Consider the following 72,089-nt stretch of genomic DNA (forward strand, 5'->3'; position numbering starts at 1 on the left):
TTTCTTCTATTCCACATCTTACTCGTCTATACTTAACATGTTACTACTGAACCACACCTTTACTGACCTTCTCAACTTTGTTCTTTGATATTTAACCTTTTACTTTAATTACTGATCCTATTTGTTCTTACGCACACCATACTCGTCTATACTAAACCTGTGACTACTGAACTACACCTTTACCTACCTTCTTAACTTTGTTCTTCGCCTTTTACTTTGTTCTTAGCCTTTTACTTAATTACTGGACCTGTTTCTTCTATTCGACACAATACTCGTCTATACTAAACCTGTTACTACTTTCATACCTTCTAAACTTTGTTCTTCAATATTTAGCCTTTTACTTAATTACTAAACCTATTTATTCTATTCCACACTATACTCGTCTATACGAAACCTGTTACTACTAAACTACACCTTTACCTTCTTTCTCAACCTTGGTTCTTCAATATTTTAAGCCTTTTACTTAATTACTGAACCTATTTCTTTTATTCCACACCATACTCTTCCATACTAAACCTATGACAACTAAACTACACCTTTACGTACCTAATGCTCAACTTTGTTCTTCAATATTTAGTCTTTTGCTTAATTACTGAACCTATTTCTTCTATTCCACACCATACTCGCCTATACTAAACCTGTTACTACTGAACTACACCTTTTTCTACCCTCTAAACGTTTTCATCCAGCTGTATTAAGCCTTTGACTTTCAAACTAAAAACCTGTTCCTCCCACATGTATACTATTCCTCACCTTACTTGTCTATACTAAACCTGTTACTACGGAGCTTAGCACTACGGCTTCAACCATTTTTCTACAATATTTAGCCTTTGAATTAACTGCTGACGCCTATTTCTTCTATTCAACGTCTTACTTGTCTATACCAAACCCGTTACTACTAAACTACAGCTTTTCCTACCTTCTGTTAACCTTTTCCCTTAATATTTAGCCTTTTATTCACCTAAAGATCCTGTTTCTTCTATTCCAAACCCTACTCGTCTTTATTAAACCTGCTACTATCGAACTTAAAATTTTCCCACTTTCTAAACTTTTTTCCTCAATAGTTAGCCATTTACTTGACTACTGAACCTATTTCTTCTATTCTACACCTTACTCGTCTATACTAAACCTGTTACGTCTAGATTATACCTTTCCTAAACCTTTCCCTCAATATTTAGTCTTTTACCTAATTACAAGACCTGTTCTTTCTATTCAATACCTTATTCTTTTATACTAAACCTATGGTATACCTTTTACTTTTCAGCTACAAGACCTTTTCGTGCTCTTCCATACATTAATTCCTCTTTGTGCTAAACCCTTTACTACTGAACCAGACCTTTTCTTACTACTCCACAGCTTTACTTTCCGTGCCAAAACTTGTAATCATGAAATAGAACCGTTTATACTATTCCGTACCATTCTCTTCTGTACTTCTCTTCTGAAGCCTTCTACTTCTCAACTGGGCATTTCACTACATATTTCATATTTACGAACATTAAGAAAGGACTAAAGACGATTAAAGCAAAAGAACACTACTGAATTACTGAACCTGATCTTTTATAATCATATAATAATAGTTTCCCAAAACTGTCTTGCAGAAAAATCTGCATTAGCGAGTCAAATTACAAAAAGCTAGGAATAATTCTAAGTAATTTTTACTTTGTACTACAATAACGATTAATGATACTAGTTAAAGTATTCACTTGTAAAAAGATTCTGCCCTCTTTTTCCTGCAGGTAATAGGCTAATTACGCAAATAGAATTTGCCTGCGTTCTTCCTTAGATTGCATTCAAGCTGTTTAATGAGTAGCCTTGGCAATAATGAGCCACCCCAGCTCTACGTAATAACAAAGAGAGTATAGATAACTTCTTACAGGCTTTCTAGACAATGAAATCTACATGGTTGTTCTATTTCAGGTCATTTTTCACTATTACTCCTAAGATCTTGTAGCTTTCAACCTTACTATTCCACACCTTTCTCCTCTATCCTAAAACTTTTACTACTAAAGTATATCTTTTTCTACTCTTCAACATCTTTGCTTTCCCTCATCCTAAATCTTTCACCGCCGAACTCTATATATAGAAAACCTTTTACCTCTATACTAGACCTTTTTTGCTACTATTTGAACAATTTCTTCATTCCTGTGTTTAAACCCTATTACTGGTTTCAGCATCCACGCCGTTTTCTTTTACAATACCTCAGTAATCTTTTACTGCACTTGGTTCTTTTATACTCATTTTATAATTTTTATCTACGTATACTGAAAGCTTTTCAATTGCGCTAGGCATTTGAAAAGTTACTTCTTCTGTTATTCGATTAGCTGGTCTATTAAATGCTCTTTCCAATTATTTTTGCTGTACACATAAGTGTTAACTTTCTTCCCATACAGTAATGAGTATATTTCCTAATTTTTTACTACAGTCATGGCATGTGTCTTCGTTACGTCACTTTTGTTGAAGGTCTACTCGTATATTACATCCTTTTTATCTACACGGTATCACGATCTTTTTATTATTTAGTGAAATTGGGCAATCAACGTATACTGGTATATGTTCGGGGTAGAAACCCCAAAATTTGTACCCTACTTGTCGATATAACTGAAATAAAGACGAAGTAATCATCTAGTTTCGTACGGCACGAAACGGATGTTCTTTAAAGTGATAAGAATAAATAAATAAACATAAAAAAAATATGTAAATCTTTTAACAGACACTTAAAGGTATCTTTCAAAACAGTACCACTGAAGTATCAAGAATTAGCTTCATGTTATCAAGCTCTGAATGACGCATCAAATGTGGATCAACTCCTATACCTATGAAACTGTAGTTCTCGTTTTGTGCCTTGTTACATATATTTTTCTGCACACGTTTTGTGACTTTTATGCCGTATACTACTACAACCGCTGCTAATACTACTTGTGACATAACTACCTACCACCCACAGCTACTGCTACTACTACTACTATTGCACTCAGCTGCTACTGCTGATGCTGCTGCTACTACTACTACACTACTACTGCTGCTGCTGCTGCTGCTGTTGCTGCTGCTGTACTACTACTACTACTACTACTACTACTACTACTACTACTACTACTACTACTACTACTACTACTACTACTACTACTACTACTACTACTACTACTACTACTACTACTACTACTACTACTACTACTACTACTACTACTACTACTACTACTACTACTACTACTACTACTACTACTACTACTACTACTACTACTACTACTACTACTACTGCTGCTGCTAGTGCTGCTGCTGCTGCTGCTGCTACTACTACTATACTACTGTGCACCTATTTTAAACTCTACTACTGTTACCCTTCAACGTCAATCTAATTGGCTTCACCGGGCGTCAGTCGCACTTAGTGTGTACGTTTTAAGTCTACATTTTGCCTCATCTTTTGACAATATGCAATAGCTTACACAGGGCGTAATGACGACTTTATTAAGCATGATGATCGTAATAAGTTTCTTATTGCCAAATCCACTTGATGCTTTCATACTTCTTTAACTATTACACTATAGCCTTACTGTCTTCAGTTAATTTCCATTAGTCTTTCAGAATACTGCTACTCAACACATTGTTCCGTCTTGTTCCCTACATTACGTACTCGTCAATTTGCTGTTTATTCATATAAATACTGAGGTACCATCACAAACTCAAAGTTTAATCAGTAAACCTTAAACTCACTACATTGATTCACTGACATACTGACTTTACACTTTTTTCTCCTTTTATACCTGTCGCCTTGAACCATCACAAGCTAAATGAAAACATTATTTTATATAGGGTTGTCTGGAAATACTGAAATATAGGCAACTTATTACATCAAGCATGTATCCTGTTTGCATGATCGAAGAGCGACCAGAACGCAGTTTGACATTATCAAAAGTATTGTTCGCATAAGAACAGAATTTAAAATCATTGAAACATAACAGTTTTAGTTGTCACTGCAATTTTATTTCCAGACTACAACAACACTATCTCCTGACGGTTTTCTGTAAGTGCTTAATGGCATTCTGGCTATGGCCGATAACATACTCAGACAGCTGAGTGCTGCCTTGGGTAAAGCAACTTCCCCAGCAACATTTGAAATCAAACACACTGACTAAATTGTCGAAGCCCCAATTGCTGTATAATAAGTAACAGCTATCAATAAATAAGTTAAAAGAAACCCGGCTTAGTATCCTGTCAAAACCAAACCGTGGGAAGCGGATGTAACGGAGTGGATTAATTGGTTAGGATGCCATCGGCACCTTACGCTGGCGTAGTTGGCTTACTTTATTCATATTCTCCCCGTAGGAAAATTAACAATGTCCTTGGCTTGGTAGGATTTAAGCCGATTCTTTCTAACGAGACGTAGATAGTAGAGTTATTTGTATAATTATGTACTGCATGGAAGCTTTTTAATTTCAAAGGCAGGACTGAAATAATTACAAAGGCTCCCATTAAGGGACTCACGCCAGCTCGGATATTAGATTTCAGCTGAACGTTTTTTTAAGCTGATTCATCTGTGTGCTAAGAAGGAAAGTGGTTTTAAAGTATGCCGACATATAGAGATATAGGTGCACTAGAGAAACAAAAGATTCAACGTTTTATTGTTATTTTGTGTTGGTAAAAGATACTTCATTCATTTATTCATTCATTCATCCTAGTTCATTTATTCATTTATTCACTCATTTTAACAAGGTCTTTTCTCTCTTCGGAATTCTATCAGTTATAAAATGATCTGTGCCTTGTTCCCAGAGAATAGAACTTGAAAATTACTCATGATTGAGTGCACAACTTGACACAAAACAGCTAAATAGCCCATTAATTCACAGGAATCCATTTCTTTTGTGTTCTGCTTTGATTTCAGTTGTATTTTTACTTAAGGGTGAAAGTCTCCTGTGACCTCTGTTTGTGCAGCAAAATAGCAAAAGCATTTTTTTTTAGTAACTGTTAGACAAATTTAAAGAGACAAAAGTATAATCATTGAGTAATACACTTAAATAGTTTATCCTCACGGATACTTACCTAGTACTTGAGCGACTTTTGATACAGGCGCAAACCTTTTTGGCCATTGGTGGAGAATTGACAAAAAGACTGACAAAAAAATTAACTTAAAAATCAGTCTGAGCCAAAGAACGAAGAATTAACGACTGTTAAATTAGAGCCTTGAGTTATACGCGTGAAAAAACCACCCCCATCTACACAGATCACGCATTGGCGACTTGTATAAAACACCGGAGAAAGTGTTTCAGGAAGTGTAAATCACATTGCTCTTGACGGTGATAATGGTATCATTTCAAAGGTCAAAAGAATAGCCCACAATAGTCACGTTTGCTCTTACGACGCTCTTAGCAGTTGTATGAAAGCATTGACCTTAGTGGTTGTCCCGGAAATAACCCTCGAAGATCTTTGTCGCGATTTTATCCTTTTGGGGGGCTTTTGATATGTGCAAGTTACATACCATGGCTGGCAAAAGCCCCATCTGCTAACCAATTTCTATTCCTCTTCAGTTTCCTTTAAGAAGAAAAATGTTATGTTCTGGTATTCAATATTATTTGTTACACTTTCATGACTTTCATCCACGGAAATGTAGAAGCGCCTGTCACTCGTGGTGTATCATTTACTATGAAAGATATCGCTGAAAGTTATTACTCAGAGGGTTTCAGTTTGATTGGCCACACTGCAAAAATCCAAAGTCACGAAATTAATGTAATAAGCGTATTACTCATGTTGAGTCTTGAACAGTTTTAAGAGATAATCTTCTGTACTTTCCAAAATGTTGCCGTCAAGGATAGTCCTATTGAACATGAATACCATAAATACATAAAAATTAACAATGGCGTTTATGCTTTCACAAGGCGAATCCATTTTATTTAACGTTTTATATTGCCAAAAGGTAATTTATTTGTTTTCCGTTACCTTTTCTGTTCTTCATTATTTAGAGGCAGATTTTAATTAACTTTCACGTGGAGTAATGAAACATGTATATAGAAGGTTTGTGATCGCAAGTAAAGAGGCAATATTTACAAGCAAAGCAATTAGATCCTTTCTATGAGAGTTAATAGCTCTAGGACTATTTAAAGAAACCTATTTGTGAAACCCCACTTATGACAATAAATGGGGCCTTCGAATAAGACGTGATCGCCATAGCTATTAGAACGATGCTTGCGTGCTGGTATTACAGAGCATGTCTCTCAGCTGAAAGCGAACAATTTCAAGAGGGCACGAGAAACGCCAAAAGCAATCAGTATTGCGATAACAAGTGATGTGACAGCAAATTCTAACTATATTGAGCCCCGTCGGCCCCATTGTTTGTTTTGAAATGGTAATTTGGAACCTTCGCGTGTTTAAAATACGTGAACGTCAAAAGGTGACACAACAATGAGATTGTTAACGCAATAACCACACCTCTACAATTAAGGGAATCATATCGTGCACGAACTTTAGCTATAAATATCGTAAAAGTTACTTTGTTATCCTTTGTCTTTGTTTTTACGGTGTAGGAATCTTTTGTTTGATTGCAATCTTATCTCGCACGAATCAGTGTTCTTATGCAATCCACGTGTTGACCCTTGGGTTAAGAAAGAGACTGATCAAAATTCCTTGTTTAGTATTAAATTTCTTGGCTTTGTGTTTCCAAACAAAGCATACTTGTAGTTATTGTTTAGAGCTGCAATTAATAGAAATAGGTTTACTCGCTCATGGTGTTTTCTAGAGATTTTAACTCGTGATTCATTTTAATTGTTTATTTTTAAGATCACGGCGCACCCGCCATTAGCGAAACCTCTTGTAGCCACCCTGGTTTAGGTGCGTAAATACGCAAAGTTAACCCTCAAATCCCTGAGAGTGATAAGTATATCAGTATCAATGCTTAGACAATCAGAGATTTAATTATAAGTAAGGAAAGTATCACCCAAAAAGCGTTGTGATAGTTCAACAACCTCTCCGCTCTCTTTGTGTAAGTAACACACGCGACAAGGAAAAGGAGAACCTTACTTAATGCTATGTAAATATTAACTGAAGTAGAAATTCTTCTTAAATACCCAACAACAATATGTCTAATATTTTAGAATACTATTTTAGTCACGAAATGAATCCCGGTTAGTCTCTCCCGGAGAGAGACACCCGACCACATAAGCTCTGCTATATTTTTTTATCGTGTATAAATATATGCTATTATTAATATTATAACTTAGACGAGTGGTAAAGTCGTCCACTAAATATATAGATTTCTCAACCTGTGAGATAGTGCCTGAAGCAAATTAAAATGAGGACACTTAAAACAAAGTGAAAAAAGTAATGAAACTGCTTCAGAACTGTTAATACCGAGGATTCCGGACATTGTCTCAAAAAGAACTTCAAACTTCACCTTTTCACTCCAAGAGTGAGGGATGGGGTTTTGTAATGTGGCTCTAAAGTGTGAGTGTGTATTAAACGAAATCCTGTAATTGAAACCTCTTTTGGTTGTACTTTCACAAAGTCAAATATTTATTATTTTAAGCATTTTAAAACAAAATAAAATTTGTAGATTTTGGTGAGTTCTGACTCATGTTAGTTTGAGACCATAACGGAAAGGGTAAAAAGTTGCTCAATCAAATTTGCGGATGAGCCTGAGAGGTGTTCCAGGTGGCTAGCCTTCTCACTATTACAAAAGGTTGACAAACGAATTAAGCTTGTTATCAGTGAACGTTAGTTGTTGAAACGAAATAATTCTGAGCCATATGGTATGAAATTACAAGTCACTGATAGACAAAGGACGTTTTCTCCCTAGATTGCGTGGAAACGGAAGTTTTAAACAAGATAAGTACTTAGTGAAACAAAGACATGAGCTTATCATATGCAGTCACTTGTCAATGAGTATATACAACGCTTCTGACTATTTTTAAAAGGTCATCACGCTTTATTACATCCCAATCAAAACAAAGGAGATAAAAGTCACGCAGCCTTTAGGCTCCTCACGCCAACGTTGTGCGCCCACTGGGAGATGGGCGCTCTTTCCTTTTGATTATGGTTTGCAGCTTGTAACTATTTCAGTAATTCAATTTAAGCCAGAATTCACCCAGTAAACCCCTTGCTGTTTTTCACAGAAGGAAATCTATTTTATATCCACATGAAAATCTATTGGTTTTAGTCAGGGGAGTGATTGTATATCATCTTCTTTGGAGTTGGAGCACTAAGCCATCACCCAGTTCTGAGGTTATAGAGTGACTTCGACACCGTCTGTACTTTGTTCCACACCCCTTTCTTGGAAAAGCAATTTCGCAACGCTGCCATCTCGACGTGGGCGCAAAACAACAAAAGGCTTTCCCTGAGCCCGTGCCCGCCGTAAAACCTAGTAAGAGATTTTCAAGTGGTTTGTGTCAACAGAAAATGATAAATAAAATTTGGGATAAAATAGAGCAGTGATGAAATAGTAAGTTCTTAAGTGGGTTAAATGTGAAAACGTGATTCTTTTCCCTCTGTTTCATCACTGCTTTTCGCTCACGTACACGTGTTTTTCGATATTTTTTTTTTATCACACGTCTGGACCGAGCGCTAGTAAACACATACTGACCGACTGAATGACTGGCTGAATGACTGACTGACTGGCTTACTGATCTAAATTTACTTTACTGGTGACTGACTGAATACGAGGTAACTACCCCAACTATCCATGACCGGCGACTGACTAGGTGGTATGATTCAGTAACTACCCCGTCGGTATGGGCTGGCTGACCGTCCTGACGAACCTCACTAACGTCACTAACTGACTGGCTGAGTGCCTGACTTACTCACTGATTGTCCTTTTTTGTTTGCTGAATAAGCGTGAGTGAGTAAGGAACTGATTGTTTGAGCGATTGAATGTCGGCTGACTTGCTCTTTCACGGGTTTATTGGTTTGATTATTGGCCCAAGAGATATTAAGAGAGGATACACTCTCTTGGTTGCTTCTATATGGTTCATGGACGAGTCCTGGGGTCCCCCTTGGTTCAATGTCAAGCAACCGATATCATTTTTAGCTCAGAGCTATCTAAGACGATTGATATCGCATCTTATCTGACTAACTTTATTGTATCATTTGTTAACTTAAATCCCTCTACTCATTTGTGTCTATTCATAAATTGACTTGGTTATTACAGTGTTACTGGCCGGCTGGCAGGTAAGATGACTGATTGCGCGGAATAACGGGTGACAATGATAAGTAAATTCTGATTAGAACTTTACTCAGTTAAAACTCGCTGCTTTAATAATTACCGGTGATAACTGTAGCAACAATATCATTTTTTACATCTTATCAAGCAAGATCAATTATTATTCCTTTATCGCAACTTCGTTGACAAATATGAAAATGGATTTACACGAGTGTCGTTCAAATAATGAAACCTGACTTCGGTGATCCACCACCAAACGCTTTAGTTTTAGCACATAGAACGTTACAGACTTACTACAAGTTCGAAGTTCATTAGTCAGCCATATATGCCTAGGCCGGGCCTTTTAAGAAATACATAATAATGTTTATCATAGCTCTGCCTCGTCGTGAATTGAGCCATTTGAAAGGAAAGCGTGGGTGACCATAAGGCGGAACAAAAGCAGCGCCCGGAAACATAGAGAACAGATCTTCTGGATAGTGGTTGAAAAAGGCCGGCCCCTAAGGTTCAGTTCTGTGGTTAACATTTTTGTCGTGAAATCCATACCTTCTTAGACAATGGAAATAACAAAACAGGCCGGTTTAGGCTTTTCTGGTATTTTGTGTTAAGGAAGTTGAAGAATTTCAGTAGTACGAGGCAACACACATAGTGTATTGAATTGTAACACAAATTTCGTAGATGCAAGACTTGATATCGATTACTTAAATCTGACCAATCAATAATCCTCTCTTGTATGATTTAAACAGATGATGCTGTGTGCCTGCATTTAACTGACAGTGTATGGGAGTTTCTAAGTCACTGGCCCCTCGACTTTTGTCAGTTGTTTCAAGTGTTAAGCCACAAATTTCTTTACCCTCACAGGTTGAGAATAACATTTTTCCTACATTAAAGAACAGAATTGTGTGACACTAAATTACGATCTTCTCGACTAAACTGTGCATTTCGGTCCTCATATTTTGGCTAACTATTTGCCACTAAAATTGGCTGTTCACTGAATCCTTAATCCAGGGAATCGCCAAGAAAAGTGGCGGTTTAGACGGCCATTGGCCAAACGAATACATCGACACGTGACCTCTTCGAAATTAACCTCCGAAAACAAAGGCGATAGTATGTAAGTTTGAGGCAACTAATGCACTCTAGTTTCTCTAAGAAATTAAGACTTAAAGCTTAGTTAATCTAATTAGCTTTTTTTTAGCTTCTCCGCTCTCCCAGGTTCCAATGGTGACAATTTAAGACAACAGTTTTAGTTTTTACTGGAAAACGAAAGCCCCATTCACACCGAAGCTTAAACATGTTTAAAAGCTGTTTAGTTGAACACGGTGTGAATTTTCTTTCCTTTATAAAAGCTGCTAACTAACAGAATTGATTGGAAATTTAGAGCAAATTACAAAACATGTTGAATTTCATTTAAATCTTGTGTGAAACTCTATCTTCCAGTTTTGCGTGTCTGTTTTTGATTTTTTAAAAACCTGGTTTAATTAAACATGTTTAATTGGTGTGGATGAGGTATAAGACATGCAGTGCAAACAGTTTTTGTGAAAAAGAAGAACTCGTGGAAAGACCATGGAATTTCAACTACACACTCTATGGTTTAGAACTATTAACATTTTTCCAAAAGAGCATTTCGGATTTGAAGCAGCTGTAGCCACTCGCTCAAGTCTTAACTATTATAATCGAAATGAAAACAATGGAAAAGCTTATCAATCAAGATGGGCACAGACAGGATTATAATATCAAGTACAATAGTAACGGGAAAAGGGAAAAATACACGTTGGAGGCCCCCAAGAGCTCTCATGAGCAGGCAGGAGCCGATTACCCCGAAGCAGGTTTTTCATCCATGAAATAAAGCTGCTACCTTTACGCTCATAATATTAAGTGATATAAAGGTGTTGCGTTAGTTCTTGAAGTTTACTCTTCGCTAGATCGGTTGAGATCTGTGGTGGGGAAATAAAGGATATTCAAAGCATACAAGATTAGTCTCGTGAAGCCTGTCAAGTCGACAGTTAATCTTAGTGCCACCAACAAAGGGACATCGATTTTACCCTTTTTCTCAGCAGGAAATGAAATTGTTTTTGCAAGATTGATCAAAATAAGCATCATATTAAAACATTAACTTAAGGTTGTAAACAGGTACAATATTAAAAGAACTTGTAGCGAAGCGGGACAGCTTAAAAAGCGCCTTTCCGAAGGCACGCACAAGTTGAACTCCACAAACGATTCGGCGACCTGAGATGATGAAATGATTTTACGATTCGCTTCTCGTGATGCAGGAGATCTCTATTGAGATTATTTGATAAAAAACCACGAAAGAGGTTGAATTTTGTTCGCCGCGCCAGATTAGTCAGAATAATCGACCTGAGTATTCAAGTGACTCTTTGTTCTTTTTTGATATGAGAACTCATCGAAGCTGACCGAAGCGATCGATATGTTTAGAGCAATGAACGTAAATCATTCAGGATAAATTAAAATTTCGCCGATGTTTGTCGCGAGCTTCTTGCAATGACAATTTTAATGATCTTCAATAGAGCTGGTTCAGTCAACGAGTTTCGTTTTTCACGATAAACACGATATATAATTGTTATGGTCTTGAGTCGCATTTTGCACGCGTGACGTAGCGGATCGTTAACTTGGTTGCATCCACCACTGACAAGGCATAAGTCAGTTTACACACAAAAAAAACACTTGAAGTCTGTTTTCGAAGATGAAAGTAGTCAAAGCACTGTAGAAGAAGTCAAAGGAACAAACAAACGACAAAAATCGAATAGTTTATTAATAAAAATGGAGTATGTTTCTCTTATGGTAAAAATAACTCATGGTTAATGTTCCGTAGAAAGCTAGCGGGGCGCATTTGTATGCGTCGATAATTTTTCTAATAACCCATTTTTATTTAGTCACGATATAATACTGCCTCAAGGAATGAAAGCCTCGCAACATCCCAGAAAAGATTCAAAGAAGAGTTTATTGTAATTTCCTTATAAATACTGTTCGTGTGTTATGCAAACGGAAGCTAAGGAGTCATTAATATTTCAGCGTCTAAAAGGCTAAGAATAATTATAAGGCCTTATACAAAAAAAAAAAAATGGAAAACACAGTTGTCGCTTTTTAATTATAGCGCCTCGCCAAAGCACGCGATCTCATATTCAACAAAAGGGGCTTGGCCTAAAAAAGTAGCATTAAACTCCAAAGCGTGGGCTCAAAATTGTGTGTCTTCACGTTCTATGCAATGAGATTTGGCGGCTTTGATTGCTTTCTCTTTAATTGCATCCGTTTACCGTGTTCACGCAATATCGACAGCAAACCTTTCATGTGATCGAGTTTATAAAAATTTGGATGGTTAATTCACAACACTTTATACTTTTTTATTTATAACCTAAGTAATCTCGGCAAACTATTGCAAATAAATTTTTTCGACTAAGAAACCTGCTCGTAAGAATTCAGGTACAGTACTTGAACTTTTGAAAATTAATAGTCGTTTTGTCTAATGGTGTTACTTTATGTAGCTTAAGATATCGAATATGTAAAATATAGTTATTGTTCCATTCTTTCTTTCAACTTGTTGATTTATAGCGAGCTGTTTTCACAAAAAAATTTTTTTTACAGAAGCAAACTTTGGAAAGCTCACCCTGTCTAGTGTAACGCATATCTCCCTCCACCGACGTGATTTAAAACTGTTGGCAGTATTTTGGGAACGAATTGATTTTACCTTTTTTTCTTCAAGCAGATAAAGAACAGTTTCATTTTGTGTATTATTTTCTGCGTATATTTACTGATTCTCTTTTAATGTTTCAAGCAGATTGACCCGTCCTTCGTGACAATGTTGCGCAACGTACCTACTTCCGAGATGTGAACGTGAGACTCGCGAACATTCGATATTGAGGTCGAAGGCCGAAGATAGAACGAGTACCTATTTCGGGAACCAATCGCAAGCAGCGATAATGACCCGAACTTTCTCGGCCTTCCAGAATCGTCGGCGTGACAAAACCGTCGTTGGAGTGCGACAGTTAATAATTCGAGGCTCTTCTTTTCTATCTATGGATTATCGTCCTACTCAGATTTAACAGCATTGTATTATTGACATAGGATTGATAGTTGTCGTCAACAAAAAGAAACTAAAAGGTAAAGTCGCATTTGCAACAGCTCAGTTCGGTAAGATACGCACGGCCGATAACTAAGCACTGACACTTCGTTACCATCTCTACTAAGCGTGACTTGCTCGTTTAGCCTGGGGATGAATAATCGATGCATAACGAACTTAGCATAAGAAACCTGTCGTAAAAATTGCATGCGGATTACAGAAACGGTGCCTGAGTCTTCAGTTTACAAGGATCCACGCAAAACCACGCAAAACTCTGCGGCTCCATCAGGAAGAATTATCTTCTTTATTGTTACTACGAAACGCTTCCTGATTGTAAAGGCTTAGTCCAAAACATTTAGTCAGGTTGGGCCGCCTCTCAAGGAATTTATCCAAATGCTTATGGCTTGTAAGAGATACGACGACTTGCTCAGGACGCAAGAAAGTGTAATGTACCAGAACAATACTTACCAAGGGGAAGGGAACCCGCTAACGGCCGGCATCTACTCGCTTCTCATACCTAACAGCGAGGAAGAAATACAACAGGTGAGGTATTTTTAATTATTCCAAACGTTCTTGACAATTCTCTCTTGCAAAAGTCATGCAGTCGAGTCACAAGACACTGGCTTTGAAAAGGAACAAGTTAAAATGCAAGACGTTATACCAAAGAGTAACTATATATTGATAGCGTGAATCAAATTCACACCTTTCAGTCACTCTGCAAATAGATTTTAGAATGTATTTGGAAGTAGATATCTAAAACTGGTAAAACTACTTCGACTATCGTGATTTCTGAAACACGGATCCTTGAGATTTCGAGACAGAAACTGCACCCATGAATGATTTTCTTAATGCCTCAGAGCATTGCAATAATTGGTGGCCCTTTAGTTCTCATGTGTTATATAACCACGACTGGTTATTATGGTAACATCACGCAAAAAAAGGCTATGTTCTTTTTTTTTATATAACGACGAAGCTAAAGTGCCCTAGTTTACTAAAATTATGGGCCGTAAAGGCGAGACAATTGCAACGTCAAGGTCGGGGGTCCGTTCAAATTCTTAAACTGCGAGAAGTGTTTACTGCTTGCAAATCCTAACAAAGTCGAAAGTCCCTTCCTCGTTAACTAACAGTGCAATGAACGCCGTTTCTTATCATTTCATTCATGCTATGGTGTGATAATCGATTATAGATAGTCATACCCAATTCGTATTCTTCACCTTTTTGACAGACACTCCACGAAATGGATAGCTACTTGTGCTCATCTTCTCCCGTATCAACTCCTACGGAAACACCAGCAAATTACGCAAGCACTCCACTACCAAAGTTCGAACAAATGTCAGGGAAGAGAGACTGCCGATTTCCAGATCCAGCGCCAAACATGTACACAGTTGTACAGTCCCAGTGTGCGCCTTCCTTCAGTCTAACACACAGATGGCCACAAGTGACAACCCCAGCCCAAACAACTGCAGTCAGTACATCGACAAATGGAGCTGTAGACTTGGGTTTCGCGACCAGAGGGCAAACCTTTTCAGCATCCTCCTCGACCCACAAGGAACTTGAACTAAATCACGATGACGGGTTCCTTTGCGATTTCCCCGGCTGTGAAAAGCGTTACGCGAAAAGTTCGCACCTTGGTACTCACAAACGGCTTCATACAGGTGAAAAGCCCTTCCTGTGTCCGTGGGAAGACTGTGGGTGGTGTTTCCGACGTTCCGACGAACTCAAGCGACACTATCGAAGACATACTGGAGAAAAGCCCTACGTATGTCCGCTTTGTGGGAGATCTTTTAGCCGCTCCGACCATCGATCGTCTCATATAAAGAAAATACATCCACTCATGTAAGGAACTGTACAATAGTTGGGAGTTTAAAAATCCCTACAAAGAGAGCAACACCCAATTTAAAATGTTAACCTACCAGTATTAAATAAGTAAGTTTTAAGTTTTATTTCGATATAATGCATGTTTAGTTGATTGATGCGAAAGTTCGCACAAAAGTATTACACGATGTAAAATAGGTCTTCTTTTTAACTACTAAATTATGTACAAATTAAAACAACCAATTAATTACGAGAGGAAAGCAATACACTAAACTCTTTGAGTTGATCTCAGTCGAGTGTCTCCAGACTCAAAAACTCAGAAACTCAATGACGTTTAGTGTAGCCGATTGATAAGGTACATACTTTTGTCACAACTTGTTTGTAGCAAGAACAACTTTTTATTCCGTGGTTCGACTTTCGATTCAGTGATAAAAAGTTGGCTGCTTACACTGTGGACGTAATTTATTTAATAACACTGAGATTCAGTGCCAATGAAAACAGCAAACTGGGAGACAGGTTCTGAAATATCCTGCCACAGCTTACAGTCAAGCATTAACTTAGAGACGCAGGTGGTCGATGCTGTCGATTATTTCTTACAGATAATGTTATTTTCGTGACGGACACGCAAAATCAACCGTTTTTGTAAAAATGATAAAAGTAAGCTCCAGTTTTATCAGAGAACTAAGTGCAACTATTTTTTTTCTATTTGTTGTATAAAACTCCTCAATGTGTCAGATTTTTTATGAGCTACCTGGCCCAAAATGTGGCTTTTTCAGTGCTGTGTGTAAGTCAGGAAAATAACTTCACGATTGGAATAACAGACTATGTTGTAATATAGTTATAATTATATTTTTCCTGTGAGGGTAACTTACAGTCTCTGTAAGTAAAATGCTCAATAAGTCTATATATGTTGTGGTCCACGAATTAGTGGCCATTTATTTAAATTGTTATACATTAAAGAATGGAAACAAAGTTTATTGCTCTTCAATTCAAAATTCCAGTGTTAAACAACCCTTGAAATAGATAACTTTGTATACCCGGAGCTAATCATTTTTCTGTAACTTAGGTAAACGTATTTATGGGGTGCATAGGAGAAGAAGATGATGTCACAACTAGAGCAGTAAAAGCCTGCGAATAAAAACGTGGTTTCTACAACAACAACAATCTTTATTTTGTACTCACTCTTGCTCAAAAATACATTACGACAATGAAAATGTTAAAAGTAAAAATTAGAGTACTGGCTGCCTGGAATAACCATGGGGGCTAGCGGAGCCAGGTAGCCAGTTGAAATCATTAATAAAATTAATTACAGGTCAGCAAGAAAGCTGAAGCACATCTTTCTCGCTGACTGCTGACCTCACTAAGAACCTGTTAGGCTAAAATTTGCCAGTTAGGCCCCCTCTATACATCTAAACAAGGAACTGTTCAGCCTAAAATTTGAAACAGGTTCTTATATTCTAAAATATGCAAAAAAACATTCGTTACACTTTGCCTAAAGAGCTTCAAAGCCATGCGGTCAGTGCTTCAGTCCTTTTTCGCATAGTCATTTTCCCAAATACTAATTTGGTTTGCAGATTTTATATGAGGAATAAGCTGAGTACCACTTAATGACTCATAGCTACCTTTTTTTTTTCTTCAGAAAATATGAACCTCTTTAAGAACCTAAATAGCCTAAATTTGTGCTGATTACCATTTATGTAAGGACCTGTTAAGGCTGAGTTGCGAAAATGTTGGTTCTTTATCGCGGGTTTTTACTGTACGTAAGTTCGGGCCTTAGTTGGTTCGCGAACAAGACATAGGGTACACACCTGATAGTGGAAGGAATGCAGGTGGTTTATTAATAACTCTAACAAGTTATATAATCATATTTAGTGCTAATTTTGTTAAGAGTCTGTGAATATAAAACGAAACCAAACAAAGCAATCCGGAGTTATGATGTCCTGAATAGCAACTTTAATCGAAAGCAATAACACTTCTGAACAATTTTTTCCGAGAAATTGTTGACGGGTTATAATCTCAAAGGCAGTATCTATCGATCGAAAGAGTTCTATTTAAACAAAATAAAGACATATACAATATTGGCATCTTGAATAAAGTTATAACAACTCTCAACATGCAAACGGCACTTATATGCAAAAAATGAAATGTACTAGCCAACAATATTGCCAGAAATGAAAATGTCTGAGTTCCACAAGCATGTTAAGAATTGAATCAATAATTCTGTGTGGCATTAGTCAACTTTGTTTGCAAAGTTTGGAACACTATAAACACTATAAAAACATGCATTTTGTTAAAGTCAAGATAGTAATAAAACAAACAAACAGACTATTCTAATTACGGTTATTAAAGTAAACGTTAAGAAAGGTCACAACGAGGCATTGACTTCTTACAAGAGAGTATTAAAAGGCACTCCAACCGGTTTAGAAATCATCAATTATACGGCGACTCATTTCATCTTTTTGCAATCAAATAACGAAAAATTCAGTGTTAAAATCAAAATAATAAACTTCCCAGTGCCAGCAAGAGAATTGTCTCGATTTTCCTTGAATGTAAACCAAGGAGGAGAAATATATAGGAGCTGTTTATGAAATCGGTCGTCAAATCGTACAATTTAAGTGGCTTTCATCATTTTGTGTAAAAATCAGTGTTTCATCACTCACTGACTATTTCACCGTTTACAGCAAGTTATCTGAAAACAAAGATAACTTTTTTCTTATTTTAGATTGCTGACATACAAGTTTTCTTTAAGTATGTAATATTTTTTGCTATAGCTTCTTTTGTTTTGAAAGCAATTTTCACGAGTTTTACGTTGCCTTTGTATGACTTTCCAGCGGTTTTCTTTGTTTACATTGTTAACTAGAGCCCAGCCCCTCCGATAATAAAATGGTGGCTCTTTTCGAGGTTCACAAAAGCTTGGCTTATTGTGTTTTATTATATACGTGAGGTCTGTTCTGATACATAAGGTGTTAAACTTGTTTCCCTCCACCCACTCTCTACCAATCTGAACGTCTCTAAACAGGGCTGCATTACCACACTCGATTGACATGAATATAACAAATGCTGATAAATACATTCCGCATATTTAGAACTTCTTCCTAGAGTACACGCTTCTTCCATTGGCTGACTATGAGCGGGGGATGTCAATAGCTAAGGGCAATCTACCCTTTTTGAAATTTGGGTTTTAAGTGTTCTCTACAAGTTAAATTACAAGCGAGGGATGGACTTGTATGTCCACTATAAAAAAATCTTGAAAGCGTACCTTAAACTCGAGTTCTAGAACTTGCCAGAAGGAATACACTACTTAGTTGTCAAACAATCTTTAGAAACTTTTGGAATTTTTGCATCATATAACAAGAATTGGACTTATCAAAAGACAGCAGAATTTTATCCGTCAAATTTGCAATCTATAGCTCATGAAAAGATCGCGAGCATAGAAAGTTTAATACCTTGGAGAAATACCGTTAAAATTTCTCTACATTAAAGACTATGATTTCAACATGGTATGTTACCTTTACATCGATCAATGATAATAAATTCTTGGACAAAAAATTACAGAATTCCTCCTACTAAATCATTATAACATATCGCTGAATATGTCACAATGATGTCAATAGATAAATAACGAAAAATTGTTAGATAGTATACATAAGTCAATTATTTAGCCGTTTAGAACTCTTGTTTAAGCACTTTACATGAGCTCTTAATTTTACTTACTACTCCCCAGTTTTTAGCCACTACCATAAAAATCTACTTTCCGTGCCAAGTGCGAGGGTCCTCTTGACTTGTATTACGTACAAAGCCACTTGCATGTTAAATCCACCATTTTGAAACAATAACCCGCAAGTGATGTAACCAAATATAAACAAAGGATCTTTTAAAGCAAATTTTTCGTTTCTTGGTGCTGTCTTCTTTGCATTGATTCCTGTTTAGGTATCACTGAAGACGGTAACTTAAGAACGTTTACTAGTTGCTTAAGTGTACGTGATTGCTATGCTGTACATAGTGCGTGGGTCGACTTTCCCAGTACCGTGACCAAGCATGGAGGTGGAGACACGTAATACAGTTTTAATCTCTGTAAGAATACTATTTTTTTTGGTATTGTAAGAATAGGTATAAGTATAATGCTTCTTTTTTTTTTTTTTTTTTTTTTTTTTTTTCTAAGAAATTCCACTTGATGATTATGTCAAATAGAAACCAGATAATGGTGACAAAAAATTGAATTGTGGGGTATTTATGTTGCATTCGTTATATAAGTCAAAGTTATTCTATGGTTCGTAAGCCTGTGTGTTTGAAGCCCACGCAGTAAAAAGCAATTTTTACACCCGGCGTAAGATAACGGATTTCCCGTCCGTAAATTGAACTGTTCAATAAATATTTACACTATTACGCCTTTTGCCAAACGCCCCCATCATTTGGCTCATACTTGGTACCTCAAAAATAAATAAAATGGGGATTTTGACAATTTAACAGTCAAAGCCTAGCATCGGCTTTATGCTAACTGGTTCGGGTAATCTTGCCTCGTATGTGATGAAACTGAGGAAATAGACGTGGTGCGTTCGATCCCTAGAGCCTGATACGCTCCTGACACGCTGCTCCGCCAACGTATTCTACGGTGTTGCCAATAATCTACTTCCGGCGACCGACTGTAAAAAGGATGTACTCGGAAATACGGTACTTCAATATTAGCACTCATGTAAATGGTGTATAATATATTTAACTCTGTCTGGAAAGACAACAGTCACGTAGCTTTCTTAAGTTGATAAGCTGCTGACGATCTAAATCCTATCCTGAAAGCCCCAAAAACAGGTGATCGTCATGCACACTACTGTCTAGACTTTGCGTTGGGGTGGGGGGGGGGGGGGGGGGGGGGGGGGGGCTTCAATGCGTTTCGAACTTTATTTCTGTGGATGAACATGTTAGATTAGGACCCTAATGAACAGTGAAATCCTTAAGTGTGACGATACAGTATTTACATCTAATTATCCTACTCTTGAAGCAGTAAACCTGTTAAGGATTTGAAGAATTGCAGTATACTGGGCATTCCACTAGTAAATTGTTTAGACCCTTTTTAACCATGACAATTCTTCACTTAGAAAATCACTACTTATAAATTGCCTACTAATCTGTTCTTGAAATAGGATATATACCTTAAGAACTCAAGTCCCTCGCGATTAACTATGTATTTTTGGAAACCGGACATTTGTAAGACAGTAAACATTATGGCTGTTTCTTAAAACAAAACATCCTGTGCAAAGCAATCAAAGGTTGCTTTGTGGTACAAAGTAAAGCAGCTTAGTGTCGCGCTCCATTCACTAGACTAATCCGTCAATTAAGCTGCCATTTTGCTCTCAAAAATAATGTCAGATATTTTTGCTACCCCCCATGTTCATGCCGTTTATACCTGCTTGCGTTCTACTCCGGAAAAAGGCTGATACAAGCAGTTAGAAAGGCAATGCAATTGAATTGCATGCTGGCATTTTTTATTTCTAAACTTTAGGTAATGCAGTTAAAGTTCAAGGCTACGCAAAACTTGCCATAAATTTTTCAGTTTAAGACAAATTGTTCAAACATTTTTAAACAAACTAACAATAAAGTTTAAAAAGAAAGAAAGAACTTGTACATCAAATTACACAGAACATCGACTGACACCCTGCGTGATGCAAAATTCTCACTGCAAACATGATGTGAATGAATATCTCTCCTTTTTCGTACAAATAAAGTGTTGTTTTCTCCTAGGCAGGTCTCGAACGTCACCAGGAATGTGGTATTGAGACAGACTTTCCACGCTTTCCGGCAATCAGTTCGCAAGTGTGGCCAAGACAAAAAGCCAAAGTAGACCTAAGTAGCTTATAATTCCGTCCATGATGAATAGCTACTTTTAAAACGTCAGTGGGACAGATAAGCTTAGTGGTTTGTAATTCCAAGGCTTTGCGTCTTTGTAAGGCCAAGTTTCTGAAAAGAAATATCTGGACGTTGGTTCGTGCTGCCTTACCGTTGTTTTACCGGAGTTGCACGGTTTGGATCTCAGCGACGACCCAAAAGATTATTCTACGAAGTTCAAATCACGTTTTCCAGCCAAAAAGCAATTGCGCCTATTTGATCCTATGGGAAAGCCAACCATATTCCAATGGCACACTTCCAACTCTTGAGTTAACTGATGCCTGCAGAGGGTGACTGGAGACCACCATTTAGAAGTACACCTCTTGGTCAATTATGGAGACTTGAACTTTAAATGAAAACCCTATGATGTGACAATTTAAAACCTTTCTGTCAGTACTTTGGATGGCACTATTTTGTTTGAAATATATTGCAAAGCGGTATTAGGTATTTTTTTAAACGAATTTTGCATTGTTGGACTCTTGAACAAAAGCAGCAAGTTTGAGTGATTTATTCGCTTAGAAGTTCCCAGTTTAAAGACCTTTAAAGAAAAAGTCTATCAAGATAAAGTCGTACACCTCGACAGAAAATTAGCAGCAGGTACATGATCAGTTTACATTTTTGAATAACGAGACAACTGAATAGGACTTGTGGACAAAGTAGAGAAAGAAATAAAAGCCTTCAAATTGCCAAATAATTGAGTATTTCATCCACGGACCCAGTAGATTTATCGGCACCATTCACCTGGTCTCAAGCCTGTTGTATTCAGTTGTATGTGCGAAGATTAACAGCTAAGAAACTACCTAACAAAGTCCGAGCCCCACGCCTTTCAGGAAATGATATATAACATGCAGTAGCAGCTAGAAAGAGAATTGCCACAATGGCACAAAATTTCCCCGATGAAATTGAACAACAAAATAAATTAATAATCAGTTAGATTACACTCTTCAAAAGATAAAAATACAAGATTGCCATTGATGGGTTGGACGTGGTGGGAACCATCTTATACCAGTGTATCGAGGAGATATTAAAATCAGTACATCCACTAGTTGAAGTTAAAACAACTGAGGCATTTACGCAGAAGAATTAACTCACTATTCACTACAAATCTTACTGCGGGACCTTATATTGTAATTAAAAAAAATAATCGGTAGTAGTGCCTAAGAGGGTACTTTGCAATAGCTATTTGAAATGGTCCCACTCCATCTCAGTAGTCAGAGCGTGTTTTACATATTTGCATAAAACTCAACATTACGAACCATCGAATTTATACACTGATTATAATGGTGGCAATAGCAATAGAACAATATGTTACTAAGTAACTTTCATTTTCATGAAAGTACAACTTATACATTTCGTTGTGAAGACCGAGGACTCAGAGCTAGATTTAATGTGAATTTGCAATCTCGGCGATATCTCGGCGACCAACTAATTGCATTCCTGATTATAATGGCGGTATTCTACTAAAACAGCAATAGAAGAAAGTGTAACTTTCATTTCCATGAATGTACAAGTTATACATTTGTGAAGACCGAAGACTCAGAGCTAGATTTAATGTGAATTTGCAAGGGAATAGACATAAAAAGACATTAATCTCGACGACCAGCTTTGGTTAAAGAGTTGTATCGTTAATGTTGCGAATTTTGGCGTCTTTGTTGTGGTTGGTTTTCTCCTGGTTAATAACCGGCTCCTTTTGTTTCGTTCATCATCATACATTACCATGCATAAAAGCAAAGGAACTCAAACTCGATTAAACCAAGGATAAATTTAAACCATAACATGCAGTTAAATTATGGTATTTCATCCAATAAGGCAAAAGAACCACAAATTAAAATCTAACGCATACATGCAGTAAATAGCATCTCAGTTAAGTAATGAATGCTCTGTAGCTTTCATTTCAATGGTCACAATTCAGGATCTCCTCTACAGGACTCAAAAGTTAGGACCACCTTGCACAGGATAATTAACAGCTCCAAAGGAAATTAAGTACTGATCAGTAACTTTCATTTCAATGGTTACACTAAAGGATGTCCTTTACAGACTAAAACGTTAGAACCCAAACTTTTCCTTTTATAATAAACGTGCCACGGGAAAGTACTAACTGCTCAATAGCTCAAAATCATACTTTATGATACCATCCACAGACTCAAAAGTAAGAACCACCTGGAGTTATAATAAACAGTAGCACAAGTCTGTTTCATCAGTTAATGGTCACATTTTAGGGTCCATTCACATAATGTTAGGACTAGCTTGAACGGAGGGAAGAAAAACAGCAGCACATACATCATGCAAGTGAAATGCCAATAGCCTTTAATTTTAAAGGATTATTACAAAAGGTGGGCGCTTTCAGAGAAACAGACAGGATATAATGTTAATCAACTATACTGTTTTACACTGTCGATAACTTATATTTAGCTTGCATGATGATAGTGGTTTTGGTATCAAGAAATATAACGCCCTTTGAGACTATGAATATGAGAGTGGTTTTTGCTTGTTTCCAACCCGTCAGTCATTTGATTGGCGGTGGGCCTTGGACCTCCCTCAAGGTTGTAAAACAGGAAATTGAACGTTAAATTTAGCCTGAAATCGTCTTAACCAAGAAAATAAGTCACCCCTTTGTAGCAGTCTTGTTTGGCTACCCTTTGGCATATTGTCAAAAGCCTCCAGTACTACGTGGTTGCTTACCGGTCAAGGTTAACATAAATAAAAAAAACTGGAATAAAAGATGAGGGAAGGTGGAAATGGCGCATTTTAAAATCCTCTCAAAATTGGTTGGGATTAAGAATTTGCACTGGACACAAAACGAGTGAAGTTTCCGAACTGCCAAAACTGAATGGGGTTTGTGATCCGCAGCCACTATCCTGCTTGAGTCAACAATGTAAGTGGACAACTTAATGACAATCATGTGACTAAAAAAAAAAACAGAAATGTACGATGCATCTGCTCTGATTTGCGTACCTGTACCCGATCCCAGAGCTTCAATTTTACTTTTCTAAACACACAACATGATAAAAACAGCATCATACGTCAGAAAAGTGACCAGTAACTAGCTTTCATACCCAGAGGGAGAGAGAGAGAGAGGGTACTTTCTTAAACTTAAAACTGTCGTGAACAAGGTGCCCCGCGGCTGCCTGACTCCGAACTATTCTCAAGTTGAGCAACTGTATACATAACGGAGGAGTCTATATCCTATTGTATTTCTGATTCTCCAAAAAAGCATATAAAAGTAGTAATAAAAAAATATACTCGCTAATCACGATACATCAGTGCAAAGTACAATCGCAGCTCTATTTCCTTACTTGTTTTCCTGCTTAATTGGCTTCCATTATTCTTAATTTCCTACCTACTAAAAGTTTCTTCTTCAGGTGACCATTACTACACTGTCTAACCCTAATCAGGGTTCTATTTACGATTTTTCGTTTGGGGGAGAAGTCCCGAGTGGCCGAAGGCGACGAGCTTCCTCGGCGGGTCCGGGGACATGCTCCCCCGGAAATGTTTTGAAATGAATATACGCTGAGACGCAATCAGGTACATTTTGAAACACAATTTCGAGAAATGTTACAATGTGTGCACTGACTTCGTCGCGTCTAGATGATTTTTCCGATATAGTTACTTATGTCAGTACCGTAATGATAACAATACTTTTTTGGGTGGGGAGGGGGAAGTTGGGTATTTTTTGGGGGGGGAAGCTTCTACCCCTCAAATACCCTAGATAGAACCCTGCAGGGAGGTGTCTGACCTCCTTTCCAAACTCTACCAAGTGTTGTGAAAAATACCATACCACCAAGCCTCGTTTGTAAGCAAAACTCTTTGCATTTTCCCTCTTTGGGTGTGAATATTCTTTTCAACTGTTCTGATTTGGGAATTCATTTATGCACAACTTGGCAACTTTTCAACTTCAAAACGAAGCTTGGTGGTGAAATTTGCTCGTCTGATCAGATAAACATGCAAAAGGGTCATTGTAAATGGGAGTACATTTTGTGAAAAAGTCAATCCCTACAAAATACCGAAGCCACTTTGTGTTTGTCTTTCTCCTTAATTCTAATGAACGAAAGCAATCGTGTTTGTATTGAACGCATCTATGCAGTCTCTTCACATTTAATCCAGCTGTCAAAATGTTCTCCCATCTAGCACCTGGTACACGTCCAGTAGACTGTTGATAGGATGTACCCCCAGATTTAATTTTTTATAGGTTTAACACACTTTGTGACTACTTTTACAGTCTGACTCACTAACGACAATACTCAAATTCGCCAGAAGAATGGGTTAAAGTGACAACCTGCTTTGGGTATCTGCTGAGTTGTATTTGAACACATTTTTCACTGACACTGGGACAGTCAGGGTTGATATCCAAGGCAAGGTTGATTTTTCGTGACGCTGCTTGAGACTTATTTATGACGTCATACAAGATGGCGTCTATCTCCGCCATCTTGAATCTTATTAAAGCGTGCTGAAACTGAAGGAGAACGACGAAGGGGCAGAGAAAAATCGTTAATTAAGGAAAATTCGCGTGCCTTCACGGGTCATTGCGAATATACCAACTCACCAAGAAAAGTTTAGGCCAATTTTACTGAGGATGAATGGGTCGAGAACACATGCTAATGGTAAAAAAAGTGGGCGGGGGACAAGGAAAAAAAATTGCCGTCTACATCTAAGTCCTTCTTAAGACGTCACGTTGATTCTTGAAGTCGTAGCTATCGTCTCTCAATTCGTTCTGTGTAGCAAATGGCAGAATCCAGGCATTGCCCTTTATACATTTCGTCAGTCACAAGGCAGGGCGAGGGGAGGCACTATTAAAATGGCTTGACAACCTTTTCTTAGGAATAAAAAGCCTATAGTCAAATAACTACCTTCCACAAAATTCCACAAACTTAAGTTAACGTAGGTTAGAACTTACCAGGAGTTTACATCATACTCAGGTTTCATTTGAGTTGTAGCAATACAGGTATTTCATTTACAAAATTACATCACCCTGCAAAGCGTACTAAACAAAAACCACCGTAAAGTAATTCAAGCCATGCAAAGTTCAGCTAACAGATCTTTGGTTTTAATCAGTCCTTGTTTCTGTTTAAAATTGATGGGGTACTATATATGAGCATAACTTGTTAATTTGCAAAACGCCAGTATGCAACCTTGAAGTTTAAAATAGTGACCAATATGAACGCTCCGTTCTCTTGTCGTGAATTTAGTGTAAAACAGTTGTTCTCTTTACATAGCCCTTCATGTTTACATTAAGCCGGAATATTACATAGTTTCATGTTTTTAGTACTCAGCACAACCTTCTAACAGTGGTTTCCTAGAAATGAAAGCAATCTTTATTTTATACCATTTTTGGGTTATTTCCTCGGGGATTTAATCGCATTTTGGCAGTAGATACTCCTTAGTGGTAGGAAGTGGATTTTCTGGTCAATAGAAGCAAGTGTTACAGCATTCATCAGAGAGAATTGTAAGCCATCAATTGCAAGTAGTGAACTTTTTAACCGATAAAGCTGGTCAAATAAGCCGAACGATCCTCATCATTTCGTACCTGCGTTTAAGTTCGTCCTCAAGAAGTTCCTTCAACACTCAGTAGCTTTCAGAGCGTTTAATTCTGCAGTAGTAAAGGTAGCAACTACCAATTCTATCTTCTAATTCAGACAAAACGGTTAGAACAAACTTGAAAAGTTTTTTTAATTTAACTCCGATTATACAGTAAAACAGTAAACTACCACTCAAGCTTTGGGTTCTATTCTTTTTTTTTTTATTGCAGGTTCAGGCAAAAGTTAAAACCGCTCTTATTATGCATAAATGTACCGCCTGTAAGACGAGGAAACTGTACTGCTCAGTAGATTTAATTGGAATTTATATGGGACTGCACACTTTAGGATTTCAACTATAGATTCAAAAGTTAGGACCACCTTGTGCAGCATAATAAATAGTATCCCACTGGAAAGTAGCCTACTCAGTAGCCGTTTTTCCCTTATGCAATCCCTTAACTTTGAGTAGTGAACAAACTTAGCAAAAAGTACCATGCTGCCAAAGACCTCAATAAAAAATACGTGAGAAGGTAGAGGTACATACGTAATTGACTTGCAGCTAATTAAATTCGCAAAGCCCACTAAAAATCAATGACTTTCACTTATTATATTGCCGGTATAGAATGTATTTGAACAATGAACTCATATTTGTTGTTGAGGTTTAAGGTCAATATGTAAAGCTGGCATGGAAATTAAAAGGTTGTTGGTTGGGCGGTTATAAGTACTAATAATAACCTTGCAATGATATAAAACAACCCTGACGTTTAATTATCCTATGGTCACAATTTCAACTGTTATTGATACGCGATCAAGATTGCAATGTATTTGCCAGGATTGACGAATTTCATGATAAAAACTGTTTTTATGTACGTCAACTGTTTGTCAGCATTAGACTCACATTTTTTGCTTTCTCTGTAACAAGAATAATGTCGGTGGAGCAATGGAAATTCTTGAAAGCTTATTACCTGCGAAATGTGTTTCTTTTTTCATCTTGTACCTGTTGCAAATGATTCATCACTTTGCTGCAATTGCTACCCTCTTCAAGTCGTCAGAACCATCTTACACAAAAGCAGTGCTACAGAAGAATATTTCTTCATATATGGCATCAAAATTCCTCTGGCCGTATTGGCGTTTCGTGATCATGAATTTGACAAATAAACTCACAAGATAGATAACCCTTTATACCTCAAATTTATATCCATGAGTTACATCTGAAGGTAAAACTATAATTTTGTACAGCAGAATAGCCAACGTTCTTATGTTATTAGTCTTAAATTGTCCTTGATAGTGCTTGCTGTAGTTTGGTATTTCAATTATTACACTCACTTAATACTCAAAAAAGTACAACAATGGTCACACCTAATCTCGTCTATCATCCATAATCAAAAGTAAAATGCACATCTTTTTTTTCTGATAAAAAGTTTCACATAATACAGGGACTAGCTAACGCCATTTTGTTGGTCAAAAAGTTAAATAAAAACTGCTCGACAAAGCATTGTTTAACACTCATATCTTGCTGCCTTAATTCAGAGCTGGTGTCTAGTAAGCAAGTCACTGTTTCAGCCACATTTCAAATTATGCAGACTTTTCGTTTATACAGTGGAGTGGAGTTTAACTCTAGAATCATTAATCACATTGTTTGCACTACAAAGAAGTGCTTCAGTCCTGATTCCAGAGATATGGTTGAAAGTATAGTTGCGAATCCCACTGTAATTTGAATTGCTGAGCAGAAGTTATGTAGGTTGTGCAGGTGATTCAGTGAGGAAGGAATTGTGTATTTCATACTTTTGGATAGAAGTTTTAGGTCTTATAGTATAATTTGATTAAAATGTACTTGAATACACCATGCAAGGTCATCAGGATATCAGTGTAAATGTTTAGTTTTAGGTAATTTCACCGATATTGTTCATCTGCAAAACATGCAGGCCATGTTTTGGAAGCAACTTGTACAAATCATAAAAGGCCGGTGTTGAAACCATCTTTTACATTATGTTTAAAACACAAATAGAAGTCTTTTATCAAGTCTTTTGTCTCTTGCCTGATTACTCAGAGTTTTTGGGCAGAAGTTATTAAATGGTGTAGCAATTGGGGGCTGGTTTATATTAACCATCTCTCTGCTAAAGATAGATATATTATTTCGGATAAAGGTACATAAAGACAATTTATTCATTAATCATATTTTGCTAGTTGGTAAGCAGTATATATATAATTGCAGATGCACGAAAACAAACCCTTGTTTAAGGATTTTCTTGGCAAGACTCAATAACGTTTATCAATTAGAAACTATCATTGCCAAATCGAAGAATAAAATGTCTTTTCATTAATCGAAATGGCAAGCACTCTTGACAGGTGGTACACAATTGCGACAAATACTTGTTAAGGTTTACTAGTATTGATAGTGTCGTTGTGTGTCGTGTGTGCTGTGCGTGCGTGTGTGAGTTATTTGTGTATTATTTTTTTAAAAATTGTAATGTCGGTAATGTATGTAAAAATTAATGTTACTATCCCTTGTAGAATCAGACACTATGTAGAATCTATGCAAATGCTATGTCACAAAGCTATGTAAAACCTATGTTAATGAGTCATACATTGCTTTAACCAGATCCTATGTTGTTTCTATGCCAGGACTATGTTTTTTGTATCGAAAATGCTATGTTTTCGCTAGTCAAACGGAACCTACTTAAAAGCTATGCAGTTTTTAAAGGAAGGAATAAAGGCAGAAATGACATAGTTTCCACATAGCCTATACATACAATTTACTTAGCTTTCAGAAAGAGATTTTAGACTTCATAGTCAACCTCATAGAAAAATCATAGGAAATAAATAGCCTTCACATAGGACTGAAATAGAGTTTACATAGTAAAATGGAACAGGGGCCAGTTGATTAAATAGCTTTTGAATAGGGTTTGCTTAGAATTCAGATAGCCTAGGAATAGTGAAAACATAGCCTTTTTTAAAGATGACATATACTTTGCATAGCATTAAAATAGGGAAAACACAGAACAAATAGTCTTTGCATAGGTTTGAAATAGGATTTTAATAGTATTTGAGTAGGTAAAACATATCACATACATAGCCTTTAATTAGAGTTCAAACAGAAATTACATAGAATTGACATAGTCTTTTATGTAGGTAGGTTTTGATCTGCTAAACAAATGTAGTGTTTAAAATACCCTCGTAAAAATCACCAGAATAGTAAAAATAGTATACACATATGAATTAGAATATCTTTTACATTGGTAAGAAATGGGTTTTGACACGAAAAATTGAAAACTATAGCAATATAATACCACGAACACGCAACACAAATGCAGTATTTTCATGGAGCAGTTTCAGAATCGAAACCCCAAGTTAAAGTTTGCTTAATTTGCTTATCGTGTAGACTTTTGGCTGATGTCGTGCTCTTCAGTGCCATACACTTTTCTTTTGACTGCAACGAATAAGTATCTGCAAACAGAAAAGTTGAGATTTTAAGGCAAATGAACACAAAAACAACCTGACGTTTTAGAATTGAAAAGAACGAGTATCGAAGCGTGATCGAAGGTGACCGATCCAACTTGTTCAGGTACGCGAAAAGGGGAGACAACACGGGTAAATCGAAACTCAAATTGAGAAAAACATCACTTACCAACGTTAGGAATACTTTTTGTTGAACCTGGCAGGAAAACGACTTTAAATTGAAGTAAAAAGAAGCGTCTTCTTGTAAAAACGCACGCTTTACAGTTCGTCTTCTTTGACTTGAAAGTGCCCGCGTGGAATCAGCCAATTTTCACACCTTTTCATTGGTTGAAAAGGCCCATGTGACGATAAAACGCTAAATACGCATGTGTTGAACTCACGGGCTTCCCTGGGAACTAGTGGAAACAAAATGGCTGACAAACACCGAGGACTGCAACAAGCGTTTCGCAGTTTTGACCATGAATTTCTATTCAGGAGTCGTCCATAATCAAGACGAAGGATCGAAGCTAATATAAAAGGAGAAAATGATGCATGGAGGTATCATTTGAAGCGAAGAAACTCTAGGGAAATAAAAGCTAGAAAGGAAAGTTAAGTCAGGAATGATGGATGTAGCGATTCAATGCTTTACAAAAATCTTCTCACTAAGAAACTATCTGCAAGCACAAAAAAAATTGTAGTAAATGATTTTTAAGTTTTTTAGTTTTAATCACTGCTTTTTACGTTGGAAGTATGCTTTTTGTAAGCGCTATTTAACCTGTACAATCAACATGCCTAGTATTTTAAAAGGTATGTTGAAATATCACATAGGAAACGCATAGTAAGACTACATATTTGTCATGAGTGAAAATATAAGAAAAATTACGTTTATGTAAAAGCTATGTAACCTTTATCTCATGATAAAGCTAAATTAAAATGTCACATAGTGAAAACATAGGCTGCAAATATGTTTCATCACTTAGCATAGAATATACATAGCACTATGTAAAAGCTAGGAAACTTGTTGGAAAGAAAAATTGAAGATCGAGATGCTATGTAAAAGCTATTTTGCTTTGTTGCATAGTAAATACATAGGATGCAAATCAGAAGGAAAAGCAGAACTTTCTATTGCATAGTAAATACATAGCTATGTAAAGACTATGAAAAGATTTTGAATAGTATTTGCATAGGTATTAAAAAGCTATGTACTTTTCAAATAGCCTAAACATAGTTTCAACATAGATTTTGCATACTTTGGACTATGTAGTGTGGTATGCTACATAGTTGATACATAGGCAGTAGTGAACATAACATAGCTGAAACATAGTCCAACATAGTAAACAAATAGCATGAGCATAGGTTTTGCATATGTCTGGTTCTACAAGGGATTGTAAGGCAAGAAATTGAAATAAACAGTGATTAAATTACAAAAAAAAAACTTTAAAACATGCCAAGTGTTTAACAGTCAAAATTAAACTCGTGCCTTAGGGTATAATAGAAACAAATTAAAGTATCAGAAATTATAATATGTTCAGTTTGAAAACGTGCTTGTTATTTTTTCTCGACATTTTGTTGAAGTTTGTCGATTGAGATAAAAGAAGCATGTTTTGGAATCGAAATGGACGCGTAAAATCTGAGTCATTAGTTTTGAAACGGCTATTGTAAATACAAGCACAGAACCTTTGAGCTTTGGCGCACAAAGTTCGTCCAGGAAGTGTTTAAAGACGATGGAGAGTGTTCTGATACTTCAAGAAGTTTGTACAGCCGGTGGAATCTGCTGTGGATTGCAGCACCATTTGAAAGAGGGCAATAGAAGTGACGCCATTGCAGTGTTAAACAAAGTATTTTAATTATAGCTTCAGCGTATAGCTAATGCATTCTCATTTTTGTTTTCACTCAATGAACTACTGATTTTGTAAACACTGCTTATGTTTACAAACGGAGATTTTGGTCCACTTTTTATATAAATCAATAAAAATCATTCGTATTTGCCTGACTGATATTTTTACAGGGTAATATTGAAGCTAATTTTACATACACAACCGTGCTTTCTGTAAAGGACTGTCTAAATATTTTTATCGATAATTTCGTTCTCTTTCAGTTGTTTCTTTATTGAACCCCAATTTGCCTCGAGAATGGCAATCAAAACCTTAAATGCTTTTTTTTTCAGAAAGACCCTTAGTCTTAACCGGGTATAAAGATGCATGCACGTGACTAATTTTCCCCATCTTATACGGGGGCGGGGGGGGGGGGGCTCAGCTAATAGGCCATTTATTGTTATCGATTATGAGTGTTGAAAACTGGATAAGACTAGTTGAACTGAACGACTGAGTAGTCTTTCCTCTAGATCTGTTTATCTTTGCAAGATTTGTTTGGGTTTTGAAAATTGGATCTGAAAAACTAACTCAGCTAGGGTTTGGCAGATTTTAAAACAGTCATTAAATTTTAATTTTTTTGATCACGTTTTTCTTTAAAGTTAGATTATAATACCTAATATTACAACAATTACAATAACTGGTAATAATCCATAATTGCGTCCGAAGGGCTCAGTGCAAATGGGGTATCTCATCGACCTTTTCTTTGTTTTCGACTCCACTGCACTGTAGTTGTCCCCACTCATTGACTTTTCAGGGGCTTTAATTTTTCTCTGCCGAGAACTGGTAACTACTTTTTTGCGTGGCTAAATCACGTGAATGATCATGTGGTGAAAACAGTGAAATCGCTTCCCCACTCCCCCTCCGTATCTTCCTATTCCAATACTGTAAACTGCCTCAGCCCTTAGCCTGCGCAGCAGGCGCCGGTTAGTTTCTTTGGTTAGATTTTAAAGCCTGCTGTGCAGGCGTGTAAGCCCTGGGCCAATACATCTTCGCAAGGGCTCTCAGAAGGACTTATAAACGGAGGGGCCTATATCCTAGGGGGCCTATAACCGGCTTAGAAAAAGCGCTTCGAATCAAGCTATAGCACTGCTGCTCAAAATGCGTCTTACATTAACTGGTTCTTAATTAAGCTTCAAAACGTCATAATAAAATAAAAAGAATTCAGAGGGAGCCTTATAACTGGAGCTAGAGAGGGTCTTACATCCGTGTGGTCGTATAATTGGATGAATTATGTTTTTAATTTGTTTACAGGTAGATGAGCCAATAACTATGGTGGGTAGGGGTGGGGTAGTGTTTACGATATTGCTTGTATGATAACGTCCAAACCCAAACAGAGCCCCCAAGTTCCCTTTCCGCTGTCAAGCGGAAACATCTTTATACAAATAGATCTAGTGGCAACTGTCGGTTAAGAAGTACCTACTGTATACAGAGTAGGACCAGTTTTTGCATGTATGAAACTGGCCAAACCAACGAACTTGTCATTAATAGAGAGAGTCGCTAAGTCACGTTGCCATGGTAGCAAAATTTCTGGATGACAACAAGCCAAAACGTCACTTAAAAAGTGGATTTGCACTGTTTCAAACTTCATTGATCTTATTTAATTTCATTTAATTTGTCAAATGTTGGCGAAATTTTGTGTTGTGTTCACCTACTCCATAAAGCGGGCGCGTGAAATTGCAACAACGGCTAAGGAATGTACAAAAAAGCGTGATACACATGGAAAGTTGTTCTATTGCCAATCTAAACCTATTGCGTTTTTGCTGTTTGCCCGTCGCCGTTGCAGAAACTCCCTATAGTTGTGATCCTGAAATTTTGCTACCATGGTAACGTGACGTCACACTTCTCTGCTCTATAGTAATAGTCAGTGTAAGTGGTCGATTTACTCTTCATGAATCGATTCATGCCCGGCAGGCTTTAATTTTCGAGAACAAATCGCGCCCGGCTGTTACCAGTCAATGCAGTAATTTGCATGTTTTAAATTGCTTTAGTGAAAACTTAGAATATCTCATTGCAGGGAGCCCAGGCACAAAACAAACTCTTCGAGACCAAAATATAAAGATTTTTCGGAGAATATTAATAGTTCGTTCGACAATACATCAAAAATACAGATAATAAGGTATTAATAAGTGTACCTACCTCATAAAGACCTATTTTTGTTATTTTCGTGCCGTTTGAACGCCATGCCATGATGTTTTGTTTTTGTTCTAGTCTTTATCTCATCCTCTCTCCCCCTCCCTCCCCCTTCCTCGCTGTTCTTTCCCTGCCCACTTTTTTTTTTCGCGCCGTCCCCACCATTAGAAAGCTTTGAACAGGCTACTGTTAGTCTCAATTAGAGAGTTCAGGACGGAGAACCAATATTTTTTTACCCATAAAGGTACCAATTTGGCTTGTACGTACTAGGGAAATTCCTAAATAGAATTAGTAAATGTCGTCATACTATGTAGTACTCCAGCTTCACAGACTTGAATAATTTGGAAAAACTTCTTTTTCTTTATAACAGTGTTGATCCGTTTGTTTTTACTGAAAAATCTTAGTTATTTTGTTTACGAATTATTTCACCTAGAAAAAGTTGTCAAAACTGAAATAAAAGCATGTGAAATAGAGATTACTGAGAATTTTTATTGTCATTTTTTTTCAGTTAAATTGTAATTATATTTTAATTACAATACCGTTTCTGTATAAGCCCGGATGCTAATAAAATTGTTGTTGTTATTGTTGGATAAAATAATGCCTGAGCCACGCCTAAATACCCAGTTAGGAGACTTTTTCCAATGAGTATGGCCTTTACCTCGTTCCCAGGGTTCTCTCTCTTGCTTCGAGAGAGAACCCTGGGAACGAGGCTGCGTCTGCATGGTGGGCCCCTGTGAACTTTAGCACAGAGGAAGAAGTAAAACAGGTGAGTTATTTTCAATTTTCCCAAACGTTCTTGACAATTCCCTCTCGAGTCACAAGACACTGGCTTTGAGAAGGAACAAGATAAAATGCAAGACGTTATACCAAAGAGTAACTATATATTGATAGCGTGAGTCAAATCAGTCATTCTGAAAATAGATTTTAGAATATATTTGGAAGTAGATATCTAAAACTGGTAAAGCTACTTCGACTATCGTGATTTCTGAAACACGGATCCTTGAGATTTCGAGTCAGAAACTGCACCCATGAATGATTTTCTTAATGCCTCAGAGCATTGCAATAATTGATGGTCCCTTAGTCCTCAATCTTCAAAAAAGTTATAAAACAACGACTGGTTATTTTTGGTAACATCACGCAAAAAAGGCTATGTTCTTTTCTTTTATCACGACCAAGTTAAATTGCTCTAGTTTAACTAAAATTATGGGCCGTAAAGGCGACACAATTGCAACGTCGAGGTCGGGGTCCTTTCAAATTCTTAAACTGAGAGAAGTGTTTACTGCTTGCAAATCCTACCAAAGTCGAAAGTCCCTTCCTCGTTAACTAACAATGCAATGAACGCCGTTTCTTATCATTTTATTCATGCTATGGTGTGATGATCGATCATAGATAGTCATACCTAATTCGTATTCTTCACCTTTTTGATAGACTCTCCACGAAATGGATTATAGCTACTTGTGGTCATCTTCTCCCGTATCAACTCCTACGGAAACACCAGCAAATTACGCAAGCACTCCACTGCCAGAGTTCGAACAAATGTCAGAGAAGAGAGACTGCCGATTTCCAGATCCAGCGCCAAACATGTACACAGTTGTACAGTCCCAGTGTGCGCCTTCCTTCAGTCTAACACACAGATGGCCACGAGTGGCAACCCCAGCCCAAATAACTGCAGACAGTACATCGACAAATGGAGCCATAGACTTGGGTTTTGCGACCAGAGGGCAAACCTTCTCAACATCTTCCTCGACCTACGAGGAACTGGAACTAAATCACGATGACGGGTTCCTTTGCGATTTTCCAGGCTGTGAAAAGCGCTACGCGAAACGTTCGCTCCTTAGTACTCACAAACGGCTTCATACAGGTGAAAAACCCTTCCTGTGTCCGTGGGAAGACTGTGGGTGGTGTTTCCGACGTTCCGACGAACTCAAGCGACACTATCGAAGACATACTGGAGAAAAGCCCTACGTATGTCCGCTTTGTGGAAGATCTTTTAGCCGCTCCGACCATCGATCGTCTCATATAAAGAAAATACATTCACTCATGTAAGGAACTGTACAATACTTGGGAGTTTCGAAATCCCTACAAAGAATAGAGAGCAACACCCAAGTTAAAATGTTAACCTACCAATATGTTGATCTCAATCAAGTGTCTCCAGACTCAAAAACTCAAACTCAAGATCGTCGAGTGTTGCCGGATTGACAAGGTACATACTTTTGTCACAACTTGTTTGTAGCAAGAACAACTTTTTATTCCGTGGTTCGACTTTTGATTCAGTGATAAAAAGTCGGCTACTTACACTGTGGACGTAATTTATTTAATAACACTGAGATTCAGTGCGAATGAAAACAGCAAACTGGGAGACAGTTTCTGAAATATCCTGCCACAGCTTACAGTCAAGTATTACCTTAGAGACGCAGGTGGACGATGGTATCGACTATTTCTTACAGATAATATTATTTTCGTGATGGAAACGCAAAATCGACCGTTCTTGTAGAAATGATAAGGGTTTAAGCTCCAGTTGTGTCGGAGAACTATGCACAACTACTTTTTTTTCTATTTGTTGTACAAAACTCCTCAATGTGTCAGATTTTTTATGAGCTACCTGGCCCAAAATGTGGCTTTTTCAGTGCTGTGAGCTAGTCAGGAAAATAACTTCACCATGAGGATAACAGACTATGTTGTAACATAATATAATTATATTATTCCTGTGAGGGTAACTTACAGCTTCTGTAAGTAAAATGCTCAATAAGTCTATATATGTTGTGGTCCACGAATTAAGTGGCCATTCAAGTATTTAAATTGTTATACATTAAAGAATGGAAGCAAAGTTTATTGCACTTCAATTCAAAATTCTAGTGTTAAACAACCCTTCAAATACATATTAAGACTTTGCCGTATACCCTGAGCTAATCATTTTTCTGTAACTTAGGTGAACGTATTTAAGGGCATAGGAGGAGAACATGATGCAGCATCTCCAGCAGTAAAAACCCGCTACTATAAGAACCTGTTGGGCTAAAATTTGCTTTTAGGCCCCCTCTGTACAAGAACCTGTTCAGCCTAAAATTTGAAACAGGTTCTTATATTCTAAAATCTAAAAAAAAATTCTGTATACTTGGGCTAAAGGACTTCAAAAGCCATGTAGTCAGTGCTTCAATCAGTCCTTTTTCGCATAGTCATTTTACATAAATACTAATTTGGTTTGCAGATTTTATATAAGGAATAAGCTGAGTACCGTTTAATGACTCATAGGTACCTTTTTTCGTTCAGAAAATATGAACCTCTTTAAGAATCTAAATAGCCTAAATTTGTGTTGATTACCATTTATGTAAGGACCTGTTAAGGCTGACTTGGGAAAATGTAGGTCCTTTATCTCGGATTTTTACTGTACTAAGGTTCGACCCTTAGTTGGTTCGCGAACAAGACGTAGGGTGGACACCTGATAGTGGAAGGAATGCAGGTGGTGTATTAATTACTCTAACAAGTTGTATAATCATATTTAGTGCTAATTTTGTTAAGAGACTGAGAATATAAAACGAAACCAAAGCAATCCGGAGTTATAATGTCCTGAATAGCAACTTTAATCGAAAGCAATAACACTTCTAAACAATTTTTTTCGAGTAATTGTTGATGGGTTATTAGAATGTCAAAGGCAGCATCTATCGATCGAAAGAGTTCTATTTAAACAAAATAAATACATACATAATATAGGCAACTTGAATAAAGTTACAACATACGTCAACATGCAAACGGCACTTTTATGCAAAAAATAAAATGTACTAGCCAACAATATTGCCAGAAATGAAAATCTTTATAAGTTCCATAAGCATGTTAAGAATTGAATCAATAATCCTGTGAGGCATTAGTCAACGTTTCTTTGCAAAGTTTGGAACACTATAAACACTGTAAAACCATGCAATTTCTAAAAGACAACATAGTAATAAAACAAACAAACAGACTATTCCAATTACGGTTATTAAAGTAAATGTTAAGAAAGGACACAACGAGGCATTGACTTCTTACAAGAGAGTATGAAAAGACACTCCAGCCGGTTTAGAAATCATCATTTATACGGCGATTCATTTGATCTTTTCGCAACCAAATAACGAAAAATTTAGTGTTAAAATCAAAATAATAAACTTCCCAGTGCCAGCAAGAGAATTGTCTCGATTTTCTCTGAATGTAAACCAAGGAGGAAAGATATGTAGGAGCTGTTTCTGAAATCGGTCGTCAAATCATACAATTTAAGTGGCTTTCATCATTTTGTCTAAAAATCAGTGTTTCGACCCTCATTGACTATTTCACCGTTTACAGCAAGTTATCTGAAAACAAATATAACTTTTTTTTTATTTTAGATTGCTGACATACAAGTTTTCTTAAAATATGTAATATTTTTTGCTATAGCTTAATTCATTTGTTTTGAAAGCAATTTTCACGAGTTTTAGTTGCCTTTGTATGACTTTCCAGCGGTTTTCTTTGTTTACATTGTTTACTAGAGCCCAGCCCCTCAGATGATAAAATGGTGGCTCTTTTCGAGGTTCACAAAAGCTTGGCTTATTGTGTTTTTTTGTATACATGAGATCTGTTAAATAATGTCTAACAATGAAACGTAAGGTGTTAAACTTGCTTCCCTACATCCACGCTCTACCGATCTGAACGTCTCTCAGGGTTGCATTACCACACTCGATTGACATGGATATATAACAAAATGATGCTGATAAATATATTCGGCATTTTTTGAACTTCTTCCTAGAGTACAAGCTTCTTCCATTGGCTGACGATGAACGGGGGATGTCAATAGCTAAGGGCAATATACCCCTTTGAAAGTCGCAGTTTTGAGTTTTCAGTGTTCTATACAAGTTATATTACAAGCTTGAGATGGACTTGTATATCCACTATAAAAAGGTCTTAAAAACGTACCTTAAACTCGAGTTCTAAAACTTCTTGCCAGAAGGAATACACTACTTAGTTGCCAAACAAGGATAAATCTTCAGAAACTTTTGGAATTTTTGCATCATATAAAAAGAGTTGGACTTATCAAAAGACAGCAGAATTTTATCCGTCGCATTTGCTATCTATCGCTCATGAAAAGATCGCGAGCATAGTAAGTTTAAAAACTTGGAGAAATGCCGTAAAAAATTTCTCTACATTAAACTATGATTTCAACATGGTATGGTGCCTTTACATCGATCAATGACAATAAATTATTGGACAAAAAATTACAGAATTCCTCCTATTAAATCATTATAACATATCGCCGAATATGTATAACAATGATTTAGATACATAAGTAACGAAAAGTTGTTAGATAGATGAGTCAATTATTTAGCCATTTAGAACTCTTGTTTAAGCACTTTACATGACCTCTTAATTTGACTTACTACTCCCCAATTTTTAGCTACCACCACAAAAATCTGCTTTCGGTGCCAAGTGCCAGGGTCCTCTTGACTTGTATTACGTACAAAGCCACTTGCATGTTAAATCCACCATTTCAAAACAATAACCCGCACTTGATGTAACCAAATATAAACAAAGGATCTTTTAAAGCAAATTTTCGTTTCTTGGTGCTGTCTTCTTTGCATTGATTCCTGTTTAGGTATCACTGAAGACGGTATTTAAAGAACGTTCACTAATTGCTTAAGTCTACGTGATTGCTATGCTGTACATAGTGCGTGGGTCTTTCCCGGTACCGTGACCAAGCAGGAGGTGGAGACACGTAATATTGTTTTAATCTCTGTAAGAAGACTAAATTTTTTTTGGTATTGTAAGAATAGGTATAAGTAAAATGCTTCTTCTTTTTTTAAAAGAAAATTCCACTTGATGATTATATCTGGAGATTATGTCAAATAGAAACCAGATAATGGTGAGAATATTTGAATTGTAGGATATTTATGTTGCATCCGTTATATAATAAGTCAAAGTTATTCTATAGTACGTAAGCCCGTGTGTTTGAAGCCCACGCAGTAAAAAGCAATTTTTACGCCCGTCGTGAGATAACGGATTTCCCGTTCGTAAATTGAACTGTTCAGTAAACATTTATATTGTTACGCCTTTTTCCAAACGCCCCCATCATTTGGCTCATACTTAGTACCCGAAAAATAAATAAAATGGGGATTTTGACAATTTAACAGTCAAAGCCTAGCATAGGCTTTATGCTAACTGGTTCGGGTAATCTTGCCTGGTATGAGAGGAAACTAAGGAAAAAGACGTGGTGCGTTCGATCCCTAGAGCCTGATACGCCCCTGACACGCTGCTCCGCCGACGTATTCTACGGTGTTGCCAATATTCTACTTCCGGCGACCGACTGAAAAAGGGATGTACTCGGAAATACGGTACTTCAATATTAGCATTCACGTAGATGGTGTATAATATATTAAAATCCGTCTGGAAAGACAACCGTCACGTAGCTTTCTCAAGTTGATAAGCTGCTGACGATCTATGATCCTATCGAGAAAGCCGCAAAACCGGGTGATCGTCGTGCACACTACTGTCGTATGGGGGGAGGGGGGGACTTCAATGCGTTTCGAACTTTTTTCTGTGCATGAACATGTTTGATTTGCACCCTCATGAACAGTGAAATCCTTAAGTGTGACGATACAGTATGTTCATCTAATTATCCTACTCTTGAAGCAGTGAACCTGTTAAGGATTTGAAGAATTGCAGTATACACGTCATTCCACTGGTAAATTGTTTAGACCCTTTTTGACAATGACAATGCTGCACTTATAAAATCACTACTTATAAATTGCCTACTATTCTGTTCTTAAAATAAGGTATATGCGTTAAGAATACATGTCCCTCGCGATTAACCATGTATTTTTGAAAACCGGACATTTGTAAGACAGTAAACGTCATGGTCGTTTCTTAAAACAAACCATAGTCTACAAAGTAATCAAGGGTCAAAGGTAGCTTTGTGGTACAAACTAAAGCAGCTTAGTGTCGTGCTCCTTTGACTAGACTAATCTGTCAATCAAGCTGCACATTTTGCTCTCAAAAATAATGTAAGATATTTTTGCTGCCCCCATGTTCATGTCGTTTATACTTACTTGTGTTCTACGCTGGAAAAAGGCTGGTACAATCAGTTAGCAAGGCGGTGCAATTGAATCGCATGCTGGCATTTTTTATTTCTAAATTTTAGCTAATACAGTTTAAGTACAAGGCTGCGCAAAACTTGCCATAATTTTTTAAAGACAAATTGTTCAAACATTTTTAAACAAACTAACAATAAAGTTTTAAAAGAAAGAAAGAGCTTGTACATCAAATTACACAGAACATCGACTGACACCCTGCGTGATGGAAAAGTCTCACTGCAATCATGATGTGAATGAATATCTCTCCTTTTTCGTACAAATAAAGTGTTGTTTTCTCCTGGGCAGGTCTCGAACGTCACCAGGCATGTGGTATTGAGACAGACTTTCCACGCTTTCCGGCAATCAGTTCGCAAGTGTGGCCAAGACAAAAAGCCAAAGTAAACCTAAGTAGCTTATAATTCTGTCCATGATGAATAGCTACTTTTACAACGTCAATAGGACAGATAAGCTTAGTGGTTTCTAATTGCACGGTTTGGATCTCAGCGACGACCCAAAAGATTATTCTATAGTTCAAATCATTTTTTCCGGCCAACTGCCCCTATTTGATTCTATCGTCTCGGGAAAAGCCAACCACATTTCAATGACACACTTTCAACTCTTGAGTTAACTGATGCCTGCAGAGGGTGACTGGAGACCACCATTTAGAAGTACACCTCTTAGTCAATTATGGAGACTTGAACTTTAAATGGAAACTCTAATATAATGTGACAATTTAAAACCTTTCTGTCAGTACTTTGGACGGCACTATTTTGTTTGAGATACATTGCAAAGCGGTATTAGGTTTTTTTTTTTAATGAATTTTGCATTGTTGAACTCTTGAACAAAAGCAGCAAGTTTGAGTGATTTATTCGCTTAGAAGTTCCCAGTTAAAAGACCTTTAAAGAAAAAGTCTATCAAGATGAAGTCGTATACTTCGACAGAAAATTAGCGGCAAGCATATGACCACTTTACATGTTTGAATAACGAGACAACTAAATGGGGCTTGTGGACAAAGTAGAGAAAGAAATAAAGAGCCTTCAAATTGCCAAATAATTGAGTATTTCATCCACGGACCCAGTAGTTTTTTCGGCACTAGTCACCTGGTCTCAAGCCTGTTGTATTCAGTTGTATGTGCGAAGATTAACAGCTAAGAAACTACCCAACAAAGTCCGAGTCCCACGCCTTTCAGGAAATTATATATAACATGCAGTAGCAGCTGGAAAGAGAATTGCCATAATGGCACAAAATTTCGCCGATGAAATTGAACAACAAAATAAATTAATAATCAATTAGATTACTCTTCAAAAGATAAAAATACAAGATTGCCATTGATAGGTAGGAAGTGGTGGGAACCATCTCATACCAGTGTATCAAGGAGATGTTAAAACATTTCGATGGTTACACTAAAGGATGTCCTCTAAAGACTAAAAAGTTAGAACCACACTTTTCCTTTTATAATAAACGGTACCACAGGAAATTACTAATTGCTCAATAGCTCAAAATCATACTTTATGATTCCATCCACAGACTCAAAAGTAAGAATCACCTGGAGTTATAATAAACAGTAGCACAAGACTGTTTCATCAGTTAATGGTCACACTTTAGGATCCATTCAGATAATGTTAGGACTAGCTTGAACGGAGGGGAAAAACAGCAGCACAGGAAAGTATTGTTTCGAAACATCATGCAAGTGAAATGCCAAGCCTTTAATTTTAACGGATTATTACAAAAGGTGGGCGCTTTCAGAGAAACAGACAGGATATAATGTTAATCAACTATGCTGTGTTAAACTGACGATGACCTGTGAAGCTTGCATGATGATAGCGGTTTTTGTATAAAGAAATAACACGCCCTTTTGAGGCTGTGAACGTGAGAGTGGTTTTTGCTTGTTTTCAACCTGTCAGTCACCTGCTTGATTGGCGGTGGGTCTTAAACCTTCCTCGAAGTTGTAAAACAGGAAATTGAACGTTAAATTTAGCTTAAAATCGTCTTAACCAAGAAAATACGTCACCCCTTTGTAGCAGTCTTGTTTGGCTACCCTCTGGAATGTTGTCCAAAGCCTCCAGTACTACGTGATTGCTTATTGGTCAAGGTTAAAATAAAAAAAAACTGGAACAAAAGATGAGGGAAGGTGGAAATGGCGCATTTTAATATCCTCTCAAAATTGGTTGGGATTAAGAATTTGCACTGGACACAAAATGAGTGAAGTTTCCTAACTGCCTAAACTGAATGGGGTTTGTGATCCGCAGCCACTATCCTGCTTGAGTCAACAATGTAAGTGGACAACTTAATGACATAATCATGTGACTAAAAAAAACCAGAAAAGTACGATGCAACTGCTCTGATGTACGTACCTGTACCAGATCCCAGTGTTTCAATTTTTGTGTTATAAACGTACAGAATGATAAAAATAGCATAATGCCTCAGAAAAGTGACCAGCAACTAACTTTCATACCCAGAGGGGGAGAGAGAGGGTACTTTCTAAACTTGACTGTCGAGAACAAGGTACCCCGCGGCTGCCTGACTCCGAGCTATTCTCAACAAGTTGAGCAACTGTATACGTAATGGAAGATTCTATATTGTATTGTATTTCTGAGTTTCCAAAACAGTATATAAAAGTAGTAATAAAAAAATATACTCGCTAATCACGATACATCAGTGCAAAGTACAATCGCAGATCTATTTCCTTACTTGTATTCCTGCTTAATTGGCTTCCATTATTCTTAATTTCCTACCAACTAAAAGTTTCTTCTTCAGGTAACCATTACTACACTGTCTAACCCTAATCAGGGTTCTATTTACGATTTATCGTTTGGGGGAGAAGTCCCGAGTGGCCGAAGGCGTCGAGCTTCCTCGGCGGGTCAGGGGACATGCTCCCCCGGAAATGTTTTGAAATGAATATACGCTGAGACGCAATCAGGTACATTTTGAAACACAATTTCGAGAAATGTTACAATGTGTGCACTGACCTCGTCGCGTCTAGATGATTTTTCCGATATAGTTACTTATGTCTACTGTAATGATAACAATACTTTTTTGGGGGGAGGGGGTGGAAGTTAGGTATTTTTTTTTGGGGGGGGGGAAACTTTTACCCCTCAAATACCCTAGATAGAACCCTGCAGGGAGATGTCTGAACTCCTTTCCAAACTCAAGTGTTGTGAAAAATATCATACCACCGAGCCTCGTTGGTAAGCAAAACTCTTTGCATTTGTGCTCTTTGGGCGTGAATATTCTTTTCAACTGTTCTGCCTTGCGAATTCATTTATGCAAAACTTGACAACTTTTCAACTTCAAAACGAAGCTTGGTGGTGAAGTTTGCTCGCCTGACATAAACATGCAAAACGGTCATTGTAAATGGGAGTACATTGTGAAAAAGTCGATCCCTTTAAAATACCGAAGCCACTTTGTGTTTGTCTTTCTCTTTAATTCTAATGAACGAAAGCAATCGTGTTTGTATTGAACGCATCTATGCAGCCTCTTTATATTTTTAAATTAAAATTCAGCTGTCAAAATGTTCTCCCATCTTGCGCCGGGTACACGTCCAGTAGACTGTTGATAGGATGTACCCCCAGATTTCATTTATACGTTTTAATACACTTTGTGACTACTTTTACCGCCTGATTCATTAACGACAAAACTCAAATTCGCAAGAAGAAGGGGTTAAAGTGACAACCTGCTTTGGGTATCTGCTGAGTTGTACTTGAACACATTTTTCACCGATACTGGGTTGCTCTCCAAGGCAAGATTGATTTTCCATGACGCTGTTGGGGACTTATTTGTGACGTCATAAAATATGGCGTCTATCTCCGCCATCTTGAATCTTATTAAAGAGTGCTGAAACTGAAAGAGAACGACGAAGGGGCAGAGAAACGTCGTTAATTAAGGAAAATTCGGGTACTTTCACGGGTCATTGGAATATACCAACTCACCCAAAAGTAAAAATGTAGGCGAATTTTACTCAGGATGAATGGGTCGAGAACAGGTGCTAAGCTTGGTAAAAAAGGGGGCGGGGGACAAGGAAAAAATTTGCCGTCTACGTCTAAGTTGTTCTTAAGACGTCACGTTGATTCTTGAAGTCGTAGCTATCGTCTCTCAATAGTTGATTCCTATAAATTTTTCGTTGTGTGTAACAAATGGCAGAATCCAGGCTTTGCCCTTTATGCATTTCGTCAGTCACAACGCAGGGCGGGGGGCGGCAACTATTAAAATGGCTTGACAACATTTTCTTAGGAATAAAAAGCCTATAGTCAAGTACCTACCTTACACAAAATTCCACAAACTTAAGTTAACTTAAGTTAGAACTTAACAGGAGTTTGCATCATACTCAGGTTTCATTTGAGTCGTAGCAATACAAGTATTTTACTTACAAAATTCCATCACCCTTCAAAGCATAGTAAACAAAAACCACCGTAAAGTAATTCAAGCCACGGAAAGTTCAGCTAACAGATCTTTGGTTTTAATAAGTTCTAGTTTATGTTTAAAATTGATGGGGTACTATGTTTTTAACATAAAAACTCACTCACTCACTATGAGCATAACTTGTTAATTTGAAAAACGCCAGTTTGCAACCTTGAAGTTTAAAATAGTGACCAATATGAACGCTCCGTTCTCTTGTCGTGAATTTAGTGTAAAATAGTTGTTCTTTTTACATAGCCCTGCATGTTTACATTAAGCCGGAATATTACATATTTTCATGTTTTTAGTGCTCAGCACAACCTTTCAACAGTAGTTTCCTAGAAATGAAAGCAATCTTTATTTTATACCATTTTTGGGTTATTTAATTCCACGGGGTTTTAACCGCATTTTGGCAGTAGATACTCCTTGGTGGTAGGAAGTGGATATTCTGGTCAATAGAAAGAAGTGTTACGGCATTCATCGGAGAGAATTGTAAGCCATCGATTGCAAGTATTGAACTTTTTAACCGATAAAGCTGGTCAAAGAAGAAACGATCCTCATCATTTCGTACCTGCTTTTAAGTTGGTCCTCAAGAAGTTCCTTCAACACTAAGTAGCTTTCAGAGCTTTTAATTCTTCAGTAGTTTAGGTAGCAACTACCAATTCTCTCTTCTAATTCAGACAAAACGGTTAGAACAAACTTGAAAAGCCTTTTTAACCCCGATTATACAGTAAAACAGTAAACTACCACTCAAGCTTTGGGTCCTAATTTTTTTTTATTGCAGGTTCAGTCACAAGTTAAAACCGCTCTTATTAAGCATAAATATACCGCCTGTAGGACGAGGAAACTGTATTGCTCTGTAGATTTAATTGGAATTTATATGGGACTGCACACTTTAGGGTTTCAACTATAGATTCAAAAGTTAGGACCACCTTGTGCAGCATAATAAATAGTATCCTACTGGAAAGTTGTCTATACTCAGTAGCTTTCCCTTATGCATTCCCTTTGAGCACTTAACAAACTTAACAAAAAGTACCATACTGCCAAAGACCTCAATAAAAAAAAAAAGGTGAGAAGGTAGTGGTACATACGTAATTGACTTCCAGTCAATTGAATTCGCAAAGCTCACTAAAAATCAACGACATTCAAGAGAAATGTCGGTGGAGCAGTGGAAATTCTTGAAAGCTTATTACCTGGAAAACGTGTTTCTTTTCTCATCATGTATGTGTTGCAAACGATTCATCACTTTGCTGCAATTGCTACCCTTTTCAAGTCGTCCCTGGCAGTGGCCATATACTTTCGAATTTCATTATTCTTACACTGGAAATTGAACTCAAAACTGATGTAGTTACCTGAATTTTAAGAAGTCACAATCCTCGAAATTTAGTTAAGAGTCAGAACCATCTTACACAAAATCGGTGCTACAAAAGAATATTTCTTCATATATGGCATCAAAATTCCTCTGGCTGTATTGGCCTTTCGTGATCATTAATTTGACAAATAAACTCTCAAGATAGATAACCCTTTATACCTTAAATTTATATTCATGAGTTACATCTGAAGGTAAAACTATAATTTTGTACAGCGCAACATAGCCAACGTTCTCATATTAATTATTAGTCTTAAATTGTCCTTGGAAGTGCTCGCTATAGTTTAGTATTTCAATTATTGCACTCACTTAATACTCAAAAAAGTACAACAATGGTCACACCAAATCTCGTCTATCATCCATAATCAAAAGTAAAATGCATATCTTTTTTTTTTTCTGATAAAAAGTTTCACATAATACGGGCACTAGCTAACACCACTTTGTATGCATGACAATTTGCTATCAGGCCTAGAAATAAACCTGTCTCGTTCCTTTGCTGCAATGCTGTAGTTAATGAGAAAATCCCTTTTCAATTAGTACAAAGCTTATGATTCAGTTTTTACCCGCTGGAACAATTTAAGGGTAAGAAAAAATTGAGTTTTTCTTGGTTTGTTGTCAAAAAGTTAAATAAAAACTGCTCGACAAAAGAACATTGTTTAACACTCATATCTTGCTTCGTTCAGTGCTGGTGTCTAGTAAGCATGTCAGTGTTTCAGCCACATTTCAAATTTATGCAGACGTTTCGTTTATGCAATGCAGTGGAGTTTAACTCTAGAATCATTAATCTCATTGCTTACACTGCAAAGAAGTGCTTCAGTCCTGATGCCACAGATATGGTTGAAAGTATAGTTGCGAATCCCATTGTACTTTGAATTGCTGACCAGAAGTTATGTATAGGTAATGTGCATGCAGGTGATTCAGTGAGGAAGGAATTGTGCGGGATGTCAAATTTTTGTCGACTTTGTTCCTCTTATAGAATAGTTTGATTAAAATATAGCTGAATACACCAAGGTCATCAGGATATCAATATAAATGTTTAGTTTTAGGTGATTTCAACGATATTGTTCATCTGAAAAGCATGCAGGCCATGTTTTGGAAGCAACTTGTTCAAATCATATAAGACCGGTGTTAAAACCATCTTTTACGCTATGTTTATAACACAAATAGCAGTGTTTTATCAACTTTAAAACGTGCCAAGTGTTTAACAATCGAAATTAAACTCCTGCCTTAGGGTATAATAGAAACAAATTAAAGTATCAGGAATTATAATATGTTCAGTTTGAAAACGTGCTTGTTATTTTTTCTCGATATTTTGTTGAAGTTTGTCGATTGAGATAAAAGAAGTGTGTTTTGGAATCGAAATGGACGGGCAAAATCTGAGTCAATGTTTTGAAACGGCTATTTTAAATACAAGCACAGAACCCTTGAGCTTTGGCGCACAAAGCTCGTCCAGGAAGTGTTTAAAGAGGATGGAGAGTGTTCTGATGCTCGAAAAAGTTTGTACAGCCGGTGGAATCGGCTGTGGATTGCAGCGTCATTTGAAAGAGGGCAATAGACCCTGAAGGGAGTCGCCATGCATTACATTGTTAAACAAAGGATTTTAATCATAAGCTTCAGCGTATAGCTTGCATACCCATTTTTGTTGTCACTCAATGAACTACTGGTTTTATAAACAATGCTTATGTTTGCAAACGGAGATTTTGGTCAACTTTTTTAAAAAAAATCAATAAAAATCACTCGTATTTGCCTGATATTTTTACAGGGTAATATTGAAGCTAATTTTACATACACAGCCTTGCTTTTTACATAATGGACTGTCTAAATATTTTTATTGATTATTTCGTTCTCTTTCAGTTGTTTCTTTATTGAACCTCGATTTGCCTCGAGACTGGCAATCAAAACCTTAAATGATTTTTCCAGAAAGATCATTAGTCTTAATCTTAATAAAAATGCATGCACGTGACAAATTTTCGCCATCTTATGCGGGGTGGGGGAGGGGGGGCTCGGCTAATAGGCCATTTATTGTTATTGATCATGAGTATTGAAAACTGGATAAGACTCGTTGAATTGAACGGCTAAGATAGATCTGTTCATCTTTGCAAGATTTGTTTGGGTTATGAAAATTGGATCACAAAAAAACTAACCCAGCTGGGGTTTAGCAGATTTTATAACACTCATTACATTTTAATTTCTTTGATCACCTTTTTCTTTAAAATTAGATTATTATACCTATATTACAACAATTACATCGACCTTTCCTCTGTTTCGACGCCACTTTTGTTGTCCCCGCTCAATAACTTTTCAAGGGCTTTTCCTCTGCTGGGAACTGGTATCTATGTTTTTGCGTGGCTAAATCACGTGCATGATCATGTAGTGAAAGTAGTTGAAATCGCTTCCCCACTCCCCCTCCGTATCTTCCTATTCCAATACTGTAAACTGCCTCAGCCCTTAGCCTGCGCGGCAGGCGCCGATTAGTTTTTTTGGTTAGAGTTTAAAGCCTGCTATGCAGGCGTATAAGCCCTGGACCATTACATCTTCGCAAGGGCTCTCAGAAGGACTTATAAACGCAGGGATTTATATCCCAGGGGGCCTATAACCGGGTTAGAAAAAGCGCTTCGAATCAAGCTACAGCAGTGCTGATCAAAATACGTCTTGCATTTACTGGTTTTTAATTAAACTTCAAAACGTCATAATGAAATATCGAATTCAGAGGGAGGCTTATAACTGGAGCTAGAGAGGGCCTTATATCCCTATGGTCGTATAACCCGATGTATTATGTTTTTGTTTACAGTTAGATGGGCCAATAACTGTGGGGGTGGGGGTGGGGGGTGGTCGAGGGTTTACGATATTGCATTAATGATAACGTCCAAACCCAAACAGAGCCCCCAAGTTCCCCTTCCGCTGTCAAGCAGAAACATCTCTATACAAATAGATCTAGTGGCAACTGTCGGTTAGGAAGTGCATGTATGAAACTGGCCAAACCAACGAATTTGTCATTAATAGAGAGAAGTCGCTACGACACGTTGCCATGGTAGCAAAATTTCTGGATAACAACAAGCCAAAACGTCACTTGAAAAGTGGATTCGCACTGTTTCAAACTTCATTGATCTTATTTAATTTCATTTAATTTGTCAAATGTTGGCGAAATTTTGGGGGTTGACGCCGAAAGTACCATATCTAAGTTTAGAAAAAGAAAAAGAAATTTTTTGTGTTGTGTTCACATACTCCATAAAGAGGGTGCGTGAAATTGCAACAACGGCTAAGAAATGTACTAAAAAGCAAGATGCACGTGCAAAGTTGTTCTATTGCCAATCTAAACCTATTGCATTTTTGCTGTTAGCCCGTCGCCGTTGCAGAAACTCCCTATTCTTGTCATCCTGAAATTTTGCTACCATGGTAACTTGACGTCACACTTCTCTTCTCTATAGTAGTAGCCAGTGTAAGTGGTCGATTTACTCTACATGATAAGATTCATGGGTGGCAGGCTTTTCGAGAACAAATCGCGCCCGGCTGTTACCAGTCAAAGCAGTAATTTGCATGTTTTAAATTGCTTTAGTGAAAACTTAGAATAACTCATATCACAGGAGGCCCAGCCGCAAAACAAACTCTTCGAGACCAAAATATAAGGATTTTTCTGAGAATTAATAGTTACTTCAACAGTACATAAAAAATACAGATAAAAAGGTATTAATAAGTGTACCTACCTCATAGAGACCTATTTTTGTTATTTTCGTGCCGTGTGAGCGCCATGCCATGATGTTCTGTTTCTGTTCTACTCTTCACTTCACCCTCTCTACCTACCTCCCCCCCCCCCCCCCACCTCCCCCGCTGTTTTTTCCCTAGCCACTTTTTTTTTCGCGCCGTCCCCACCATCAGAAAACTTCGAACAGGCTACTGTTAGTCTCAATTAGAGTGTTCAGGACGGAGAACCATTTTTTTACCCATAAAGGTGCCAATTTCGCTTGTACGTACTGGAGAAATTCCTCTATTGTCATACTATAGAGTACTCCAGCTTCACAGACTTGAATAATTCGGAGAAAGTTCTATTTCTTTTTAACAGTGTTGATCCGTTTTTTCTACTGAAAAAAACTTGATTATTTGTTTACGAATCATTTCACCTCAGAAGTAGTTATTAAAATAAAACAAAAGCATCTGAAATAGAGATTACTGAGAATTTTTATTATCATTTTTTTTCAGTTAAATTGTAATTATATTTTAATGCAATACCGTTTCTGTATAAGCCCGGATGCTAATAAAATTGTTGTAGTTGTTGTTGTTGGACAAAATAATGCCTGAGCCACGCCTAAATACCCACTTAGGAGGCTTTTTCCAATTTGCATGGATACCCTTACCTCGTTCCCAGAGTTCTCTTTCTTGCTTCGAGAGATAACCCTAGGAACGAGGCTGCGTCTCCATGGTGGGTCCCTGTCAACTTTAGCACAGAGGAAGAAATACAACAGGTGAGTTATCCCAAACGTTCTTGACAATTCTCTCTTGCAAAGGCTTACACAAGTGTCGTGCAGTCGAATCACAAGACACTGCCTTTGAAAAGGAACAAGTTAAAATGCAAGACGTTATACCAAAGAGTAACTATATATTGATAGCGTGAATCAAATCTGTCATTCTGAAAATAGATTTTAGAATATATTTGGAAGTAGATATCCAAAACTGGTAAGGCTACTACGGCTATCGTGACTTCTGAAACACGGATCCTTGAGATTTCGAGACGGAAACTGCACCTACGAATGATTTCCTTAATGTCTCTGAGCATTGCAATAAATGAAGGTCCCTTAGTCCTCAATTTTCAAAAATGTTATATAACAACGACTGTTTATTTTGGTAACATCACGCAAAAAAGGCTATGTTCTTTTCTTTTATCGCGACGAAGTTAAATTGCTCTAGTTTAACTAAAATTATGGGCCGTGAAGGCGAGACAATTGCAACGTCAAGGTCGGGGGTCCGTTCAAATTCTTAAACTGCGAGAAGTGTTTACTGCTTGCAAATCCTACCGAAGTCGAAAGTCCCTTCCTCGTTAACTAACAGTGCAATGAACGCCGTTTCTTATCATTTTATTCATGCTATGGTGTGATGATCGATTATAGATGGTAATATTCGATTCGTATTCTTCACCTTGTTGACAGACTCTCCACGAAATGGATTATAGCTACTTGTGGTCATCTTCTCCCGTATCAACTCCTATGGAAACACCAGCAAATTACGTAAGCACTCCACTGCCAAAGTTCGAACAAATGTCAGGGAAGAGAGACTGCCGATTTCCAGATTCAGCGCCAAACATGTACACAGTTGTACAGTCCCAGTGTTCGCCTTCCTTCAGTCTAACACACAGATGGCCACGAGTGGCAACCCCAGCCCAAACAACTGCAGTCAGTACATCGACAAATGGAGCTATAGACTTGGGTTTCGCGACGAGAGGGCAAACCCTCTCAACATCTTCCTCGACCTACAAGGAACTGGAACTAAATCACGATGACGGGTTCCTTTGCGATTTTCCCGGCTGTGAAAAGCGCTACGCGAAAAGTTCGCATTTTGGTACTCACAAACGGCTTTATACAGGTGAAAAGCCCTATCTGTGTCCGTGGGAAGACTGTGGATGGTGTTTCCGACGTTCCGACGAACTCAAGCGACACTATCGACGACATACTGGAGAAAAGCCCTACGTATGTCCGCTTTGTGGAAGATCTTTTAGCCGCTCCGACCATCGATCGTCTCATATAAAGAAAATACATCCACTCATGTAAGGAACTGTACAATACTTGGGAGTTTAAAAATCCCTACAAAGAATAGAGAGTAATACCCAAGTTAAAATGTTAACCTATCAGTATGTTGACCTCAATCGAATGTCTCCAGACTCAAAAACTCAAATTCAAGAACGTCGAGTGTCGCCGGATTGATAAGGTACATACTTTTGACACAACTTGTTTGTAGCAAGAACAACTTTTTATTCCGTGGTTCGACTTCCGATTCAGTGATAAAAAGTTGGCTGCTTGCACAATGTACGTATTTTATTTAATAACACTGAGATTCAGTGCCAATGAAAATAGCAAACTGTGAGACAGTTTCTGAAATATCCTGCCACAGCTTACGGCTGAGTATTAACTTAGAGACGCAGGTGGACGATGTTGTCGATTATTTCTTACAGATAATATTATTTTCATGCACGGAAACGCAAAATCAACCGTTCTTGAGGAAATGATAAAGGTTAGCTCCAGTTGTGTCAGAGAATTATGCGCAACTACTTTCTTTCCATTTGTTGTACAAAACTTCTCAAACTGTCAGATTTTTTTAAGGAGCTGCCTGGCCCAAAATGTGGCATTTTCAGTGCTGTGTCATGAAAATAAATTCACCATGGGGATAACAGACCATGTTGTAATATAATATAATTATATTTTTCCTGTGAGGGTAACTTACAGCTTCTATATATAAGTAAAATGCTCAATAACTTTATATATGTTGTGGTCCACGAATTAGTGGCCATTTATTTAAATTGTTATATATTAAAGAATAGAGACAAAGTTTATTGCACTTCAATTCAAAATTCTGGTGTTAAACAACCCTTGAAATAGATACTAAGACTTTGTTTACCCTGAGCTAATCATTTTTCTGTAACTTAGATGAACGTATTTAAGGGCATAGGAGGAGAACATGAATGCGATGTAGCATCTAGAGCAGTAAAAACTCGCGACTAAGAACCTGGTTTCTAAGAACCTGTAGGGCTAAAATTTGCCAGTTAAACTTCCTCTGTGTAAGAACCTGTTCAGCCTAAAATTTGAAACAGGGCTTCTATTTTAAACTCTAAAAAAAATTCTGTATACTTGGGCTAAAGGACTTCAAAAGCCATATGGTCAGTGCTTCATTCCTTTTTCGCACAGTCATTTTACATGAATACTGATTTGGTTTGCACATTTTATATAAGGATTTAAGCACAGTACCACTAAATACTCATAGCTATCATTTTTTTTCTTCAGAAATTATGAACCTCTTTAAGAAACTAAATAGCCTAAATTTGTGCTGATTACCATTTATGTAAGGACTGTTAAGGCTGACTTGGGAAAATGGAGGTTGTTTATCGCGGGTTTTTACTGTACTTAAGTTCGGGTCTTAGTTGGTTCGCGAAAAAGACGTAGGCTGGACACCTAGCCTGATAGTGGAAGGAATGCAGGTGGTTTATTAATTACTCTAACAAGTTATATAATCATATTTAGTGCTAATTTTGTTAAGAGACTGTGGATATAAAACGAAAACAAACAAAGCAATTTGGAGTTATAATTTCCTGAATAGCAATTTTAATCGAAAACTTCTGAAGAATTGTTTTCGAGTAATTGTTGATGGGTTATAAGAATGTCATAGCCGGTATCTATCGATCGGAAGAGTTCTATTTAAAAAAAATTAAATACATATATAATATAGGCAACTTGAATATAGTTATAACAACTCTCAACATGCAAACGGCACTTCTATGCAAAAAACAAAATGTACTAGCCAACAATATTGCGAGAAATGAAAATCTTCAAGTTACATAAGCATGTTACGAATTGAATCAATAATCCTGTGTGGCATTAGTCACCTTTGTTTGCAATGTTTGGAACACTATAAACACTATAAAAACATGCAATTTCTAAAAGTCAAGATAGTAATAAAACAAACGGACTATTCTAATTACGGTTATTAAAGTAAATGTTAAGAAAAGACACAACCAGGCAATTTGACTTTTTACAAGAGAGTATGAAAACACACTCCAGCCGGTTTAGAAATCATCATTTATTCGGCGATTCGTTTTATCTTTTCGCAATCAAATAACGAAAAATTCAGTGTTAAAATCAAAATAATAAACTTCCCAGTGCCAGCAAGAGAATTGTCTCGATTTCTCTGACTGTAAACCAAGGGGGAGAAACATATAGGAGCTGTTTCTGAAATCGGTCGTCGTCAAATCGTACAATTTAAGTGGCTTTCATCATTTTGTCTAAAAATCAGTGTTTCGACCCTCATTGACCATTTCACCGTTTACAGCAAGTTATCTGAAAACAAAGATAACTTTTTTCTTATTTTAGATTGCTGACATACAAGTTTTCTTAAAGTATGTAATATTTTTTGCTATAGCTTCCTTTGTTTTGAAAGCAATTTTCACGAGTTTTAGTTGCCTTTGTATGACTTTCCAGCGGTTTTCTTTGTTTACATTGTTTTCTAGAGCCCAGCCCCTCTGATAATAAAATGGTGGCTCTTTTCGAGGTTCACAAAAGCTTGGCTTATTGTGTTTTATTATATACATGAGATCTGTTAAATAATGTCTAACAATGATAAGTAAAGTGTTAAACTTGTTTCCCTCCACCCACGCTCTACCGATCTAAACGTCTCTAAACAGGGCTGCATTACCACACTCGATTGACATGAATATAACAAATACTGATAAATATATTCCGCACAATTAGAACTTCTTCCTAGGGTTCACGCTTCTTCCATTAACTGATTATGAGCGGGGAATGTCAATAGCTAAGGGGAATATACCCTTTTGAAAGCCAGGATTTGGGGTTTTCAGTATTCTCTACAAGTTATATTACAAGCTTGGGATGGACTTGTATATCCACTATAAAAAGGTCTTAAAAAGCGACTACCTTAAACTCGAGTTCTAAAAGTTCTTGCCAGAAGGAATACACTACTTAGTTGCCAAACAAGGACAAATCTTTAAAAACTTTTGGAATTTTTGCATCATATAAAAACAGTTGGACTTATCAAAAGACAGCAGAATTTTATCCGTCGCATTTGCATTCTATCGCTCATGAAAAGATCGCGAGCATAGAAAGTTTAACACCTTGGAGAAATACAGTTAAAATTTCTCTACATTAAAGACTATGATTTCAACATAGTATGGTACCTTTACATCGATCAATGATAATAAATTCTTGGACAAAAAATTACAGAATTCCTCCATACTAAATCATTATAACATATCGCCGAATATGTAACAATGATTTCGATACATAAGTAACGAAAAATTGTTAGATAGTATACATAAGTCAATTATTTAGCCATTTAGAACTCTTGTTTAAGCACTTTACATGAGCTCTTAATTTTTCTTACTACTTCCAAGTTTTTAGCCACTACCATAAAAATCTGCTTTCCGTGCCAAGTGCGAAGGTCGTCGTCTTGACTTGTATTACGAACAAAGCCACTTGATTTTGAAACAATAACCCGCAAGTGATGTAACCAAATATAAACAGAGGATCCTTTAAAACAAATGTTTCTTTTCTTGGTGCTGTCTTCTTTGCATTGATTCCTGTTTAGGTATCACTGAAGACGGTAACTTAAGAACGTTTACTAGTTGCTTAAGTCTGCGTGATTGCTATACTGTACATAATGCGTGGGTCTTTCCCAGTACCGTGACCAAGCAAGAAATTTCCACTTGATGTTTATATCTGGAGGTTATGTCAAATAGAAACTAGATAATGGTAAGAAAATTTGAATTGTGGGGTATTTATGTTGTATCCGTTAATTCAAAGTTATTCTATGGTTTGTAAGCCAGTGTGTTTGATGCCCAAACAGTAAAAAGCAATTTTTACGCCCGGCGTAAAAATTTCCCGTCCGTAAATTGAATTGTTTAATAAACATTTACACTGTTACGCCTTTTGCCAATAAAATGGGGATTTTGACAATTTAACAGTCAAAGCATAGTATTTGCTTTATGCTAAATGGCTTGGGTAGTCTTGCCTTTTATGTGATGTGAGACTGAGGAAAAGGACGTGGTGCGTTCCATCTTAGTCGTGAGCCTGATACGCTCCTGACACGCTTCTTCTCCGACGTATTCTACGGTGTGGCCAATAATCTACTTCCGGCTACCGACTGTAACATGGATGTACTCGGAAATACGGTACTTCAATATTGGCTTTCACGTAAATGGAGTATAATATACTTCATTCTGTCTGGAAAGACAAGTGTCACGTAGCTGTCTTAAGTTGATAAGCTGCTGACGATCTTAGCCCTATCGTGAAAGCAAAAACAGGTGATCGTCATGCACACTACATGAAGTGTCCAGACGTTGCGTGGGAGAGGGGGACTTGCATTTCGAACTTTAATTCTGTCGATGAACGTGTTAGATTAGGACCCTAATGAACAACAGTATTTTTTTCTTATGTTACAGTTTGTCTGGCTGTACGAAAGTACAGAGTAAGACAAAAGTATGCCCCCAGCTTGCAAATGAACGCTACTCAATGAGCAGAACTTTCCTGTGGCGTACTCTCTGTTATGCTGCACCAGGCGGTTTAAACGTTTGACTGTCTATGAATGTGAAAGCTACTGAGCAGTACTTTGCTTTGGCACTGTTTTTTATGCTGTAGAAAACGGTTTAAGATTTTGACTGTCGGTGGATCAGTGAAATCCTTAAGCCGGTGTGACGATACAGTATGTTCATCTAATTATAGTACTCTTGAAGCAGTGAACCTGTTAGGGATTTGAAGAATTGCAGTATACAGGGCATTCCGCTGGTAAATTGTTTAGACCCTTTTTAACCATGACAATGCTGCACTTATAAAATCACTACTTATAAATTGCGTACTAATCTGTTCTTAAAATAAGATATATACGTTAAGAACTCTTCTTTCTTGCGATTAACTATGTATTTTTGGAAACCGGACATTTTTAAGGCAGTAAACGTCATGGTCGTTTCTTAAAACAAAACATCGTCTGTAAAGGAATCAAAGGTAGCTTTGTGGTACAAACTAAAGCAGCTTAGTGTCGCGCTTCATTTACTAGACTAATCCGTCAATTAACCTGCACATTTTGCTCTCAAAAATAATGTCAGATATTTTTGCTGCCCCCCATGTTCATGCCGTTTATACCTGCTTGTGTTCTACTCCGAAAAAAGGCTGATACAAGCAGTTAGAAAGGTAATGCAATTGAATTGCATGCTGGCATTTTTTATTTCTAAACTTTAGGTAATGCAGTTAAAGTTCAAGGCTACGCAAAACTTGCCATAAATTTTTCAGTTTAAGACAAATTGTTCAAACATTTTTAAACAAACTAACAATAAAGTTTTAAAAGAAAGAAAGAACTTGTACATTTAAGTACACAGAACATCGACTGACACCCTGCGTGATGCAAAATTCTCACTGCAAAAATGATGTGAATGAACATCTCTCCTTTTTCGTACAAATAAAGTGTTGTTTTGTCCTAGGCGGGTCTCGAACGTCACCAGGTATGTGGTATTGAGACAGACTTTCCACGCTTTCCGGCAATCAGTTCGCAAGTGTGGCCAAGACAAAAAGCCAAAGTAAACCTAAGTAGCTTATAATTCTGTCCATGATGAATAGCTACTTTTACAACGTCAATAGGACAGATAAGCTTAGTGGTTTCTAATTGCACGGTTTGGATCTCAGCGACGACCCAAAAGATTATTCTATATTCAAATCACTTTTTCCGGCCAAAAGGCAACTGCCCCTATTTAATTTCTATCGTCTCGGGAAAAGCCAACCACATTTCAATGGCACACTTTCAACTCTTGAGTTAACTGATGCCTGCAGTGGGCGACTGGAGACCACCATTTAGAAGTACACCTCTTGGTCAATTATGGAGACTTGAACTTTAAATGGAAACTCTATGATGTGACAATTTAAAACCTTTCTGCCAGTACTTTGGATGACACTATTTTGTTTGAAATACATTGCAAAGCGGTATTAGGTATTTTTTAAGAATTTGCATTTTTAAGTTCTTGGACAAAGCAGCAAGTTTGAGTGATTAATTCGCTTAGAAGTTCGCAGTTTAAAGGCCTTAAAGTCAATAAAGATAAAGTTGTATTCCTCGACAGAAAATTAGCAGCAAGTACATGATCATTTTACATTTTTAAATAACGAGACAACTGAATAGGGCTTGTGGACAAAGTAGAGAAAGAAATAAAGAGCCTTCAGATTGCCAAATAATGGAGTATTTAATCCACGGACCCAGTAGATTTATCGGCACTATTCACCTGGTCTCAAGCCTGTTGTATTCAGTTTTATGTGCGAAGATTAACAGCAAAGAAACTACCCAACAAAGTCCGAGTCCCACGCCTTTCAGGAAATGATATATAACATGCAGTAGCAGCTAGAAAGAAAATTGCCACAATGGCACAAAATTTCGCAGATGGAATTGAACAACAAAATAAATTAATAATCAATTAGATTACTCATCAAAGAATAAAAATACAAGATTGCCATTGATGGGTGGGAAGTGGTGGGAACCATCTCATACCAGTGTATCAAGGAGATGTTAAAATCAGTACATCTACTAATTAAAGTTATGGCAACTGAGGCATTTACCCAGAAGAATTAACTCACTATTCACTATAAATCTTACTGCAGGGCCTTATATTGTAATTAAAAAAATAATCGGCAGTAGTGCCTAAGAGGGTACTTTGCAATAGTTATTTGAAATTGTCCCACTCCATCTAGTAAGAGCGTGTTTTACATATTTGCATAAAGCTCAACATTACGAAGCATCAAACTATACACTGATTATAATGGTGGCAATAGCAATAGAACAAAATGTTACTAAGTAACTTTCATTTTCATGAATGTACAAGTTATACATTTGTCAAGACCGAAGACTCAGAGCTAGATTTAATGTGAATTTGCAAGGGAATAGACATAAAAAGACATTATATCTCGACGACCAGCTTTGTGTTAAAGAGTTGTATTGTTAGTTGCTGTTGTGTATTTTTGCGTCTTTGTTGTGGTTGATTTTCTCCTGGTTACTAACCGGTTTCGTATGTTCCAAGTTCATTATCATACATTACCATGCACAAAAGCAAAGGAACCCAAACTCGATTAAACCAAGAATAAATTTAACCATAACATTCAGTTGTATTGTGGTATTTCATCCAATAAGGCAAAGTAACCACCAATTAAAATCTAACGCACACATGTAGTAAATAGCATCTCAGTTAAGAACTGCATGCTCTGCAGCTTTCATTTCAATGGTCACAATTCAGGAACTTCCTCTACAGCACTCAAAACTTAGGACCACCTTCCACAGGATAATTATAACAGCTCCAAAGGAAATTAAGTACTGATCAGTAACTTTCATTTCAATGGTTACACTAAAGGATGTCCTCTACAGACTAAAAAGTTAGAACCCACACTTTTCCTTTTATAATAAACGTACCACAGGAAAGTACTAACTGCTCAATAGCTCAAAATCACACTTTATGATTCCATCCACAGACTCAAAAGTAAGAACCACCTGGAGTTATAATAAACAGTAGAACAAGTCTGTTTCATCAGTTAATGGTCACACTTTAGGATCCATTCAGATAATGTTAGGACTAGCTTGAACGGAGGGGAAAAAAACAGTAGCACAGGAAAGTATTGTTTCGAAACATCATGCAAGTGAAATGCCAAGCCTCTAATTTTAATGGATTATTACAAAATGTGGGCGCTTTCAGAGAAACAGACAGGATATAATGCTTATTAACCATACTGTGTTAAACTGACGATAACCTATAAAGCTTGCATGATGATAGCGGTTTTGGTATCAAGAAATAACACGCCCTTTTGAGGCTATGAACGTGAGAGTGGTTTTTGCTTGTTGTTTCCAACCTGTCAGTCATTTGATTGGCGGTGGGCCTTGGACCTCCCTCAAGGTTGTAAAACAGGAAATTGAACGTTAAATTTAGCCTAAAATCGTCTTAATCAAGAAAATAAGTCACCCCTTTGTGGCAGTCTTGTTTGGCTACCCTCTGGCATATTGTCAAAAGCCTCCAGTACTACGTGGTTGCTTGCTCGTCGAGGTTAAAAAAAAAACTGGAAGAAAAGATGAGGGAAGGTGGAAATGGCGCATTTTAATATCCTCTCAAAATTGGTTGGGATTAAGAATTTGCACTGGACACAAAACGAGTGAAGTTTCCTAACCGCCTAAACTGAATGGGGTTTGTGATCCGCAGCCACTATCCTGCTTGAGTCAAAAATGTAAGTGGACAACTTAATGACATAATCATGTGACTAAAAAAAAAAACAGAAAAGTGCGATGCAACTGCTCTGATTTGCGTACCCGTACCCGATCCCAGTGCTTCAATTTTAGTTTTCTAAACACACAGCATGATAAAAACACCATCATACCTCAGAAAAGTGACCAGCAACTAGCTTTCATACCCAGAGGGAGAGAGAGAGAGAGAGATAGGGTACTTTCTTAAACTTAAAACTGTCGTGAACAAGGTGCCCCGCGGCTGCCTGACTCCGAACTATTCTCAAGTTGAGCAACTGTATACATAATGGAGGAGCCTATATTCTATTGTATTTCTGAGTCTCCAAAACAGCATATAAAAGTAGTAATAAAAAAATATACTCGCTAATCACGATACATCAGTGCAAAGTACAATCGCAGCTCTATTTCCTTACTTGTTTTCCTGCTTAATTGGCTTCACTTAGTCTTAATTTCCTACCAACTAAAAGTTTCTTCTTCATGTAACCATTACTACACTGTCTAACCCTAATCAGGGTTCTATTTACGATTTATCGTTTGGGGGAGAAGTCCCGAGTGGCCGAAGGCGACGAGCTGCCTCGGCGGGTCCGGGGAGATGCTCCCTCGGAAATTTTTTGAAATGAATATGCGCTGAGATGCAATGAGGTACCTTTTGAGACACAATTTCGAGAAATGTTACAGTGTGTGCACTGACTTCGTCGCGTCTAGATGATATTTTCGATATAGTTACTTATGTCAGTATTGTGATGATAACAATACTTTTTTGGGGGGGTGGGAAGTTAGGCATTTTGGGGGGGGGGAAGCTTCTACCCCTCGAATACCCTAGATAGAACCCTGCAGGGAGGTGTCTGACCTCATTTCCAACCTCTACCAAGTGTTGTGAAAAATACCATACCATATTCTTTTCAACTGTTTTGCATTGGGAATTCATTTATGCACAACTTGGCAACTTTTCAACTGCAAAACGAAGCTTGGTGGTGAAATTTGCCCGTCTGACATAAACATGCAAAAGGGTCACTGTAAATGGGAGTACATTGTAAAAAAGTCGATCCCTTCAAAATACCGAGGCCACTTTGTGTTTGTCTTTCTCTTTAATTCTGATGAACGAAAGCAATCATCTATGCAGCTTCTTTATATTTTAAAATTAATATCCAGCTGTCAAAATGTTCTCCCATCTAGCGCCGGGTACACGTTCAGTAGACAGTGGGTTAAACTGACAACCTGTTTTGGGTATCTGCTGATTTGTATTTGAACACATTTTTCACCGACACTGGGTTGATCTCCAAGGCAAGGTTGATTTTTGATGACGCTGCTCGAGACTTATTTATGACGTCATACAAGATGGCGTCTATCTCCGCCATCTTGAATCTTATCAAAGAGTGCTGAAACTGTAGGAGAACGACGAAGGGGCAGAGAAACATCGTTAATTAAGGAAAATTGGCTTACCTTCGCGGGTCATTGCGAATATACCAATTCACCCAAAAAGAAAAATGTAGCCGAATTTTACTGAGGATGAATGGGTCGAGAACACATGCTAAGCATGGTAAAAAAAGGTGGCTGAGAGCAAGGAAAAAAAATTGCCGTCTACGTCTAAGTCCGTCTTAAGACGTCACGTTGATTCTTGAAGTCGTAGCTATCGTCTCTCAATAGTTGATTCCTGTAAATGTTTCGTTCTGAGTAACAATTCAGGCATTGCCCTTTATGCATTTCGTCAGTCACAACGCAGGGCGGTGGGCGGCAACTATTAAAATGGCTTGACAACCTTTTCTTAGGAATAAAAAGCCTACAGTCAAGTACCTACCTTCCACAAATTTCACAAACTTAAGTTAACTTAAGTTAGAACTTACCAAAAGTTTGCTTCATACTCAGGTTTCATTTGAGTCGTAGCAATACAAGTATTTATTCACAAAATTACATCACCCTGCAAAGCATAGTATAAACCAAAACCACCGTAAAGTAATTCAAGCCATGCAAAGTTCAGCTAACAGATCTTTAGTTTTAATCAGTTCTGGTTTATGTTTAAAATTGATGATTGTTAATTTGCAAAACGCTAGTATATTACAACCTTGAAGTTTAAAATAGTGGCCAATATGAACGGTCTGTTCTATTGTCGTGAATTTAGTGTAAAACAGTTGTTCTTTTTACATAGCCCTGCATGATTACATTAAGCCGGAATATTACATAGTTTCATGTTTTTAGTGCTCAGCACAACCTTTTAACAGTAGTTTCCTAGAAATGAAAGCAATCTCTATTTTATACCATTTTTGGCTTATTTCCTCGGGGTTTTAATCGCATTTTGGCAGTAGATACTCCTTAGTGGTAGGAAGTGGATTTTCTGGTCAATAGAAAAAAGTGTTACATTCATCGGAGAGAATTGTAAGCTATCAATTGCAAGTAGTGAACTTTTTAACTGATAAAGCTGGTCAAAGAAGAAAGGATCCTCATCACTTCGTACCTGCTTTTAAGTTCGTCCTCAAGAAGTTCCTTCAACACTCAGTAGCTTTCAGAGCTTTTAATTCTGCAGTAGTTAAGGTAGCAACTACCAACTCTATCTTCTAATTCAGACAAAACGGTTAGAACAAACTTGAACAGCTTTTTTAACTCCGATTATACAGTAAAACAGTAAACTACCACTCAATCTTTGGGTCCTACTTTTTTTTATTGCAGGTTCAGTCAGAAGTTAAAACCACTCTTATTAAGCATAAATATACCGCCTGTAGGACGAGGAAACTGTACTGCTCAGTAGATTCAATTGAAATTTATATGGGACTGCACACTTTAGGATTTCAACTATAGATTCAAAAGTTAGGACCACCTTGTGCAGCATAATAAATAGTATCCCACTGGAAAGTAGTCTACTCAGTAGCTTTCCCTCATGCAATCTCTTTGAGCAGAGACCAAACTTAGCAAAAAGTATACCATACTGCCAAAGACCTCAATAAAAATAGGTGAGAAGGTAGAGGTACATACGTAATTGGCTTGCAGCCAATTAAATTCGCAGAGCTCACTAAAACTCAACGACATTCGCTCATTATATTGCTGGTATAGAATCTATTTGGCCAATGAACTCATATTTGTTGTTGAGGTTTAAGGTCAATGTATAAAGCTGGCATGGAAATTAAAAGGCTGTAGGTTAGGCGGTTATTAGTACTAATAATAACCTTGCAATGATATAAAACAACCCTGACGTTTAATTATCCTATGGTCACAATTTCAACAGTTATTGATACGCGATCAAGATTGCAATGTATCGCCTCGATTGACGAATTTCATGATAAAAACTGTACGTCAGCTGTTTGTCAGTATTAAACTCGCATTTTTTGCTTTCTATGTAACAAGAGTAATGTCGGTGGAGCAATGGAAATTCTTGAAAGCTTATTACCTGGGAAATGTGTTTCTTTTCTCATCCTGTCTGTGTTACAAAAGAGTCATCACTTTGCTGCAACTGCTACCTTCTTCAAGTCGTCCCTGGCAGTGGCAATATACTTTCGAATTTCATTATTCTTACACTGGAAAATGAACTCAAAACTGATGTAGTTACCTGACTAACAAGAATTCACAATCCCAGAACCATCTTACACAAAATCAGTGCTACAGAAGAATATTTCTTCATATATGGCATCAAAATTCCTCTGGCTGAATTGGCCTTTCCTGATCATTAATTTGACAAATATACTCACAATATAGATAACCCTTTATACCTCAAATTTATATCCATGAGTTACATCATGAAGGTAAAACTATAATTTTGTACAGCGCAGCATAGCCAACGTTCTTATATTAATTGTTAGTCTTAAATTGTCCTTGGAAGTGCTAGATATAGTTTCGTATTTCAATTATTACAGTCTCACTTAATACTCAAAAAAGTACAGCAATGGTCACACCAAATCTCGTCTATCATCCATAATCAAAAGTAAAATGCATATCTTTTTTTTCTGATAAAAAGTTTCACATAATACAGGGACTAGCTAACACCACTTTGTATGCATGACAATTTGCTATCAGGCCTAGAAATAAAGCTGTCTAGTTCCTTTGCTGCGATGGAGCAGTTAATGAGAAAATCCCTTTTCAATTAGTACAAAGCTTATGATTCAGTTTTTTACCGCTTGAACAATTTAAGGGTAAGAAAAAAATGAGTTTTTCTTGGTTGGTGGTCAAAAAAGTAAATAAATTCGACAAAAGAGCATTGTTAAACACTCATATCTTGCTTCCTTCAGTGCTGGTGTCTAGTAAGCATGTCAGTGTTTCAGCCACATTTCAATTATGCAGACTTTTCGTTTATTGCAATGCAGTGGAGTTTAACACTAGAATCATTATTCACATTGTTTACACTACAAAGAAGTGCTTCAGTCCTGATGCCAGAGATATGGTTGAAAATATAGTTGCGAATCCCACTGTAATTTGAATTTCTTAGCAGAAGTTATGTAGGTTGTGCAGGTGATTCAGTGAGAAAGGAATTGTGCGGATGTCAAATTTTTGTCGACTTTGTTCCTCTTATAGAATAGTTTGATTAAAATATAGCTGAATACATCATGCAAGGTCATCAGGATACCAGTGTAAATGTTTAGTTTTAGGTGATTTCAACGATATTGTTCATCTGCAAAGCATGCAGGCCATGTTTTGGAAGCGACTTGTTCAAATCAAATCAAGACCGGTGTTATAACCATCTTTTACGTTATGTTTAAAACACAAATAGCAGTGTTTTATCGACTTTAAAACATGCCAAGTGTTTAACAATCAAAATTAAACTCCTGCATTAGGGTATAATAGAAACAAATTAGAGTATCATAAATTATAATATGTTCAGTTTGAAAACGTGCTTGTTATTTTTTCTCGATATTTTGTTGAAGATTGTGGATTGAGATAATAGAAGCATGTTTTCGAATCGAACTGGACGCGCAAAATCTGAGTCAAAGTTTTGAAACGGCTATTTTAAATACAAACACAGAACCCTTGAGCTTTGGCGCACAAAGCTCGTCCAGGAAGTGTTTAAAGAGGATGGAGAGTGTTCTGATACTCGAAGAAGTTTGTACAGCCGGTGGAATCTGCTGTGGATTGCAGTACCATTTGAAAGAGGGTAATAGAAGTGACGCCATTACGTTGTTAAACAAAGTATTTTAAATATAGCTTCAGCGTATAGCTAATGCATACCCATTTTTGTTTTCACTCAATGAACTACTCAGTTTGTAAACAATGCTTATGTTTGAAAACGGAGATTTTAATTTTACATGCACAACCGTGCTTTTTATATAACGGACTGTCTAAATATTTTTATTGATAATTTCTTTCTCTTTCAGTTGTTTCTTTATTGAACCCCGATTTGCCTCGAGACTGGCAATCAAAACCTTAAATGATTTTTTCAGAAAGAACATTAGTCTTAACCGGGTATAAAGATGCATGCACGTGACTAATTTTCGCCATCTTATGAAGGGTGGGGGAGGGGGGGGGGGCTTGGCTAATAGGCCATTTATTGTTATTGATCATGAGTTATGAAAACTGGATAAGACTCGTTGAATTGAACGGCTAAGATAGATCTGTTCATCTTTGCAAGATTTGTTTGGGTTTTGAAAATTGGATCAGAAAAAAACTAACCCAGCTGGGGTTTAGCAGATTTTAAAACACTCATTAAATTTTTATTTCTTTGATCACCTTCTTCTTTAAAATTAGATTATAATACCCATATTACAACAATTACATCGACCTTTCCTCTGTTTCGACGCCACTTTTGTTGTCCCCGCTCAATAACTTTTCAGGGGCTTTTCCTCTACCGGGAGCTGGTATCTATGTTTTTGCGTGGCTAAATCACGTGAATGATCATGTAGTGAAAGCAGTGAAATCGCTTCCCCACTCCCTCTCCGTATCTTCCTATTCTAACACTGTAAACTGCCTCAGCCCTTAGCCTGCGCGGCAGGCGCCGGTTAGTTTTTTTGGTTAGAGTTTAAAGCCTGCTGTGCAGGCGTATAAGCCCTTGGCCATTACAGCTTCGCAAGAGGTTTTAGGAGGACTTATAAACAGAGGGATTTATATATCCTAGGGGGCCTATAACCGGGTTATGTATCGGTTAAATCGAAGCTTCAACATGCCCCCCCCCCCCCACCGGGCATACCCCGGGCATTTGACACCTTTGCCGTCCCGCGGAGGAGGGAATTTAATGATCAGAGTCTTCCCGGGGGTGGGGAATTTGATCCCCATGCTTTAGGGGTGGGGAATTGAACTGCACCCTCGGTTTCATGTAAAATCTTTGCGTGGTGAGCTATCATGGGGGACGCGGTGTTAGAGGATTTTCGTGGACAGGACTGTGCCTTTGTGGCCAACTGGTTTCGAGGAAAGGGATTAAGCAAGCTTTGTGCCGTATTTGAAGTTTTTAAATTTTAAAATTTTTAATTGGATTCAAGCTTTGAATGTATGAATGTATTTTATTGTTGTGTTTACATTGAAATACAATACCTATACCGGCGATTCAATACAATAACATAAAATAAAATAAAATAAAATAAATAAAATAAAAAGCTCAGGTCAACTACTTTGACCTTCTGCAAGTATGTTTATTAATAAGGGGAGCGATGATGCATGTCAGTGAAATGGTCATGATATAGTAATCTCAATAGGTGGAATCTTTTTTATAGAACGCTTTGTATGTTGCATGACGAAGAAAAGCTGAGCATTCAGTGACCTTGTAGCAGCGATTTCCGCCGCTTTGCACGAGACTTTTGTTCGCAGTAAATACGCTAACAGTGTTTCTCAGTTTTTGTTATATTTACAAAGATTTTGTTCGTCAACTGAAGGCGTTTCCGCCGTTCTTCCCTCATTTTTTGTGCCTGTGAAATGCCCCCACCCTGTCCCCAGGGTGGGGGCATTTGATCGCCTTAATAGACCCTAGTGTGGGGCATTTGAACGGCATTTTGGCCCGGGTAGGGGGGAATTTGAACAATAATTTTCAAAAAAGTCAAATGCCCGGGGGGTTGCCCGGGGGGGCATGTTGAAGCTTCGATTTGACCGATACATTAGAAAAAGCGCTTCGAATCAAGCTATAGCAGTACTGATCAAAATACGTCTTGCATTTACTGGTTTTTAATTAAACTTCAAAACGTCATAATGAAATATCGAATTCAGAGGGAGGCTTATAACTGGAGCCAGAGTGGGCCTTATATCCCAGGGATCGTATAATCGGATGTATTATGTTTTTGTTTACAGTTAGATGGGCCAATAACTGTGGGGGTGAGGGTGGGGGGTGGTCGAGGGTTTACGATATTGCATTAATGATAACGTCCAAACCCAAACAGAGCCCACAAGTTCCCCTTCCGCCTTCAAGCAGAAACATCTCCATACAAATAGATCTAGTGGCAACTGTCGGTTAGGAAGTACCTACTGTATACAGAGTAGGACCAGTTTGTACATGTATGAAACTGGCCAAACCAACTAATTTGTCATTACTAGAGAGAAGTCGCTAAAACGTTGCCATGGTAGCAAATTTTCTGGATAACAACAAGCCAAAACGTCACTTAAAAAGTGGATTCGCACTGTTTCAAACTTCATTGATCTTATTTAATTTCATTTAATTTGTCAAATGTTGGCGAAATTTTGTGCGTTAATGCCGAAAGTACCATATCTAAGTTTAGAAAAAGAAAAAGAAATTTTTTGCGTTGTGTTCACCTACTCCATAGAGAGGGTGCATGAAATTGCAGCAACGGCTAAGGAATGTACAAAAAAGCAGGATGCACGTGCAAAGTTGTTCTATTGCCAATCTAAACCTATTGCATTTTTGCTGTTCGCCCGTCGCCGTTGCAGAAACTCCCTATTCTTGTGATCCTGCAATTTTGCTACCATGGTAACGTGACGTCACACTTCTCTTCTCTATAGTAGTAGTACAGTGTAAGTGGTCATTTACTCTACATGATAAGATTCATGCGTGGCAGGCTTTTCGAGAACAAATCGCGCCCGGCTGTTACCAGTCAAAGCAGTAATTTGCATGTTTTAAATTGCTTTAGTGAAAACTTAGAATAACTCATATCACAGGGCACCCAGCCGCAAAACAAACTCTTCGAGACCAAAATATAAGGATTTTTCTGAGAATTAATAATTACTTCAACAGTACATCAAAAATACAGATAAAAAGGTATTAATAAGTGTACCTACCTCATAGAGACCTATTTTTGTTATTTTCGTGCCGTGTGAGCGCCATGCCATGATGTTCTGTTTCTGTTCTACTCTTCACTTCACCCTCTCTACCTACCTCCCCCCCCCCCCCCCCACCTCCCTCGCTGTTTTTTCCCTAGCCACTTTTTTTTTCGCGCCGTCCCCACCATCAGAAAACTTCGAACAGGCTACTGTTAGTCTCAATTAGAGTGTTCAGGACGGAGAACCATTATTTTTACCCATAAAGGTGCCAATTTCGCTTGTACGTACTGGAGAAATTCCTCTTTCGTCATACTATAGAGTACTCCAGCTTCACAGACTTGAATAATTCGGAGAAAGTTCTATTTCTTTTTAACAGTGTTGATCCTTTTTTTTCTACTGAAAAAACTTGATTATTTGTTTACGAATCATTTCACCTCAGAAGTAGTTATTAAAATAAAACAAAAGCATCTGAAATAGAGATTACTGAGAATTTTTATTATCATTTTTTCACTTAAATTGTAATTATATTTTAATGCAATACCGTTTCTGTATAAGCCCGGATGCTAATAAAATTGTTGTAGTTGTTGTTGTTGGACAAAATAATGCCTGAGCCACGCCTAAATACCCAGTTAGGAGGCTTTTTCCAATTTGCATGGATACCCTTACCTCGTTCCCAGAGTTCTCTTTCTTGCTTCGAGAGATAACCCTAGGAACGAGGCTGCGTCTCCATGGTGGGTCCCTGTCAACTTTAGCACAGAGGAAGAAATACAACAGGTGAGTTATCCCAAACGCTCTTGACAATTCTCTCTTGCAAAGGCTTACACAAGTGTCGTGCAGTCGAATCACAAGACACTGGCTTTGAAAAGGAACAAGTTAAAATGCAAGACGTTATACCAAAGAGTAACTATAAATTGATAGCGTGAATCAAATCTGTCATTCTGAAAATAGATTTAAGAATATATTTGGAGGTAGATATCTAAAACTGGTAAGGCTACTTCGACTATCGTGACTTCTGAAATACGGATCCTTGAGATTTCGAGACGGAAACTGCACCTACGAATGATTTCCTTAATGTCTCTGAGCATTGCAATAAATGAAGGTCCCTTAGTCCTCAATCTTCAAAAATGTTATATAACAACGACTGTTTATTTTGGTAACATCACGCAAAAAAGGCTATGTTCTTTTCTTTTATCGCGACGAAGTTAAATTGCTCTAGTTTAACTAAAATTATGGGCCGTGAAGGCGAGACAATTGCAACGTCAAGGTCGGGGGTCCGTTCAAATTCTTAAACTGCGAGAAGTGTTTACTGCTTGCAAATCCTACCAAAGTCGAAAGTCCCTTCCTCGTTAACTAACAGTGCAATGAACGCCGTTTCTTATCATTTTATTCATGCTATGGTGTGATGATCGATTATAGATAGTAATATTCGATTCGTATTCTTCACCTTGTTGACAGACTCTCCACGAAATGGATTATAGCTACTTGTGGTCATCTTCTCCCGTATCAACTCCTATGGAAACACCAGCAAATTACGTAAGCACTCCACTGCCAAAGTTCGAACAAATGTCCGGGAAGAGAGACTGCCGATTTCCCGATCCAGCGTCAAACATGTACACAGTTGTACAGTCCCAGTGTGCGCCTTCCTTAAGTCTAACACACAGATGGCCACAAGTGACAACCCCAGCCCAAACAACTGCAGTCAGTACATCGACAAATGGAGCTATAGACTTGGGTTTCGCGACGAGAGGGCAAACCCTCTCAACATCTTCCTCGACCTACAAGGAACTGGAACTAAATCACGATGACGGGTTCCTTTGCGATTTTCCCGGCTGTGAAAAGCGCTACGCGAAAAGTTCGCATTTTGGTACTCACAAAAGGCTTTATACAGGTGAAAAGCCCTATCTGTGTCCGTGGGAAGACTGTGGATGGTGTTTCCGACGTTCCGACGAACTCAAGCGACACTATCGACGACATACTGGAGAAAAGCCCTACGTATGTCCGCTTTGTGGAAGATCTTTTAGCCGCTCCGACCATCGATCGTCTCATATAAAGAAAATACATCCACTCATGTAAGGAACTGTACAATACTTGGGAGTTTAAAAATCCCTACAAAGAATAGAGAGTAATACCCAAGTTAAAATGTTAACCTATCAGTATGTTGACCTCAATCGAATGTCTCCAGACTCAAAAACTCAAATTCAAGAACGTCGAGTGTCGCCGGATTGATAAGGTACATACTTTTGACACAACTTGTTTGTAGCAAGAACAACTTTTTATTCCGTGGTTCGGCTTCCAATTCAGTGATAAAAAGTTGGCTGCTTGCACAATGTACGTATTTTATTTAATAACACTGAGATTCAGTGCCAATGAAAATAGCAAACTGTGAGACAGTTTCTGAAATATCCTGCCACAGCTTACGGCTGAGTATTAACTTAGAGACGCAGGTGGACGATGTTGTCGATTATTTCTTACAGATAATATTATTTTCATGCACGGAAACGCAAAATCAACCGTTCTTGAGGAAATGATAAAGGTTAGCTCCAGTTGTGTCAGAGAATTATGCGCAACTACTTTCTTTCCATTTGTTGTACAAAACTTCTCAAACTGTCAGATTTTTTAAGGAGCTGCCTGGCCCAAAATGTGGCATTTTCAGTGCTGTGTCATGAAAATAAATTCACCATGGGGATAACAGACCATGTTGTAATATAATATAATTATATTTTTCCTGTGAGGGTAACTTACAGCTTCTATATATAAGTAAAATGCTCAATAACTTTATATATGCTGTGGTCCACGAATTAGTGGCCATTTATTTAAATTGTTATATATTAAAGAATAGAGACAAAGTTTATTGCACTTCAATTCAAAATTCTGGTGTTAAACAACCCTTGAAATAGATACTAAGACTTTGTTTACCCTGAGCTAATCATTTTTCTGTAACTTAGGTGAACGTATTTAAGGGCATAGGAGGAGAACATGAATGAGATGTAGCATCGATCTAGAGCAGTAAAAACTCGCGACTAAGAACCTGGTTTCTAAGAACCTGTAGGGCTAAAATTTGCCAGTTAGACTTCCTCTGTGTAAGAACCTGCTCAGCCTTAAATTTTAAACAGGGCTTATATTTTAAACTCTAAAAAAAATTCTGTATACTTGGGCTAAAGGACTTCAAAAGCCATATGGTCAGTGCTTCATTCCTTTTTCGCACAGTCATTTTACATGAATACTGATTTGGTTTGCACATTTTATATAAGGATTTAAGCACAGTACCACTAAATACTCATAGCTATCATTTTTTTTCTTCAGAAATTATGAAC

General features: G+C 37.4%; 3 protein-coding genes and 1 long non-coding RNA gene across 5 annotated transcripts; 3 read left to right on the plus strand and 1 right to left on the minus strand.

Annotated features, from left to right (window-relative positions):
* Positions 1–12,069: 12,069 nt before the first annotated feature.
* On the minus strand, positions 12,070–14,565 carry LOC140942392 (uncharacterized). The gene is made up of 2 exons (XR_012166539.1): positions 14,426–14,565; positions 12,070–13,728 (listed from the first exon to the last, which is right to left on the minus strand). It is a non-coding gene; the product is annotated as an uncharacterized lncRNA (long non-coding RNA).
* On the plus strand, positions 13,605–36,023 carry LOC140942391 (uncharacterized). Of its 2 annotated transcripts, none has more exons than XM_073391362.1 (2): positions 13,605–13,754; positions 35,290–36,023. In XM_073391362.1, the coding sequence occupies exons 1-2, from the start codon at positions 13,605–13,607 to the stop codon at positions 35,905–35,907; spliced, it is 768 nt and encodes a 255-aa protein (XP_073247463.1). In that variant the 3' UTR covers positions 35,908–36,023. The 2 variants fall into 2 exon arrangements, with proteins under 2 accessions (XP_073247463.1, XP_073247464.1); XM_073391363.1 differs by lacking the exon at positions 35,290–36,023 and adding an exon at positions 14,437–15,998.
* A 15,812-nt stretch (positions 36,024–51,835) lies between these two features.
* On the plus strand, positions 51,836–52,487 carry LOC140942357 (uncharacterized). Its single transcript, XM_073391311.1, has one exon. The coding sequence runs from the start codon at positions 51,846–51,848 to the stop codon at positions 52,449–52,451; it is 606 nt and encodes a 201-aa protein (XP_073247412.1). The 5' UTR covers positions 51,836–51,845; the 3' UTR covers positions 52,452–52,487.
* A 17,745-nt stretch (positions 52,488–70,232) lies between these two features.
* On the plus strand, positions 70,233–70,884 carry LOC140941793 (uncharacterized). The gene has a single exon (XM_073390806.1). It carries the CDS (start codon positions 70,243–70,245, stop codon positions 70,846–70,848), a length of 606 nt encoding a protein of 201 aa, XP_073246907.1. The 5' UTR covers positions 70,233–70,242; the 3' UTR covers positions 70,849–70,884.
* The last annotated feature ends 1,205 nt before the right edge of the window (positions 70,885–72,089 follow it).

Source organism: Porites lutea, chromosome 6 (genome assembly GCF_958299795.1).
Source record: "Porites lutea chromosome 6, jaPorLute2.1, whole genome shotgun sequence".
In the NCBI taxonomy this organism is placed as follows: domain Eukaryota; kingdom Metazoa; phylum Cnidaria; class Anthozoa; order Scleractinia; family Poritidae; genus Porites; species Porites lutea.

Bases quoted from the DNA above. Each gene is read 5' to 3' on its own strand.
- LOC140942391 (XM_073391362.1), top strand. From the start codon at position 13,605: ATGCTTATGGCTTGTAAGAGATACGACGACTTGCTCAGGACGCAAGAA. The intron at 13,755-35,289 runs GTGAGGTATTTT...CCTTTTTGATAG, and splicing joins GCGAGGAAGAAATACAACAG to ACTCTCCACGAAATGGATTA.
- LOC140942357 (XM_073391311.1), top strand. From the start codon at position 51,846: ATGGATTATAGCTACTTGTGGTCATCTTCTCCCGTATCAACTCCTATG.
- LOC140941793 (XM_073390806.1), top strand. From the start codon at position 70,243: ATGGATTATAGCTACTTGTGGTCATCTTCTCCCGTATCAACTCCTATG.